At 47.7% G+C, this 72,089-nt stretch overlaps 1 protein-coding gene across 1 annotated transcript; it reads left to right on the top strand.

Moving 5' to 3' along the window:
• Nucleotides 1-15,874: 15,874 nt before the first annotated feature.
• SCRT2 (scratch family transcriptional repressor 2) lies at nt 15,875-52,351 on the top strand. Its single transcript, XM_086929051.1, has 2 exons — nt 15,875-16,198; nt 49,846-52,351. Exons 1-2 carry the CDS (start codon nt 16,054-16,056, stop codon nt 50,550-50,552), a joined length of 852 nt encoding a protein of 283 aa, XP_086785177.1. The 5' UTR covers nt 15,875-16,053; the 3' UTR covers nt 50,553-52,351.
• The last annotated feature ends 19,738 nt before the right edge of the window (nt 52,352-72,089 follow it).

Below are 72,089 nucleotides of genomic sequence, written 5' to 3'. Positions count from 1 at the left end.
CATGTTCCTCAAGTATGATGTAAGAATGTCACAGCCTTCGTAGCATAAAGAGGAGCAATCTAGGGTGTTATTGTTAATTTTGTTGTTGTGATGGACATTCTAGGTTTGTAAGTACTCTCTGGTTTAGTGTTTGAATGAAGCTGCTTTGTGAGTAGAATCAATTAGCTAATGCATAATGCCAGCTTCCATATCTTTCATAAAATCTTGATTTTCCTTACATCATTTAGAGACTTGCCATTCCCTACATCTGTATAGTTCAGGAGCCGGAAGGACAATGGGTGAATTGTGGATTCCCTCTCTGCAAGTGGCAAAAGGGATAAGAGAAACTATAACTAAAGCCTGTAGAAATATGAGGGCCAAGCTGTGCCCTCAGACCTTACAAATCGAGGCTGATAAGAGGGATCTCAGGTCCCGGGGGGAGAAATTTCTCGAGCTCACGATCAAGACTATCTCAAGGGAAAAAATCTGTACGTTTTATGGCCAACTCATGGCAAAATGAGCAACATTTCCCTTATATTTATAGACTACTGTGTCAGCAGATAAGAAGAGAATTACTAAGATTAAGAATTGGTGTTAACGCTTGCTATGCAAAAAACGGGGTAAAAAAAAGCTATGATTGACAGTAAAGGGAAATGTGTTTTCACTCTAGGAACCACTTGTGATTTTTTACATATTTTATTGGACTGTAAGCAAATGTTGGAAAGTGTTTTATGCCCAATTTTTTAAAAGTATGGTATTAAAAATAGGGTATAAGCAGTAGATCTTTTGACTGAAATGAGTAACTTAGATATAGCGTGGGCTATAGGGAAGTTCATTCAAAAAGTTAAAAAAATTCTTAAATGTGAATAGAACTGAAATAACTGTTTTCAAATATTAACAGATATACAGTACTTTATATGGATTGATGGAAAGACTAATACATTTTAAATGTATGAATTTTTATGACAGATTTTATTTAAGATATTCGATTTAAAGAGCCTGTATTTATGGAGATTTTAAATGTTTAAGGACTAACAAGTCCAAATAAACTTTTGTTGACTAACTGACTGACTCTCTCTATGTGCGCGGCAGAATGCAGCACACATAGGAAAATTTTAAAAATGAAGAGAAATAAAGTTATTTCTCCTCGTAGCGCCCCCTTACGCTTCCCCCTGGGAGGTGCAGGAATCTGACACATTCCCAGGCTTACGAAACCTTGTAAATATAGTAATGTGTTGGGTTCCATGGTTGTTGCGTGGGAACACCCACAGCAACACACAAGGAATGCCCCTTTCACGCGGAGTAATGCGTAAAAGAGGGGCATATTTACAAGGTCATGAAATGCCACACAGGGTGGCTTTATGTGGCCATGTATATATGGGCAGGCACACGGGTTTCAAGAAAGTGTGATTTGTGTTTTCAGTTAAAAAATAATACAAGAATTAAGTGTATGATGGATGAAGGATTGGAAGTAATAGAGATGGGTTCAAGTTCCATGGAGAATTTAAGAGTGGTTTTTAGAAGGAGATTCAAAGTTTGAAGCCTGAAGTAGTGAAAGTGGTGCTGGAAAAAGTGCAAGAAGAGAGGGTGACATGGTGGTTTGGGGTGATTGGTAGTTGTCCGAGGCAGACTATGAGGCATAGGGTGGAGGGAAGAAGAAAAGAGGTAAACCCAAACTGAAGAAGTATTCAACTAAGGGCTAGAGGGCTAAGAAGGAAGTAAAGAGAAATTTGAAAGTAATGGAGGCTGAACATGGCCTTGAGGAAGAGGCTGGCCTATAAAGTTTCAAAACAAATGCTATCTCCAATTGACAAGCAACAGATGAGTGCCCCAAGAGGCTCCAGTCAACAGAGACCTGCACTGATCTAAACAATAAGGGTAATGAAGGTTATGGATATAATTTAGTAAACTGTTATGAGGATCACGATGAGTGGGACACACATTTTTGAAGGAGTGGTGGATGAGACACAGTTTGTGGGCAGAGCACAAAATCAAGAAAAGGAATCACTAAGGATCATCAATGTCTAGCTTTTTTCACTCTTGATGGGATAAATAATCCCCCCAAAGTGTGCAGATTGGTGGCCATTACCCCGTAGTTGGATACGTAAGCAAATGTATCAGGAAACTAAAAGAGACGACGGCGAGAAGTATCTTAAGGGCTAAATGTTCTAGGCCTCGTTGAATTACAAGGCTTCGATCACTGCTGATTTGAAACCCGAGTTAATAAGTGTCTTCCTATTTTTTTAGGTAGAGATCTACATACGTGGCTAAAGAAGTCCCTAAATCAATGTGAAATAAAAGTTACTGATGGTTTGGGACCTTTGTCTGGCATCTTTGATATGTGTGAGAAGGCATAAATGAAGAGAGTGCATTTAGATTAAAGTCTCTTCAGGGGCTGAATACAGCAGGTCATAGGTCCCTCATGGTTCGCAACTTCAGCGTGCTTTCAGGTAGAACAGAGGCGCTTTCAGTGAAGGTTAGTCTAAGGCTTGGGTGACCAGCTACTCACGAATCAGGGATAAAGGCTAGCAGGTTATTGTTTGGAACAGGCTTGGTGAGAAGTATTAGTATGTGTAACTTTCACAATGTTGGATAAAGTGCACATATCAATAAATTGAGCGTTTGGGAGGTTTTTGGATGAGTGGTAGAAGGCGCCATTCTTTTGGCTGTGGGGTTCTGAGACCTCAGTATCAACATCAACGAAGAGGAGACGCAGAGATTTTCAAGCTTCTACTGGGTTCATCCCTCAAAGAGGATGAGTGCCTAGAGGAAGATCCGGAAGAGAATCTGAAGTTGCATCAGGAGTGAAAGCCAGCAAGTAAGGGGGGAATATGAGGTTTTTTTACCCAAGAATAGGTGAGAGGTTGCTAGCTTTGTTCTTGCAGACTTCGATGCAGACTGTTGGGGTTCTTATGCTCTTAAAGGCAGTTCAGAGTTACCAAGTGGAACTTCTAGATGTATGGATGCAGACGAGAGAAACCCCTACTACAATTTTTTCAGAGGATCAAACCAGGTTAGTCAGTCAGTCAGTCAAAAAAGCTTTATTATCGGCTAAGAACCATAAAAGCAGAAGAATACATGATTTGGGTAAAAACATACCTTTGACCAACAACTCGGTGTGCTCATAATTAAACAATACTCCTAATACAGTATATAAATAAGACTTTAAAAACAAGAGAAAAAACCAGTCCCTTCACAATTTAATATTAGCCATTCCTAATAAGTTGCGGAGGTGTAATAGCACAGTTGTAACAGCTTAGCATTTTTTTATTTTGGCTCCTCTAGCGCACCACATAGAGAACAGGTATCTGGAGGTCGCAAACACAATCAAGGGGGTGGTGTCGTATTTCAATATTCTAAATACTTCTCTATAATCCCTGAGACCCATAGACTTACATAGTTGAATGATCCATTTGGCTCTGGCCTTAGAGTAGAAAGGGCAGAAGAGCAGAACGTGCAGATCCGTCTCTTCACTGCTTTCACACCCTGGGCATAAACTAGATGCGTGATGAGCCGTTGACCACTTGTTTGTCACTGCCCTCACTGGGAGTGTTCTGTGTCTAAATTGGACATATAGGGCCCGATGTAGGTAATTCTAATTTACCACTTCTTAAATACCGAATCATACCGATTCGGTATTTAAAAAGTGGTAAATTAGAGGGGGGGAAATGTAGGTAATTCAGAATCGGTAAATACCGAATCGGTAAGATTCGGTATTTACCGATTCTGTAAATACCGAATCTGTATCCCCCATTGATTCCTATGGGCCTTGAAGCCCATAGAAATCAATGTGGAATACCGAATCGGTATTTACCGATTCGGTAAATTCCGTTTGTTGCAATGGGGGGAGGGGGCGTCACTTTGACACCCTCTAGCACCCCAATTCCGGACTTGTGTGCCATGTGGCACACAGACATGCCCTAAGGGCATGTCTGTGTGTCATATTGCACAGGTGTGCATGCACAGATATGCATGCACAACTGTATTCGGTATTTTACCATCCAATAGGATTGGGTGGTAAAATACCGATTCTTAAAGCCCTGTGGCACTCTGACATGTGCCAGCTACATCTGCATTTACAGAATCGGTATTTTACCGAGTCTGTATTTACCGATTCGGTAATTTTACCGAATCGGTAAATACAGAATCGGTAAAATACCGATTCTGTAAATGCATGCCCTACATCTGAAAAACGTAATACCGGTCGGAAACGGCCGAATTCGGCCGTTTCCGACCGGTATTAGGGCACCTACATCGGGCCCATAATTTCTTCGCCAGTGAGGGATGGATATCGTCCAAAAATTTCTCAGGCTGATAATTATCCTTGACTTCCAGAAAGCTGTTGGTCAACCTACCCAGAGATGGGTTTGATGCTATTTGATCCATTCGATATTGTTTGAGTGCTTTGACCAGCATCCTCCTGAAGATCAGGGCGGAAGTATGTTCTGGAGAGAGCCACAAGTCTCCCTTCCCCAGTGCATAACAAAGCTGTTTAACATACTTTAGCCAAGGGATTTTCCCCACACCCCTTATAGTTAATAGATCCCTAAGGTCCTCCCTATAGCTTAGCAGCTCAGGTGTAGACCAGAGTCTCCTCCAGTACAGTACAGGACGATTAGAGATAACCTCCTGTATGGGGACCAAACCCAAGTCTAGCCGTAACGGGATCAAAGGTGTGCTCTGCAGGAGTCTCAGTAGGCGCCTAGTAAAGCTGTTCTCAGTAATAGACAGCGAGGAGGTGCTGACGTGGCCTTATAGCTCTACACCATAGAGCGCCCCACCTCTCGCCTGTGCTTTATAAATTCCCACTGGCGGTCCCAGGGTTTTAAATGAGCACTCGTTATAAACCTTTAAAATACCTCCAGAGGCTTGGGCCATCTTCATGTTTGCCTTGGCCATATGCGACCCCCATTCCATCTTGTTGTTCAGTGTAACCCCTATATATTCAAAAGTGGAGACTCTTTCAAGCACCGTGCCATCCAGGGGGGGGTGGGGGCAATTGGGTGATTGGACGTTAAAAACCATAAATTTGGTTTTAGAGAGGTTGATCTCCAGGTTTCTTGTTCTGCAAAAAGAGCAGAAAGCCTCCATTGTTCGCTGTATACCCGTGGAAGATTTTGATAACAAGCGAACATCAGGGCTGGTATCTTTCAGGCTGCTAAACTGGGAGAGTCTAAATCTCTCGCACCCAATAGATGTTCGATCAAACCGTTGAGGAACAAAGAGAAGAGCGTGGGGGCCAACACGCACCCCTGCCTCATGCCCTTTTCAACCGGAAAGGCGGCAGAAAGCTCCCCATTCCTCCCATATCTCACCCTTGCAAAAGTGCCATGATGTAAGCGTTTAAATAATTGGCACAAGTAAACTGGAGCACCCATCGCCAGCAAAATCGTCCAAAGCTTCTCCCTCTGGACCAGATCAAATGCGGATCGGAGATCTTCAAAGATCAAATACAGGCTACCGGCCACCATGGTCACCGTCTTCCAGTAGACCAACTGTAGTCTAAACAGTTGGTCGATGGTGGAGACTTTAGCACGAGGTCAGGATGTGATGATGGTCCATCCAACACTGCAACCTCGTTAGTAAAATGCGGGTGAACAATTTCTGCAAGACGTCAATAAGACTAGTGGGGCGGTAGTTGACCGGGTCCAGCGGGGAAGCTTTTTTATGGATGGGAATGATCTCTGCCTCCAGCCAAGTTGGAGGGATTTCCATACCATGGCGGATGGTATTAAAATATAGGCAAATATAGGGAACTCAAACCTTTTGATCGATCAAAAACAGATCTCCAGGAATTCGGTTCAGACCCTGTAGACATGCTTTTGAGAGCCGCCTGGATTTCCAGCATGGTACATGGATAATAGTCTTTTGTAACCGATGGAACTGGAGCGAGGGTGCTCCTCTGAGATACAACTGAGTCTGCTGGGCGAGGAGTATCAGTGTGAGCGAAGAGGGGCTTAAAGTGTGCTATCCAGGCCCCTTCGCTCAGGTTAGGTATTAAAGCAGATGTCCCCTCTAGCGATCCTGATCTAACTAGGTTCCAGAACGCCCTGTAGTCGCGTCCATCCAGGGCATCTTTTATATTTGCCCATCTTGGGGCCTCCCATTCCGACTTAGACTCTGCAATTATACTTTTGTAGGTATGTCTTGCCTCTCTAATGCTCTGAACAGAGCCAGTTTTAACCTCCCTAACAAGAGCACATTTAGCCACCCTACAGGATTTATTAAACCACTGGTCCTGATTTTTTGTCCGAGACCTCTTATTAACTGAAGTATAAAAGTAATCTGCTAAGGAGGTGAGTAAATTAGTGTGGATATGCTCAAGCGCATGGAAATAAGAAGGATCATAGGCGACCGGAAGATTAAAAGCCTCTGCTAGAGAAGAGGCAACATGTTGATATAGCTCCGCTAATTTATCGGGGGCTAACACAACTTTGGCCCACCTGACACGTCTGCCTCCTGCCACAGTGATTAGATTAGGGTTAGTATGTGGGTCCTGCTCCCCCAATCCATGTTGATATCCCAGTGTGAATTTTAATTCAAGTGACAGAAGGTTGTGGTCACTGTCTACCCTTTCGATTACAGTGAAGGCCCTAATTTGAGACCAGAATTCTACATTGACCATAATGTAGTCAATGGTTGTAGTTTTCCCCACTCTATTATTGGTACACTTCCCTGGAACATCGGGAGGGAGTCTGCCATTACAGGCTCTGAGGGAGTGAGTTACTAGGAGCTTATTGATCTGCAGCGCCAATGGCGTCAAGCGCTTTGCTGGATACATGGAGCACTCCTGTATATGCCAGATGGAATCCTCCTCTACAATTACGGAAGGGATCCCCGCCAGGGGTTCAAAGTGGCAATTGAAGTCGCCCCCCAGGATTCTATGTGTCGGAGCAGAGTACAATGAAAGGAGTTCATCGAGAGGCTCAATCAAAGATAACCCCAGCGATCGGGGAGTGGGGCGCAAATAGATATTAAAAACCACCATTGACGTACCATCCAGATATTTGAGGGCAATGCACAGAATGTCCGGGGAGTGAGAATCAATCACTTTCACTGAGCACCCCAAATGAGTGGCTACCCATATGCACAGTCCCCCCGAGGGTCTACCCCTTGGTCCCTGTACAGCTGGTATATGGTAAGATGCAAAACCCACCCTTATGGGGGCAGATGACATCCAGGTCTCTTGGAACAAGCACACATCGTACTGGTCCACCAACTCCCTCCATTCTGGGTTGGGTAACTTAGATCCTAACCCAGCTAAGTTCCAGGACCCTATTAATGATCTGCGGGATTGTACCCTTACGGGGGTATCTGTAGTGGGTGGAAGCACATTGGTAGAGGGAGTTCCTGCAAGGTTGTCCAGCTCGGTTCCGACTCCTGGGGGGCGTGGGTTTACATTTAGAATTGTGGGATCGTTGGTGATCCAACTTCATTAACCCCAGAAACCATCTTGGGTAACTCCTCTTCTGCCCTCCTTCACCACAGAACACCCAGCTACATTAAAATATATATTGTTGGGCCAAATTGGGTGAAATAGTCAATCTACGTTGTTCAAGGCACTAAATCTATCCAGGTTAGTAGATTTCCAAGGTTTTGGAGATTATAACCAAGGGAATAATAAAGGAAGAATTGTTGAAGGAAAAAGTTTTGGAAATACAATTTTTAGTGGTGAAAAATAACAAAAGATGGAATTCAGTGATAAGTCAGAGAGATCTAAATAGTTTTGTTTTATACTGACATATCAAGATGGAACAGATCAATCTGTTTTGGGATATTTTAAGAAAGGACAACGGGGTCGTAAATTTGCACCTCAAAGAGGCACATTTCAGTGCCAAATCAACGCTGGATGTATTTGCAGTTTAGGTGGGCAAGTATGTTGCACCAATTTATAAGCCTCTCTTTGCATATCATTGGCATCTTTATGATTCATAGAGGTTCTGCATCTGGTGGTATCTCATTCGAGGGATTGAAAAGAGTTTCCTAGGATTTATTGTATATCCGCATGCCATTGGGATCATGTCTTAGGATCACAAATAGTACTTAGAGCAGTCAATGATGGTAAAGGAGCTTTTATGGGATGTAGGCCTTATTGTAAGCTTGGGGAAAGCAGTATTGGAACCCAGCAGGACTGTGTAGTTTCCAGGAGGGTACATTTGAAGGGGTTTAAGCTTCCGGTCCTAAAGATGAAAGTGATCAGACCAGAGATCAGACGAGTACTGGATCAGGAAAAAGTTACACTTAGGGTTTTGGTATAAGTGATTGTTCAGTAGTCATTATCAATTCAGGCAGTATTTCTAGGTCCCTTGCACTACTACAACAGTTGAAGGCAGAAGGCTCGTGCAAAGGTGTGTCCTATGGAAATTGGAAAGCCTCTTGGGGGAAGCGAGAGACTGATTTGAACTTTCACTAAGGTTGGAATAAGACACAACTTTTTTTTTTTAAATCTTTTTATTAACATCAAAGTTAAATAAGGCAATTAGCATGATCAAGCAAGGGTGATTCACATGTGCAGTGCAGAAGTCATAGTACATACATATGGGCCGATTATGATCGCGGACGGACTTGCGTCCGTCCGCGATCATTGAGGAGGAGGGGATGTCCGCATGGGCTGCGGAGTCCCCTCCTGTGCGATTAGGATGTGACCGCCACCCTGGCGGTCACATCCTCTGTTTTTTACATTGCCACGGGTGCAGCTTCAAGCTGCACCCGCGGCAATGTTAAAATGCACGCATTGCATTTGCATGCAGAAAGAGGCAGGCACCGCGCGGTGCCTGCCGCTTTCTGCATGCAAATGCAGGGGGGTACCATAGGTACCCCCCATGTGCCCCCTCCACCCCCCCTTCACCTAGGGGGCCTGCAACGGGCCCCCTAGGTGAAGATCCGTATGCTTTTCCACGGCGGAAAACCCGCCGCGGAAAAGCACTTTTAAAATCCCATCCTGATATGGCGGACGGTGTCTGAGAGACACCGTCACCATATCAGAGCTTTTCCGCCGCGGTTGTAAGCCAGCCGCGGCGGAAAAGCTGCGGACGGAAACCAGGACCCACCAGCCATCCTAATGTGGCGGTGGGTCCTTGGTCAGTCCGCTGCGGTTTTTCCGCATCCTCAGGGCCGGCGGTGGCTTCCACCGGCCCCGAGGATGCGGAAAAACCGCAATCCTAATGACCCCCTTAGTGTCAACATTACAAATGCTTCCAAGGCAGGTTTACATATTTCGGCTACATTGCACTGGGGTCGTCAATCGGGGCAGTTTGGGGGGGATCGCAGATGGTGCCTCTGTATTCATTCCAGTTAGACCATATTTCTATCCACTTCTTTGAGCACCCCCTTGCCACGTACACCGTTTTCTCTTGGAGCATGCACCAATCCATGTCAGTTTTCCAAAGACTCACTCTAGGGGATCCGACCGCCCCTCACAGCCTAGCGAAGACACAACTTTTCAATGCCTCACAGCTCCAGTTTAAGTACCACTCAAACCCTCCTCAATGATCTCCGTTTATGTCTGATTTAGTGACTAGAATTTAGAAGCCTGGAAGAGTCAGACATGTTTTGGGACAACACAAGCTTATGGGGTAGAGTTAGATGCAAGTTCCCCAGGTTGAGGGCCAAGAATCTGAAATATGGAGGCAGGAGGAGGTGGATTCATAAAGAGCTGTACTTTCACGTCATTGTTTTGGAGTTGAAAGCTGGTGCATTTGTACAGCGAGCTTTTAGGGCCCTTCAGAATTGTTCCAATCCTCCCTCAAAATGACTGTGTGATGGTCGTTGCGTACATCAGTCGTCTAGGATGAAGGAGGTCAGAATAGCTAGTGGATTTGACGTAATAACTGTGGTACAACTGTGGAGATCACAAATTGTCACTCAAGGCTGAGTATCCTTTGGCTTTGGAAAAACAGATGCAGACTGGAACTTAAGGTATTTGAAAAATTACAGAGTGGTTGCTGAATCCTTTAATTTTTGGGACAATTTTGGAGATGCCTGTTCCATATATGGCCTTATTTGCTTCTCAGTCTCTAGTCGTATGCCAGACCCAAGGGTGCAGGCAGCAAATGTCTTCCAGTGGATTTGGAGCTGGAATAAATTATAGCGCTATATATAAAACTCAAAATAATAATAATTATTATAATAATACGCTTTCCTGCAATTTGTGATGCGTGTCTGCTATTGCGGGTCCAGGGACAGAGGTTCCAGTTAAATCTTGTGACTCCCTTTTGAGCTTCACAACCTTGGCTACTCAGTGTGTTACAGGTGGGAGTGGAAGAGACATTCCTGTTGGCTCTTACCGATGCATCTGGTAGGTACAAATGGAAACATCCTGTAGGAGCTGGGACTTCCAGCTTGGAGAATGCTGGGATCCCACAGAGATTAAAAGCATTCTCAGCAGAGACTAGGGGTAGTTACTTCATGAGTCCTGGAGTCATGGGAACAAGACTATGTTTTAATTGGCTTGAAATGCCTGGGTGTGTTGGTGCCTGGAAAGGCCTTTGGGTGCTTTGGGGGTTTCTCCTGTAATAGTCGTACATTTGTATCAAGCTGGTTACTTCAGAGTTGAGTTTTAGGCTGATTAATTGTTACAAATCTTACATTTCTGCTGGACATGTCCTTTTCAGAAGGTAAAGAAAGCCTTTGGAAGGAATATGTTGGTGTGATGGATCATGAAGGGGCGTGTCTTCGGGGCCACCTAGACTAAGGTATCGAACTTTTTGGGCTGTGGGAAATGTATTGAGGCTCTTGAAGGAGTGATCTTCCAGCTCATTTTTGAATATCAGATAGTTGTCTTTGAAGTCAACCATGTTGGTGTGCTTGTTTTTTTTTCGATGACTATCACGCATTTGTATTTTGGAAGTATGTTTACAAGATTTTACGCCAGAAAGTTTGCATTTTCTGGTAAGCAGGAGGACTAAAACGTCATCAGTGTCAATTTCATATTTGATCATCTAGCATGGTGTGTGGTGAGTTGTTTGGGGGGGTATGAGAGGAGGTTGGCAGATTGCTATGTCCAGGTGACACTCAGCAACTAATATATTTCAGAAAGCTGTAGTTATACACTGGCCTTTCTGAGATGGGTAATCGTGGTGATGGCAAAGATAGTTGATATAGGGGGTGCTTTCCTGCTCATCCAGCTTGAGGGGTCGTGCAAAGGAGAGGTTTTTGAGCTAGAGGCATTTTGAAGGATATAAAGAAAGCTGCTAATGAGTCAAATGCATCTACGGTCAACTTCTTATTTGAAGCTTGTGGAGCAGGTACGTCCAGTGGTTCCGAGTGGACTTTAACCCGTTTACTGCGGCCCCAAATTTTCCCGCAGGGCGGCACTTCCGCAAAACGGGCGGGGCCGCTTTGGCCATTGGCCGACAGCAGCACTGGGGAGGTAGTGCTGCCGTCGGCCAATGGCCGACAGCAGCAAGTTGCAGGTGGGGCCCACATGCACTTATGTTTAGGGACTGCCACTGATTTTTCCTCATCAGAAGTTGACCCAGAGCAAGATAAAGAAAAACACACAAGGGAAAAGGAGGAGGATGTGAACATTATAAAAAAGCAGGACAAAGGGTGAAAACAAGAATCTGCACAAGTCTGATGGAGGGGTGGAAGGAGTCTGGTGGTGGATTAACGAGGTGGAATCAATGCTGAGCAGCCTTGGTACTCGGCACCTTGACCTTTGACAGCGCGAGCCTAGATTTTATTAAAAGCAAAACCAAAGGGGATGATGGACGGAGTGTTGACCATTGCAAGCACTCACCCCCTGTCAACTGATCTGTGTTTAATCCATCATCATTCTTTAGCTCACTCCGCCACCCCAGTTCAGACATGGCCATATGCAAATCAGTCTGACCCTGTGCTTCATGGGAACAGTCCAGCCCAAACTGCCAAGCCATGTCTTCCCTGGACCGGAAACAAGCATCCTGGGACTGATTTCGGTTTCATAACCCTCATCAGCCAGGCTATCTTGAATCCAGTGGCAAAGTGAGCAAGGGACCCAGGTCTGGGCATACCCTGCCAATTTAGGGCGAACAAAGCAAAACCAAAGGGGATGATGGACGGAGTGTTGAACATTGCAAGCACTCACCCCCAGTCAACTGATCTGGGTTTAATCCATCATCATTCTTTAACTCACTCCGCCACCCCAGTTCTGACATGGTCATATGCAAATCAGTCTGACCCTGTGCCTCATGTGAACACTCCAGCCCGAACTGCCAAGCCGGAAACAAGCATCCTAGGACCGGTTTCGAGTTCATAACCCTCATCAGCCAGGCTATCTTGAAACCAGTGGCAGTGAAGAAGGGTGACATACCCCGAAACCGGCCCCAGGATGCTTGTTTCCGGTCCAGGGAGGACCTGGCCTGGCAGTTCGGTCTGGACTGCTCTCATGAGGCACAAGGTCAAGACTGATTTGCATATGGCTGGGTCTAAACTGGATGGCGTAGTGGGCAAAAGAACAATGGATTCAACCCAGATCTTTTGACTGGGGGAGAATGTTTGCATTATCAGCATTCCATCCATCATTTGTTTGCTGTAACACTTTTCGCCCTAAGTGGGATGGGTATGCCAAGATGTGGGCCCCTTGCTCACTGTGCCACTGGATTCAAGCTAGCCTAGCTGAAGAAGGGTGACATACCCCGAAACTGGTCCCAAGATGTTTGTTTCCGGTCCAGGGAGGACCTGGCCTGGCAGTTTGGACTGGACTGTTCCCATGGGGCACAGGGTCAAGACTTATTTGCATATGGGTGAGTCCAAACTGGGGTAACGTAGTGGGCAAAAGAACGATGGATTCAACCCAGATCTTTTGACTGGGGGAGAATGTTTGCATTGTCAGCATCCCGTCCATCATGTGTTTGCTGTAACACAATAGATTTTATTAAAGACATAGATGCTTACATTATCGCACCGGCTTCCCCTGTTACAGGTGAGTACAGTTTCAACAGGGCTTGTGTTTTTATTTTTTAAATAAAATAGAAGATACCTGTTTGATGTGCTTAGAAGTATAAGTAAAATACCACGTGTGCCTTCGGTGTTGCTCGGGTGTAGCTGTTGTCATTTTTACTAAAATTGGTCTGTTTTACCTCATCAGGGGGGCAGATTGTGTGATGCAATGGGTTTTTCAAGGAGCGATGGGTGCAGATTGTCTTTTTGAACGAGTCCTATGTGGAAGTTATTAAAGTTGGCCCGTCTTCAGAAGCAGGTACAGGGGGATTGTGGAATGTGGTAGAGCACTGTTGTGTTCTGAGAGACAATCCGTTACCGACCGGTAAATGGCCATTGACATGTAGGGGCCCTTAAATGTTGCATTTTCGGTAATTTTACCGAATCGGTAATTTTACCGATTCAGTAATTTTACCGAAAATGCAAGATTGAAATGTGGGTAGCCAACTTTCCATTGGAACATGGCTTTCAGAATCGGTATTTTACCATGGAATACAAATCCATGGTAAAATACTGATTCCTGTGTACATGCACATCTGTGCATGTACACATGTGCCATGTGACAGACAGACGTGCCCTTAGGGCATGTCTGTGTGCCACATTGCACACATGCCCGTTTTGGGGGTGCTAGAGGGTGTCAAAGTGACACCCCCTGCACCCTTGACAAATTCGGTATTTACCGATTCGGTAAATACCGAATCGGTATTTGAATTGAATCCTATGGGCTTCAAGGCCCATAGGATTCTATAGCAAATACCGATTCGGTATTTACCGAATCGGTAAATACCGAATTTTTAAGGAATCGGTAATAAATCCAGATGTTGGTACCTACATCCCATTTACCGATTTTGAAATACCGAATTGGTAAAATTCGGTAATATTTGGTATTTCAAAATCGGTAAATGTGATTTACCTGCATCTGGCCCTAAAAGAGTTATGGCCTGGGTAATGCTAGCCTCTGTGTCTTTAATTTAACCTAGATTCCCCCAACATATATGTGAACGGCCGTCATTCCTGGATCTGTATCTGGCTCGGACCTGCAAAGACAGCTTGGTTGGGTCTCGGACTTGCCCCATCTCTATGGTTCAGGCCTTGGATTGCCTGCCTCTCTATGACCCTATGCCTGGGAAGGATAGTCCGGATGGGCCCTCGGTCTGTCCGCTAGCATCCTTCTGCCACAACCCGTCCCCAGCCCCCTGCGCCCTCCGCGTGCTGCATCCGAGCCGGAAGCCCCGCCCACGCCCTGTTGCACAGCCAAGTCCGTCACTGTCTATTACCCCGCACTGTCAAACTGGCGGTGTCAGCATCTTGCCCCTTCCCTCCCCCCATAGATGCCATATGGACCCCTCTGTATTATTCACAGCCTCTGACAACACACGGGCTGCTCCCAGACAAAGGGAACAAGGGACACAGACTTCATCTTCTCACCGCGAGTCACCCCCCCCAACAGCCCCCTCAGGCCTCCGCCCCCCCCCCCCCCCCCCCCCAGGCTGCCTGCACCTCTGTTTCTCTCACTCTCTCCTTCTGTTTACCCCCTCCCTCCCCAGGCCGCTTCGATCCCTTCCTCCTCCCCCGCCGGACCCCTCACCCAGGCACTCCAAGGGTGTCCTTGAAAAGAGTGGGGGCGACTGCAAGAGGCACTGGGGCACAATCAAGGCGACGCTGGTGACAATAATTGTATCGTATAAACAGCAAACTCTGGCAGCTGAATTGTACGAGGGTGCACATAACAGGTGTCCCTCCTGCCACAATGATGACGCCACTAAATAAATACATTAAAATGATTACCAAAATATAAACTCGAGAAATGTAAAGGAAATAGTTACAAAGGTATGTTTATCTAGATAGAAATATAAAATTACAGAAGTTGCATATAATAGATTTAGTCTTTTTTTTTGTTTTAGGAGGAAGTCATTGACTAAAACAGTGTCCAAAAGTCAGGCGTAGAGCGCTGGGTATGGAGTAAAATAAAACCCCAGGACAGGCAAACATGTTCAGGAGTAAGTCGTACGTCGCTCTGAGGCGTGGGTGCCTGCTAAACACACCTGTGTACAGTCTATGGCGAAAGGGGTATCCAACTCAGCCTTTCATCCTCCCAGATTGATAAAATAATGAGCGTTCAGTCGAAAAATGCGACAACTATATTTAAGCACCAATATAGAATTCCGGGCGTGTGTGTGCTATACGCACAACTGGTAGCAATGCCACCAGGGCGCAGGGCATCCCGTTCGCCTGAAAATACAACTTAGAGGGGGTTCAAATGCCGGGGGCATGGTCAGAATAATAAAAAAAAAGGGCGCACAGTTTATTCGATCCCCTAATATATCACCAGCCAGGATGTGGAACAAAGTATTGGAGCATGGTCAACAGGACCAGGAGAATCTAACTCGGAGGACGAACCGAACCAATGCATTTACCACGGTTGTTGGCGCTTTCCGCAGATATCTGCAACAGGCTAACTCGACCTTTAAGCCTGCCGGAGCCGATACACGATAATTAGGTTGGACGATTTTAATACCCGTTATTATTCCCTGCGCTACAAAGAAAAATCTGCAGCAGCTAGTGCTGGATAAAACACGAAGTTGTGTTATCGTTTAGGCGCTATACAAAAACAAGTCTTTGTTATGTTCTTCCCGTGTTGGTGACAGTACTGCTGCCTTCACGCCGCTTCTGCCGATGTAGCGGGGGTAGGTACCTCTTCCCAAGCCTGGCCCCCATTGTTTGGAGGGCTCTTGACGTATCAGTGTTTTTGTCTGAGGCAAGTGCCCCCCTCGCGCCCCTCCTCCCCGCGCAGCCGGTTCATTGGTAATGTGGTGATTGTCCTGGGGGACTTTTGATGGATTAGGGAGCTAACCAGCTCCATCGCATAGCACCACCTGATCTCGGGCCGGAGCCCCCATATAAAGAACGACGGCGCTGCTGAGCTCAGCTAGTTCAGGCGACGCCCTCCCTCCCACCAGGCCGCTCTCCGCCCTCCTTCCCTCCCGCGCTCCGGCTACTGCAGGAAAAGTCGGCGCTGTCCAGTGCTGAATCCAGGGCTCCTGCAGCAAGCGCCGGGCTCCCGTCACTGCTCCCGTCTGCAGGGGGCACGATTTCTGCATACGGGGTCACAAGAAGGACATTTTTTATTAAAGCATCTCCGAGTGCAGAATTATGCCGCGCTCGTTTCTCGTGAAAAAGATTAAATTGGACGATTTTCAGTCTGGCGGAGGAGGCGCCCCCAACTACCACCTGCTGGAGGATTCCTACGTGCTGGGCCAGACGCTCAGCAGCCTGGGGGTCCCAGAGAGCGAACATGGTGAGTCGCTGTTTTGTTTCCGGGGGTGCGGGGTTCGGTTTATGGGAATTAAAAGAGGCGCGTGCCCGCGCTTCGGGACCGCTATGCGCAACATGCTGCCGGGCTGTGCGGGAAGGCGTGTAGCGCTGCGATGGGAGATGGAGAGCTAGAATGGGGAGTGCAGGGAAGTGATGGGGGCGTACAGGTGTGCACTGGACCACGATGGGGGATGCGTGCTGGCCTGTAACGGGAGGTGGGCTGTGATGGGAGGCATGTTGAACTATCTTGAGATACGTGATGGCACGTGTACACCTTGTCCGATGGCACGTGCACGCACGCCTTGTCCGATGGCACATGCACACCTTGCCTGATGGCACATGGACACCTTGTCTGATGGCACGTGCACTGGACTATTCTGAGGAACGGACGGGCCTTTAATGGGAGCTGCGATGGGTCGGGTGGTGATGTAAGGCATGTTGAACTAGGATGTGGTTATTCCTTCCTCTCGTGAATGTACGGGTAGGGGGGGGGGCGAGGGGGGCTGAGGTGGGAGGTGTGCATGGCTGTGATGAGAAGTAATAGAACGCTCCCTCGTACATGAAAGGTGTGCCGAGCTGCACTGGGAAGTGAGCAGTGTAATGCATGGGCTGTGGGGTGGTGTGCGCCGAGCTGTGAAGAGGAGAAATGCAAAGTGCACTGGGGTGGGAGGTGTGCTGAACTGTGGCGGGCTGTGACGACAATCCCGAGCTTCGATGGCACGTTACTATTTCTGGGTGTATGGGGCTGCGATGGAGCCCCGGGGCTAGGGCAGTGTGAACTGGGAGCTGTGGTGGGCTGTTATACCAGTGCTGGGCTGTGGAGGTATGTGGGGCGGCCCGCACTGTGCTGGGCTAAAAATGGGGGAGTCTGGGTCAGGCTTGGAGAGTACAGAATGGGGGGGGGGGGGGGGTGCAGCCTGCCGCTGAGCCCACTGCCTCTGTAGCCTAGATTCGTTCTGCTCCAAGCCCTCTTCCCCAGCTCCATGCCTTCACACCCGCTCCCTCCCTGCCCCGGTGCCCTTCACTTCCTCTGTACCCAATCCCCCTCTTTCACCCACTCTTCCTCCGGCCACAGGCCCTCTCCTCCCTGTACCAGGCCCTTTTTTGGGGGAGTAGACCCCCCTTTGTGCCCAAGAACTAAGCTTTCCGGGCCGGTGTCCCCAATCTTTCTGTCCCAATCCTTTTCTTTGCCCCATCTCCTTTCGTTGAGGCGCCATGCATCGACCCCTGGACCCCAAGCGTACCCCTCTGACCCCATGCCCTCGTCCCTGTACCCCTTCCCCTCTCTTCAGTGCCTCGTCCACTCCTCCTCTGTGCCTCTGTGATACATACTCTCATCATCAGTATACCAGTAGTGCCCTTTCCTCTGGTCAACACACCAGTGACGTAACACAAAATGACGCCCCGACAAAGTGTGGTGCGGGTTCTTGAAAGTTCCACGTTGGATGACCGACTTGCAGATGTACAGTGGCTTTGGTGGGGACCCCCCTGGGGAATATAACACAGGTGCTGCGGAGGTCGTTTCTCTGTCCGCACCCCCCTCTCCCATCCCCCCCCCCCCGTCCCATCCCCTGTTTCTGGGCTCCAATCCCTTCCTCCCCACACGAGTCCTTCTTCTTCTGTGCCTGGTGTCCATTCCTGTGTCACGTGCTCATTCCATTTTTGCCCCATCCCTACGTCTTCCGTGCCCCTGGTCCCTTTTCTGTGTTCACATCTTTCTATACTCCTCGCGCGCCACCTCTGTGACGCAGGAGTACGCCTCTGCTCTTCACCCCCCCCCCCTCACCCCCCGTGGCCGCTCCCATCATGCCCCTGTGATCGGGGCCTCTTTCCTTGTGCCCCATCTCATTTCATCCGGGCCCCCGGACCCTTCATCTGTGTCCTATACATGCTCCCTTCGGCCATGCCCAAGGACTACCCTTTCGGGCCCCGGCCCTCCTTCACCTGTGCCCCCCGCCCCTCCCTCTTAGTCCCAGGCCCCTTCCGTGTTCCCATTCCCCTGAGCCCCGGGGTCCCCTTCCGCTTTGTCCCGCGACCTCTTCCCCTATATGGCATGCGGCATGCTGCATCCTGTAGGCCCCAGGCCACAGGTCCCCTCTCCCTGTTCCTCATTTGCCCCAGTCTGGGAACCAGGCTCATTTCCATTGTGCCCTAGAGCCCTTCGTTTGTGGCCCCTTCTCTCCTCTGTTTCCAGGGGCCCTTCCATTGTACCTCATGTTCCTTCCTCTGTGCCTCACCAATTCCTCTTATTACAAGCCCCAACCTGTGTGCCACATGCTCCTTGCCTCTGTGCCCCAGGATCCTTACCTGTATGCCACAGGCTCCTTGCCTCTGTGCCCCAGGATCCTTACCTGTGTGCCACAGGCTCCTTGCCTCTGTGCCCCAGGATCCTTACCTGTGTGCCACAGGCTTCTTGCCTCTGTGCCCCATGGTCCTTGCCTCTGTGCAAAAGACTCCTTGCCTCTGTACCCAAGGCTCCTTACCTCTGTGCAACAGACTCCTTACCTGTGTGCCACAGGCTCCTTACTTCTGTGCAACAGGCTCCTTGCCTGTGTGCCACAGGCTCCTTACCTCCGTGCAACAGGCTCCTTGCCTCTGTCCAAAAGGCTCCTTGCCTCTGTTTCCCAGGCTCCTTACCTCTGTGCAACAGACTCCTTACCTGTGTGCCACAGGCTCCTTACTTCTGTGCAACAGACTCCTTACCTGTGTGCCACAGGCTCCTTGCCTCTGTGCCTCAGGATCCTTACCTCCGTGCAACAGGCTCCTTACCTCTGTGCAACAGGCTCCTTGCCTCTGTGCCTCATGCTCCTTACCTCTGTGCAACAGGCTCCTTACCTCTGTGCAACAGGCTCCTTACCTCTGTGCAACAGGCTCCTTACCTCTGTGCAACAGGCTCCTTACCTCTGTGCAACAGGCTCCTTACTTCTGTGCCCCAGACTCCCCCAGGCTCCTTACCTCCGTGCCACAGGCTCCTTGCCTCTGTCCAACAGGCTCCTTGCCTCTGTGCAACAGACTCCTTACCTGTGTGCCACAGGCTCCTTACTTCTGTGCCCCAGACTCCCCCAGACTCCTTACCTCTGTGCAACAGGCTCCTTGACTCTGTGCAACAGGCTCCTTGACTCTGTGCAACAGGCTCCTTACCTCTGTGCAACAGGCTCCTTGACTCTGTGCAACAGGCTCCTTGACTCTGTGCAACAGGCTCCTTACCTCTGTGTAACAGGCTCCTTACCTCTGTGCAACAGGCTCCTTACCTCCGTGCAACAGGCTCCTTACCTCTGTGCAACAGGACCATTGCCTCTGTGCAACAGGACCCATGCCTCTGTGCCCAAGGCTCCATACCACTGTGCCACAGGCTTGCTCCATGTATGCCCCCTCCACTGTGCTTTGGACTCTTTCCCTCTGAGCCCCAGTTCTCTTTCCCTCCATGTCCCAGGACCCCTTTCTCTGTGCCCAAGGCCTCCTCCTTCTGTGCCGCAGAACACCTCCCTCTGTTCCCCAGGCTACCCTCCTGTAAGCCCTAAGACTCTCTCGGTGCTTCAGGCCTCCTCCCTCTGTGCTCCAGGCCAACTCCTTCTGTGTGTTATGAGTCATTCCCTCTGTGCCCTAGGACTCCTTCTCTCTGTGCTCCATGCGCCTCCGTCTGTGCTCCATGCTCCCTCTGCCTGTGCTCCATGCTCCCTCCATCTGTGCTCCATGCTGTCTCCGTCTGTGCTCCATGCTCCCTCCGTGCTCCCTCCATCTGTGCTCCATGCTACTTCCGTCTGTGCTCCATGCTCTCTCTGTCTGTGCTCCAAGCTCCCTCCGCCTGTGCTCCATGCTCCCTCCGTATGTGATCCATGCTCCCTGCATGTGCTCCATCTGTCTGTGCTCCATGCTCCCTCCATCCGTGCTCCTTCCGCCTGTGCTCCATGCTGTCTCCGTCTGTGCTCCATGCTCTCTCCGTCTGTTCTCCAAGCTCCCTCTGTCTGTGCTCCATGCTCCATCCATCTGTGCTCTATGCTCCCTCAGTCTGTGCTCCAAGCTTCCTCCGCCTGTGCTCCATGCTCCATCCATCTGTGCTCCATGCTCCCTCCTTCTGTGCTCCATGCTCCTCCGTCTGTGCCCCTTGCTCCCTCCGTCTATGCTCCATGGTCCCTCGGTCTGTGCTCCATGCTCCCTCAGTATGTACCCCATGCTCTTCCGTCTGTGCTCCATGCTCCCTCAGTATGTACCCCATGCTCCTCCGTCTGTGCCCCATGCTCCTCCGCCTGTGATCCGTGCTCCCTCCGTCTGTGCTCCAAGCTCCCGCCGCCTGTGCTCCATGCGCCATCCATCTGTGCCCCATGCTCTCTCCGTCTGTGCTACCTGTTCCCTCTGTCTTTGCCCCATGCTCCCTCCTTCTGTGCCCCATGCTCCTCCGTCTGTGCCCCATGCTCCCCCCGTCGGTACTCCATGCTCCCTCCTTCTGTGCTCCATGCTCCTCCATCTGTGCTTCATGCTCCATCCGTCTGTGCTCTATGCTCCCTCCGTCTATGCTCCATGCTCCCTCCGTCTGTACTCCATGGTCCCTCCGTCTGTGCTCCATGCTTCTCTGTCTGTGCTCCATGGTTCTCCATGTGTGCTCTTTGACAGCTCCGTGCTATCCGCCCTTTGCAGCGGGCCTTCCTCCTGTGCTTCTCCCAGGGCTTCTTCCTCAGTTCCTCACAACCCTGCTTCTATGCCCCTCTTCCTTCCCGTATGCCATTAGCTGTGCTCACTTCCCCTGTACCCTCTTCCACTTCTTCTTTGTCCCAGGCTCCTTCCTTCATAACTCCTGTTCCTGCTTCCGTGCTCCAGCCCCCTTCCTCTGTCCCCTGAGACCCTCTTTGTAGCCCAGGCCTCTTTCTGTGTCATCTACATCACATGCCCTCTCCCTCTGTGCACAGATCAACCTCCCTGTGTGACCCATGACCTCTCCCACTTCATCCCAGAGAACTTTATGTGGCCTGTACCCCTTCTGTGCCCAGGAATAATAATAATAATAATAATAATAATAATAATAATAATAATAATAATAATAATAAAAACGTTAGTAAAGCGCCTGGTTGCACTAGAGGAGACAGTGCGTCCCCGCGCTGTGGATGCAGTCCCCAAGGACTCCTGAACACAGACTCACAGAGGGGGAAGGGGAACAGAAGGACAGGAACCCCCTGATTCTAGTGCTTAGGGAACAAGTGGGTCTTAAGTTTAAGCCGGAACAGCGTTTCCGAAGGTTCCATCCGAAGTTCAATGGGGAGTTCGTTCCATTGTTTGCTGGCTAAATACCTAAAAGAACGACCCCCCATCCGTGCTTTACGAATACGGGGTGCCAAAAATTGCATGCTACCCATAGCTCTCAAAAGGCGTTTGGGACGATATATAGTCAGCATCTTTTGAAGATAGACTGGGCCTTTGCCCTGTGCAATATGATGGGTTATACACATGGCTTTGAACCAAATGCGTTCCCGAATAGGGAGCCAGTGCAAGGTATGTAAAGCACGCTTCCCAGACGACTTCCTAGGCAAGTTCAAGACAAGCCTGGCAGCCGCATTTTGGACACATTGGAGTTGGTTCAGGCCTTTTTTGCTTAGGCCACATAGCAGAGAGTTCCCATAATCAAGATGAGAAGTAACCATGGCATGAACTAATGTTTTTCTCGCTGTGATAGGTAGTAGGTCTAGAATTTTGCGGAGAACTTTTAGTATGCCATAGCATTTACCAGCCACATTTCCAATATGTTGGGAATATGAGAGGTTATTGTCCAGGACAACCCCAGGTTTTTCACTGTAACAGAAGGAATAGGTGTAGGACCCAGGTCGAAGGGCCACCAGGCCGACGTCCAGATCGAGGGGGAAGAGCCAATCACTAAAAGTTCAGTTTTATATCTTCCATTGTACCCTAGGCCTCTTCCTGTTTAACAGAGGCTCTTTCCATGTGACCCCCCTCTTCCTCAGTACCACAAGCATCCCCCTTTCACCTTCATGGTCCCCATATCTGTCCCAATGCTCCCCCCTTCCTTTGTGTTGAAAATCCCCCTGTCTCTGCCTCCATTCACTTTGGCTCCCTTTCTCTGTTGCCCATGCCCACTTTCTCTGTGCCCAGTGCCATGCTCTTCTGCGCCTCATGCCCCTTTTGTCTGTTTCTACAGGTCCCTTTTCTCTGTTCCCCTTACCCACTTCCTCTTTGCCTCAGGTCCCATTCTCTGGCGTTTGCTCTTTGTACCCCAAGGTTTCTCAATTCTACTCCAGTTCCCTCTTAACTCTAAGCCCGGGTGGTGAACTCAGCTTGCGGAGTTTGCAGAGTTTTCCCCACTCCGCGCTCTGCGGGGTTCCGAAAAACTCTGCTCCGGCATAGCGGAGTGGAGTTTTTTTCCACGCTCGTGCTCCCCAACCTCAAGTTGGCGAGCACGAGCGAGGAAAATTCACCTCCGGTGAGATTTTTGCTCGCTCATGCTCCTCAACGCCAAGTTGGCGATCGCGAGCAAGAAAAATCCACTTCCACTCAAGATTTCTCAACACAGACATCGTATTTCTTAATGCGTGTGGTCGCGGATGGTCGCGACCGCTCGTGTTGAGAAACATTCGGTTTGCGTTGAAAAAGTTGCAGCTCGGGGAGAAAATCTACTCGAGAGGCAGAAAAGAAGCATCACCCTCTTGCGCTGCGCATGATGCTGTTCCAGTTAACTTTCCAGTGCAGGATAAGCACCCAGCGCTGAAAATCAACGCGAACAGTCATTACCAAGCGCACTCCACCACTTGCGGAACTCTGCGTAGAGCCGCAGAGTTTTTTGGTCGCTAAACAGAGTTCTGAGCGGAACTCCTCAAACTCCACCTAGGCTTACTTAACACTGGTCCCGTCCTTTGTACTTCATGCTTACTTTTCCACTCACTGCCCAATGTCTGCTTTCTAGGGGCCACATGCCCTCTTCTCTCTGTGTTGTGCCACATACAGAGAGAGCAAACCAGAGACAGAGAGAGAGGAAGGGAGAGAGAGAGAAACAGCGTGAGAGACGGGACAGAGATAGAGAGAGAAAGATAAGGAGACAGAGAAAGAGAGGGAGACAGAAAGAAGGAGAGAGAGAGGAAGACAGAGAGACAAAGATAGGGACAGAGAAAGAACAAGGGGGAGATAGAGAGAGACAGACAGAAAATCAGAATGAGAGAGACAGAGATATACAGCGAAAGGGAGAGACAGGGAGAGAGGGATAGAGAGAGAGAGATGGGGAGAGGGAGAAATAGAGCGAAAGAGATGGGGAGAGAGAGACAGCAGGAGAGAGAGGGATACAGAGAGACAATGAGAGGGACAGAAAGAGTTAGAGGGGGACATAGAGAGAGACAGAGCGAGAGAGAGAGAGAGAGAGAGAGACAGAGATATAGAGAGAAAGAGGGAGTGGTAGAGAGAGAGAGAGAGGGAGACAGAAATAGAGAGACACAGAGACGAGAGATACAGAGATATAGAGAGAAAGAGAGGAGGGAGAGAGAGACAGAGAGAGAGACAAAGAGAGGGACAGAGAAAAAGCGAGAGAGACAGAGAGAGAGAGAGAGACACGGAGATATAGGGAGAGAGAGAGACAGAGAGAGTGGTGGGGGAACAAAGAGAGAGAGGGGTGCACTGCACACCACTCCCGGCGTTCAGCACCATGGTTTCCTTTCACTGGGGTCACACAGCACCTCTCTCAGGACCTGTGCCCCCCCCCCCACACACACACACCTGCGCGTGCCATGGTTGGGAAGACACAAGTACCTCTGTCAATGTATTTCAATCCTGACCCTGCTATCCAGGGTCACGCGCGCAGCTCTGCTAATGCACTTCACGCGTGACCCCGAGCATCCGTGTATCTTCAATGGATCACACCAGCAGTTTCCAGCAGTGTGCATTAATGCTGACTTCCAGCCCTCCCGGTTTCATGACTGCACCCTAGACAAAGCTCTGCTGGTGCATCTCACTGCTAGACTTCAGCGCCCCCTTGTGTATGCCTGGATCACACACACTCCTGCGCCAGTGAACCCCAGCTCTGACCTTCAGGCCCCTCCCCCTCTCTCTGTCACCAGCCCAGGATCACACACGCGGTTCTACTGTGCGCCACTTCCGTGGGCTGCGGCTTCACCTTCGAACTCCCTCGCTGGCCCAGGGGCCCCTGCATCTTATAGAGGTAGAAGCAGCCCCTACGGTACCTGTGAGGGGCCAAAAGAGTGCCTAGAAGGCAGAAAACATTCAAAACATTTGCTACAAGCCCTAATGGGTTGAGTGAGCCTATGGAGACTTGAGGTGAGGGGGGGGGGGGGGGACAGAAACAGACAGAATGGGTGAGTGAGGGGGCGAAGGAGACAACAGGGAACGAGGTGGAGAAAGATGGAAGGATAGAACGAGAGGTGTAGAAACGAGGGTAAGAAAGGAACAGAATTAATAAAGGGGGCGAGAGGTGAGGGAGAGAGGTGGAGATAGATGGAAGGATAGAACGAGAGGGTGAGAAACGAGGGTAAGAAAGGGAGAGAATGAATAGAGGGGGGGAGATGGCGAGGGAGAGAGGGTGAGAGGTAGAGGGAAAGATGTGGCAGAGAGAAGAGGCGAGAAAAAGAAACAGAGGGAGGGGAGGGAGGGAAAGAGGTAACAGAGGGTGATATACAGTGACAGGAGAGCGAAGGAAGCAAAACAAGAAAGGGGGAGATCGAGAAAGAGAGCAAGACCACAAAAGAACGACAGGGGGCACGTGCAGAGGAAACAGAAGGCGGGAGAGAGCGCGAGGCTCACTCACACGCCGAGAGAAAGAGAGGAAAAGATGCAGGGGGGAGTGAGTGGGGAGAAGAAAGAAAGGAGGGAGAGATAGATAGAGAGAAAGAATGAGGGGGGGGTGAATGAGAGAGAACCGGGAGACGAGAGCGAGCGAGACTCAGTCACACGCGGAGAGAGAGGTGGAGCGAGGGAGGGGTGAGGGGGAGGGGTGAGTGCAAGAATAGACGCCGGGCTCAGGCTGTTCTTCTGAAAATAACCTTGCTCGGCGTTCCAAGGAAGTGTGAAAAATTGCTGAGGGAAGCATTTCTTCCCCGAGCAGGCCGCGTGTGACGGCGCTCTGTACACAGGGCGGGGGGGAGGGGGATAGGAAGAAAGGACATTAAGGAAGGACTTACCACCTGTGCGCAGCCCACCGCACTGCTGGGGGCCGAGGAGGGGCGCCATTGTCCCCGGGGTGCAAGGGTGGAACGGGCACTTGCAGCCGGGCATTTAAAGCACACGAGCACGTGGGTGGAAGCACTCGTGGACACGTCATTACCGCCGGCCTTTGTCTCTCAAGCTTTAACATGCACGCGCTGTTAGTGGCAAGAAAGCTCGGTCGGTGCTGCGCCTGCTTCAGCGATGCACGTGCATTTCTCGAAGGCAACGGGTTATTTAATGTATTTGTAGAGCGCGTCACGCAGCTGGTCGCCACCTCAAATGGCCGCCAAGAAAACAGCATTCAAGGACCGGTTGGACAACAACGCACACAACTGCAAGGAACTCTTCAACGTCGTCAAAGAGCTTTCCAACCCCAGCGCAGGAAACAACGACATCACCCCATCGCAAGACCTCTGCAACTCCCTGGCTTCATACTTCCACAACAAGATCGCGGACATACACAACAGCTTCAACAACCAACCAACGCACACCATGACCGAACAACCACCCCCCACCACCACCCTCCACGCCTGGACCCCGATCAGCACCGAAGACACCATCCGCACGATGAACTCCATCCACTCCGGATCACCGACCGACCCCTGCCCTCACCACGTCTTCAACAAAGCCGACGCTGTCATCGCACCCCACCTGCGAGACATCATCAACACATCCCTCGACACCACCATCTTCCCCGAGAGCTGGAAACACGCCGAACTCAGCGCCCTACTCAAGAAACCAACAGCGGACCCCACCGACCTCAAGAATTACCGCCCCATCTCGCTCCTCCCGTTTCCAGCCAAAGTCATCGAGAAGACCGTCAACAAGCAGATGGCCGCTTTCCTCGAGACGAACGGATCCCTCGACCCCTCACAGTCCGGCTTCCGAGCCAACCACAGCACCGAGACCGCCCTCATCGCCGCCACCGACGACATCCGAGCCCTGATGGACAATGGAGAAACAGCGGCCCTCATCCTCCTAGACCTCTCCGCGGCATTCGACACGGTCTGCCACCGCACCCTAGTACGGCGCCTCAGCAACGTCGGAATCCAGGACAAGGCGCTGGAGTGGATCACCTCCTTCCTCGACGGGAGAACACAGAGAGTCCGCCTACCACCGTACAAATCAGAGGCCACCGAAGTCATCTGCGGCGTCCCCCAAGGATCATCTCTGAGCCCCACCCTCTTCAACGTCTACATGAGCCCCCTCGCGGCCATCGTACGCAAACACAACCTCAGCATAATCTCCTACGCCGACGACACCCAGCTGATCCTCTCCCTGACCAACGACCCCGCCGCCGCCAGAGCCAACCTGCACGAAGGGATGAAAGAGGTAGCCGAGTGGATGACGACCAGCCGCCTGAAACTGAACTCGGACAAGACGGAGGTCCTCATCCTGGGCTCCTCTCCCTCCGCCTGGGACGACTCCTGGTGGCCTCCCGCCCTGGGCACCGCACCCAAACCGACAGACCATGCACGCAACCTGGGCTTCATCCTGGACTCCTCCCTCTCCATGACCAGGCAAGTCAACAACGTCTCCTCGGCATGCTTCAACATCCTACGCATGCTACGGAAGATCTTCTGGTGGATCCCCACCGAGACCAGGAAGACCGTCACCCAGGCCCTCGTCACCAGCCGACTGGACTACGGCAACGCCCTCTACGCCGGGACCACCGCCAAGCTCCAGAAGAGACTCCAGCGGATCCAGAACGCCTCAGCCAGACTCATCCTCGACATCCCACGAACCAGCCACATCTCCGGACATCTGCGAGACCTTCACTGGCTCCCCGTCAACAAAAGAATAACCTTCCGCCTCCTCACCCACGCACACAAAGCCCTACACGACCAAGGCCCGAGCTACCTCAACAGCCGAGTCAACTTCTACGCTCCCAAACGCCACCTCCGATCAGCCAACCACGCCCTCGCCGCCGTCCCCCGCATCCGAAGAGCGACTACAGGAGGAAGGTCCTTCTCCCACCTGGCCGCCAAGACCTGGAACTCCCTCCCGACCGACCTGCGCCTGACCCAAGACCACCTCTCCTTCAGGAAGAAGCTGAAGACCTGGCTGTTCGAGCAGTAGCGGCTCCCCCCCCCCCAGCGCCTTGAGACCCCACGGGTATGTAGCGCGCTTTATAAGTGTCACTGATTGATTGATTGATTGAGTGGGAGGGTCATGAAGGCTGCAATCACAAGATCAGCCCTCAGGATAAGGCAGAAACCCTGTTTCCTGACCTTGTGTCCCCCCCTGGGCAAGGTTATCAGACAGCTCTATGTCAACAAGGACACGATGCGGCAGCCCTGACTTTTTTTTTTTTTTTAACAAATCATTGTTTTCAGATGCTACTGCAACTGGATCTGATGAAGTGAGCCGGGAATGTAACATCCAGAAAGCACCCGGCCGTCTATTATTGAATTCGGGCCTGTATGGCTCCATGCCTCTAAACAATGAGACCTATAGCAATCTTACTGGATGAGAAGCCAGAGTTTGGGGTGGTCCTCCAAGCAGCAGTAGAGCGGGTTGAAGCAGGAAAGCGCTACTGGATAGAACAGGCAGTGGTCCAGCCAAGAGGTGACCACGGTGGAGGCTGGTGGTTTAGTTGTGGGAGGGCACTTGGGAAAGGTTCAGGAAGAGAGCAGGCTTGGGGCCTTCAGTGTAGGGAACAGGCCCTCAAGATAACAGGGCTTTAAGGACCGGAAGCAGAAACGGGGCGAAGGTTTGGAGGAGAATCCGTTAGGCCCTGTCCCATTCCGTTATTTGTTCCTGCAGGTCTTCTTAGCCTTTCAAGGACCTCACGGCTACCGTAAAGCGCATTGAGGCCCCAGGTTTAGATAAACTAGCTATGAATCACCCTGCCAGCATATGCAAGCTGTGGTGTAGGGGTTACCACATGGAACGACCTCCCTCAACACATCAGAGCCCCCGCCTCACCTCTTGAGTCTCGCAGGACGCTGAAGACCTGGCTCGTCATAGAAGCTCCTCGGGACCACACATCGACACACCCAGCCCAAGCGTCTGGAAACCCTCTCGGGTGATTAGTGCGCTGTACAAATCAACATAGCATAACGTGGCATAACATCATGAACATTTCCCATAAAGGACTTGGGCTCAGGTTTGCTTTGATGCTTTGTCTAAGGCTGGCATGGGGTGTGCTGGAGAGCGTGCCACCTTCACCACCTCTGCCTCAGGACGGCATCGATGCCTGTTGGTTGGGAGCTGGTGTTTGTGGGGGCCGAAACGCTGCAGGCCGAGCCCCCTTTTAGCATTCCTTTGCTCCCTCTCGAACTTTTAAATTTCTCCAGCAGTAATACTGTGGTCCTGTGACACAATATCAAGGCCAATAATACCATGCAGTGGCCATGTCAATAATAACACGCAATACCAAGGTCAATAGAAGCACCCAATATCAAGGTCAATAATGGCCCACGACATCAAGGTCAATAGTAAAGTAGTATCAATGTCAATAATAGCACAGAGTATCAAGGTCGATAATAGCACACAATATCAGGGCAATAAAGCACACACTATCAGGGCAATATTAGCACACAGTATCAAGGGCAATAATAGCGCACAATATTAAGGGCAATAATAGCGCACACTATCAGGGCAACAATAGCACAGGGTATCAAGGTCAACAATAGCACACAATATCAGGGCAACAATAGCACACACTATCAGGGCAATATTAGCACACAGTATCAAGGGCAATAATAGCGCACAATATTAAGGGCAATAATAGCGCACAATATCAAGGGCATTAATAGCACATTATATCAAGGTCAATAGTAGCGCACAATATCAAGGGCTAATATAGCGCACAATATCAACGGCAATATTAGCGCACAATATCAAGGGCAATAATAGCACATGATATCAAGGTCAATAGTAGCACACAATATAAAGGGCAATAATAGTGTACAATATTAAGGGCTATAATAGCGCACAATATCAAGGGCGATATTTTCACTCATTATCAAGGGCTATAAATAGCACATGATATCAAGGTCAATAATAGCACATGAGATCAAGGTAAATATTAGCACACAATATCAAGGTTAATACCAGCAGGCAATACCAAGTGTAATAATAGCACACACTATCAGTGCAATATTAGCACAGAGCAGTTAATCACTTCAATATTAGCACACAATATCAAGGTCAATAATAGCACACAATATCAAGGTCAGCAATAATACAAAATATCAAGGTCAATGTTAGCAGCCTGACCTACAAGAATATTGTATCGGGTGCATTGTCTACCTCTGTACCCTGTTATTGAACGCCGGATGGTTTTGGGTGGGAGGAAGCAAAGTTAAAGCCATTTTTGGTTTTAAAAATAAAGACTCTGCTGCCTAAATTGGGTCTTTTGGCATGTATGTAATTATATTGTCATGCAATATAGTTCATGCAATACAGTGGGGGCGTGCCGATAGTGGGGGTCTAGAGCCACTTGGGGCTAGACAGTTGCGAAATGACTGATTTCAAGAACTCTGCCACTTTCCTTTCATTCAGGGTCAAAGGGATGAAGGCTGGAATGAGGTAAACAGTAGTGTGGCTCAGGGGAATGGGGACACTCTTTTTAATTCCTGTCACACCTCTGTTGAAGGCTAACTCCTGAATCCTTGTTTTAACAAGGAGAGAGAGAATATTCCTTAATTGTTACGAAACCCCAACATGCAGTCTCCTTTCCCCTTTCAAGATGGTCAAGGAAACTTCTCATTGGGGTCTGTAGCGCCTTGAGGCACAGGTTAGTAGTTTTGCTTTATAAGATTACTGATTCATTGATTGTAGCAATTTAGGAATGTCCCCTCCTTCCATGTTATAAGACGCGGAAACTCCTTGAACACATCCGTCCATGCCAAGGCCTCCATCATAGGGGAACGCACATTATGGATTAGTACCTGTGAGAACTTACGAATAGCCCCTACTTCGTTGTTAACCCAAGTGGGACCCCCTTTAGTTTACCCCTCTTCTGTTCCCTGCTGAGTCCTCAGTTCTAAAGAGAAAGAGTGCCAGTGAAAATTAAGAGCATTCTCTCCTTTTGAATAGAAACTGATGCCCTTTTAAAGCACCCCTGTCATGCCTAACCCTACATTCTAAAGGGAAACAGATTCCTGCTTGGTACCTGTGACAATGGAGAATATTCAGTCCTTTGTTTATGAGAGGATTTGTTTAAGGCTGAAACTATTGTTAACACCTTCGCAGCGTCGAACGTTCAGCACCCAGTGCTGAACGTTCGAACAACGGGTGCTGGCCCGTCGGCCAACGGTCGTGCGCAGCACTGGCAAGGTAGTGCTCGCGACGACCGTTGGCCGACGGCAGCACTTAAAGGGTTAAATAACTTTCACAGTACCTGGAGGGACTATATCTCGGAAGCAGACATGTATCTCCCTAACAAACTGCTAACAAAAGGCTCTATCAGGATGTTCCACTACAAAATCTACCAAATGTTCAAGGTCCTGGCCAGATCTGTCCTGCTGGCTTATCCAGGAATGTTATAACCAACCACATAAAAGTGGGAAAGGAAGGGATACAGCTTTGCAATAGAGCCTTCAACCATCACCTAAGTCAGAAACAAATGTAACAACCCTGTGTTATGATTGAAGTGTTCACTAGATTACTCTGGGTATAATTTTCTGAAAGGACGCGGACCCACCATGGTGGCCTACTTCTTTGTAGGCTCCTTCTTCACCCAGGAAAGTCTTGTCATCTGTCTGTTTGGGCTCCACGGGAAAGAGTGCTCTTATAGACTCCACATATGGATCCAACATAAATGGCTGACATCCAGGAAAAGGCTGCATTCAATTTTCAGTGGTACAGCCTATTAACACCTTCGATGCTGATGACGAGCTCAGCTCGTCATCAGCTATGGCGCTCGTATGCTGATGACGAGCTGAGCTCGTCATGTAACGCGGTATTTTTAAAAACACCGCACACAGCGGGAAAAGCCGCCGCAGCAATGCGGTTAATCGTTTATTCTGGCAACCTTCGGCAAGATTACAATAAGAAAAAGTTATGTTTGTCTGTCAAGTGTCTCAAGTCAACCTTCAGTAAACGAGAGGGTTAATCTAGGACCAGAAAGCACCAGGTCAGATTAAAGCCAGATTTTCAGGATATCCTTATTCTATAATCCTTCCTAGAATGAATTTTCCATATTCAGTTATCACCTTCAAAATTTGACAGGGGTCTCATCCTCTTGGGCCTTCCCTGGATCCCTGCATTAGGCTGCGTCTCGGGTCTAATCAGGCTGAGATCATCCTACACAAAGACACAGCTGTGGTCCCAGACAGAGGTACTGTTGCTGGTCTTTTTAAGATCTGACGGGCTGCCTACATTAAAATAAACTTTACAGCTGAGCTATGTAATAAATGTTCAGGGAGCTTTGTGCAAAAAGAAAAACAGATCTTTATGAGGCCTAAACGTGAAAAAGGAAGAAAAAACTAACCAGGAATGAAAAAACCCTCTAACATATGCTTAGTGTAACACATTTACCCATTGTGTAGTAACGTAATGCGGGAATCATCAGATTTGTGGGAATGTCTAAGTGTCTAAGAACACCCACTCTTTCCAGTCGTCAAAAGTGTCAGTGACTGGGAACCCATAGGGTGTTTACAAGAACCCTCACTCACCCACCTGGTAGGTGACATGCTTCATCATTGGGGTCCCACCCGGGTTGCCGAATGCTTCCAGGGTGTGCTACGACGCCTGATTACAGCAGAGCTGGTTTCCTTTGGTGGGTGGCGTTCCACCGACATCGTAATGAGGGTCCAAGCCTCAAGCCAATGGCTAATAGAGTCTGGTCTTAAAAGAAGATGCAAATAATCGAAAGGGGCGGACCCAAAGGCCACGCTAGTGTTAGCAATAGGTTGTAAGAAGGCTGTGCTGTCAAAAGCCAGACCTAAAGAGGAGCAGGTGAGAAATAGGTCAAGGCTGCAAAAGTGCTTGAAGGAGGGAAGTGCTGTTTGCAGTGAGATGCCCCGAGGGCGGAACGCTCTCCAGGCGGAGCCTCGAGCACTCCGCCTGCCACAGAGAAGAGGCGGCTCCAGAAAGTAAGTCAAAGGATGATTAATGAAGCCTCCGGGGAAATTAATTGTGCTTTTCTTGGTCACACGTGGGCTCGTTCGAAGAAAGGGCCCACGCGCTGACACAGCACAAGAGAAGAGCCGCTGTGGCGAAGCGTGGAGCTCGGCAGGTCGGCAGCCTCCCCGAGCCCGGTGAAAGGTCCGCTGGGGCAGCCGGAACTGCATAAGCGATTCTTAAAGGGCTGCACGGCCTGCAGGCTCCGGCTGCACAGCGACCTGCATTGGAGCAGCGGGAACTGCATGAGCGATTCTTAAAGGGCTGCACAGCCTGCAGTGCCCTGGCTACCACAGCGACCTGCATTGGAGCAGCGGGAACTGCATAAGCGATTCTTAAAGGGCTGCACGGCCTGCAGTGCCCCGGCTACTACAGCGAGCTGCATTGGAGCAGCAGGAACTGCATAAGCGATTCTTAAAGGGCTGCAGGGCCTGCAGTGTACCGGCTGCACAGCGACTTACATTGGAGCAGCGGGAACTGCATAAGCGATTCTGAAAGGGCTGCACAGCCTGCAGTGCTCCGGCTGCACAGCGACCTGCTTTGGAGCAGCATTGCATTGCATCTCCGGTCACCTGAAAGACCTCCACTGGCTCCCTGTCAACAAGAGAATAACGTTCCGTCTCCTCACCCACGCACACAAAGCCCTCTACGACCTAGGACCCGAATACCTCAACACGCGCCTGTCCTTTTACACCCCCACCCGCCAACTACGATCGTCCAATCAAGCCCTCGCCGCAATTCCACACATCCAAAGATCCACCATGGGGGGAAGATCCTTCTCCTACTTAGCGGCCAAGACCTGGAATTCTCTCCCCACCCACCTCCGCCTTACACAAAACCACCTCTCCTTCAGAAAACAACTAAAAACTTGGATATTCGATAAGTAAAGTTCCCCCCCTCCCTCAAGCGCCTTGAGACCCTCTGGGTGAGTAGTGCGCTATACAAATTTAAACTTGACTTGACTTGACTTTAAAGGGCTGCACAGCCTGCAGTGCCCCGGCTACCACAGCGACCTGCATTGGAGCAGCGGGAACTGCATAAGCGATTCTTAAAGGGCTGCACGGCCTGCAGTGCTCCGGCTGCACAGCGACCTGCATTGGAGCAGCGGGAACTGCATGAGCGATTCTTAAAGGGCTGCACGGCCTGCAGTGCTCCGGCTCCCACAGCGAGCTGCATTGGAGCAGCAGGAACTGCATGAGCGATTCTTAAAGGGCTGCACGCCCTGCAGTGCTCCGGCAGCACAGCGACCTGCATTGTAGCAGCGGGAACTGCATAAGCGATTCTTAAAGGGCTGCACGGCCTGCAGTGCTCCGGCTGCACAGCGACCTGCATTGGAGCAGCGGGAACTGCATAAGCGATTCTTAAAGGGCTGCAAGGAGCAGCAGGAACTGCACAAACTGTTCTGCAAGGTCTACGTGGCCTGCAGCCCTCCTGATACCAGTAAGAGATGTGCCACAGCAGCAGGAACTGCATAAGCAATTCCTCAGGGTCTACATGCATGACGCATTTCTGCTACCTGTAAGAATGAGCTGGACCGATGAACTATGCAGAGTACAGCAGGACACGCATCAGCCAATCCCTAACGTCTCTGGGGTTCAACCCTGCCGCAGACTGATGCTTTATGCACAAGAGGAAGCAGCAACGTCATACATAGGTCTACTGAAACTGCATACATCATTTGTAGAGTTCAGTAGGTCTACAGCTCTCCTGTGGGATACACACAGACATGTGTTGTGTGTGTAGGGAAACAAGGGCATGACATTGACTCCTGGAGCACTACAGTGCCTCCACTCTCCTGCGTAAAGGAAGCAGCCACTGCATAATTCATTCTTGAAGACCCACAGGTTTACATCGCTTCTGTGGTTTGAACCTATATTTGTCCCGGTGCAGCGGGAAATGCGTAATTGATTTTTGAAGCTCTATGCCAAACCAATCTTCCCATTGCATTGATGCCAGAGATGGCTTTAGTTCAATATGCTCTTGTGGGGCTTGTTTTCAAGTGGAGTCTGCCCTCTCGACATAAACGCAGCTGATTGCATGACTGAGCCGGCACAGAACCACATGGTGATGGCTCCTTCTCTTGCTGTAGGAGGTTGTCTTTCTTTCTAACAGCCCTTTATTGGCCACTTGTAGGCCCCAGATGGATGCTGGAGATCTGCCTCTGTGTAGGAACCCTGCACTGTAATTTGTAATAGTAAGTAAGTAAGTAAGTAAACCATTTATAGAGCACTACGAATGCCTAGGCGTTTTGGCGCTGAGCTATAATGAGTCATGGTAACTATTGCAGAGTGAACATGATTACATTCGCTTAGTTGGAAACAACCAGGTTTTAAGCACTCTCCTTTACAGGGGTCTGTTTGCTTGGAGCCTGATTGGGACAGGCAACGAGTTCCAGAGTTTAGCTGCCCCATGAGAGGGGGTTCATCCCCCCATCTAGCTCTTCAGATTTTTGGGACCTGGGCTAGTCCTTTATTGACTGATCTGACGTCTCGGCGCGGGATGTGCCAACTGAAAAGTTGCTGTAGGTCCAATGAACTACCTCCGTAGAGTGCCTTGTGCACCAGACACAGAGCTTTAAATTCGATGCGTTTCTGGACTGGAAGCCAACAAAGCTCCCGAATACGGTTGGAAATGGGATGGTATTGCGGGATGTTGAGTAGCACCCGATCTGCAGCATTCTGCAGAGATTGGAGTTTTAGTAATTGGCAATTGGCAATTCCTAGATAAAGCTCATTGCAGTAATCGATTCTCGAAAGAATCACTGCTACTACCACAGCTTTGCGAAGGTCTTGGGGAATGAATGGAAGAATTTTATGCAGGACCTTTAGGAGGAAGAAACACGAGCAAATCACAAGATTGCACTGGCCTGCAAAGTTCAACTGATCGTCAAACAAGACTCCTGGGTTCCTAGTCTTCCCGGTTGGTTCAGGACACTGCCCAGCCTTCGCTGGCCACCACGACTGATTCCAGATTGATGGACCATTTCCGAACTCCATAACCTCTGTTGTATCAGTGTTTAGTTTGAGAAAATTCAAATACATCCACTCAATATTGTGTTTCATACAGTTGTAAAACCTCCGTGCCACTGTTTCTACACTCAAGGATATAGATATTACTATCTGAGTGTCGTCGGCATACGAGATCAACGAGAAACCGTGTGCAGGGCTGGACTGGCCATAGCGGGCATGGAGCAATCCCCCGGTGCGCGGCAAGGGTGGGGGCCGGTTTTGGGCCCCTGGGGGCTGTTTTTGTTACAGGGCCGTTTTTGCAGCATAGCTGCAAAATCAGCCCTGTACCAAAATTGGCCGAAAACCGGCCCTGGCAAAGAGCTCAGCAGCACCTCCAATCCCCCCCCCCCCGAGTGGGGGGGGGCGAGGATTTTGCCAGGACCGGTTGTGGTTCCCTGACCGTGTGCTTTGATCAGCCTAGCCAGCGGAATGACGTAAATGTTGAACAGGGTCGGTGATGAAGGTGATCCTTGTGGGACTCCACAGGAGAGGGAGAATGCCCCAGATGTCAGGTTACCCCAGCACGACTTCTGTTCCCTAGAAGTCAGAAACGGGGTGAGTAATGCAGCCTTCGAGGTTGATGAACCTGCAGCAGAGGTCTGTGTGTACATCAAAGTCACAGGTTTGAGCCCAAAGGTGGGTTGCGTCAACCTTTCTCCTCCTACAAAGAGTTTGATATTAGCAACACTTGCCATCACCATCACTAGTTGGTTCATGTTGTGGTGTGCTAGCTGTATTGGTGGATGTTATTAACACCTTAGCAGCTATGGAACGTCCAGCTCCAGGGCTGGACGTTCCATTGCGCAGGTGCAGTTCGAACGTTCAACGGCCGACGGCAGCACTCCCGAGGTAGTGGTGTCGTCGGCCGCCGAACGTTTGAAGCACTTAAGTGGTTAATGATACAGTGATGTGCAGATTTACACAATCTTGAAAAATTCCACCGGAAAAAAATGGAATGCAGAGGAGTCCAACAGATGCGCCTGCCCCGGTCACTAGGGACGACAGGGTAAGAGGAGCCGAAGAGGAAGGCTCACTGAAGCAAGCAGGGGTGCCTGACAAGACCATGAGGGCAGCATGTTGCCTCCAAAGACTATTGATTCACCATGCTCCATCCATTAGCGCATTGTATTTCATCGGGCGGTGACCATGAGGCCTACAGGCGCTATCGGGTGCCAGAGCACTCTGTCGAAAGACCTTTTACTAGAAGGACAGACTTCACATGGGGGGCTCTGCTAGGCATCATACCTGTGGTTATCAGGGTACACCCTGTGTATTCAGTACTGCGCTGTATGGACAAAGACCTGAGAAATATGAATGTGTGATGGAATTACGAAAGTCGGAATCACGCTGTGCCTTCACAGCGCTGTGATTAGAATGAATGAGTCTTTAGTACACATTCGTTAAGCGACTTGCCTTAGAGGGGCGCTGTATTTTGGAATAGGTTAATTTACTATTCCAACTCCAGTATGTGCAACAGTAGGGTACGTGTTGGACTTTAAATGCAACACCATTCCACCAATGCACCCCATCCTTCCCCCCAGGCAAGTCGTTATAGCGACTTGCATGCTGAACGAATGCGACTAAAGACGCTTTATTTCTTTTGCCGGCATTATAAAGGCACAGCGGGATCCCGGCTTCTGTCGGAAGGAGGTTTCCAGAGAAGAATGTGTGACAGTATTATCAAAGTAGTCAGGTAGTGGTCGTTGTGTAGCGACTACATACACTTCAGAAGGCCACGGCATAACAAAGACGCTGCGTTTTCGCCTGACTGCACCTCGTAACCCGGTTTTAAGTGTGAAATAAAGATTTTTAGGTTAGCCTGGTGATTGCTTCTGTGCACCGGTAGCACGTTCGGCGTGGCTGAGGTTTGCAATTACTGCACATCACATCAGTCTCACTAGAAGCAAGGCGAGCAATGCGCAGGCGGGGTCAGGGAGTGTGTGACAGGCCGCCCCCGTGTGATTGATGGCACCAGTGCACAGCAGGAGCAGGTGCCAGTGCCCCCTTGTTTATCTCTTGAATCCAGCGTGCTTCCCTTTTACTGAAATCTATTCACCTGATCTCAAGCGCTCTGAGACAATCGTGACGAGTGGGGCCATAATCTTTCATTCATTCATTCATTCATTCATTCATTCATTCATTCTTTCATTCTTTCATTCATTCATTCATTTTATGCAACATGGCGGCTACTCTGGCGTTCACGAGCCGAGGCCCGCTCTTCAGTCATGTGTGACACATAATGCACGAGCTGCCGGTGCATGGGCTCCCCGACTGTGGACACTGTGGCTCACAGACCCCCCCACCCCACCCCCCGTCTCCTGGGTGGGTCAGGTTTGGTTAAGTGCCTCCATCCCGGACGCGCCTCCGCGGATGGGAACCTCACCACAGCCTGTTCCCTCCCTGCTCTCCCCTGGGCTGGGCTGGTGCCTGGGGGTGGGGCAGGGTCTTCCTGAAGGCCGGCCTAGATGGGAAGTAATTAAATATTGACTGCTGTCTAATGGGCTGGGAGCTAATGGACCGGAGAGGCAGTGTCTGGGGAGAGAGGGCTGGGGAAAAAGGAGTGCACGACGGGCGTGCACAGGGGTGGGAGAGGGTAGGGGACCAGGGCAGGACACACCGTGCGTGCACAGGAGCACAGGAGCATTTTAGGAGAGGGTGCCTGGGGAGAGGGGCAGGACAACAGGACAGTACACGCCGTGCGTACACAGGGGCACCTCTGTCTCTGGGGAGACGAGCAGGACAACAGGACAGTACAAACCATGTGTACACAAGGGCACCGCAGTATCTTAGGAGAGGGGCAGGACAACAGGGCAGTACACACCGTGCGTGCACAGGAGCACCGCAGTATCTTAGGAGAGGGGCAGGACAACAGGGCAGTACACACCGTGCGTACACAGGGGCTCCGCTGTGTTGGGGAGAGGAGCAGGACAATAGGACCGGGCACACCATGTGTACACAAGGGCACCGCAGCATCTTAGGAGAGGGGCAGGGGACCAGCACAGTACACACTGTGCGTACGCAGGGACACCCTCTGTGTCTGGGGAAAGGGACAGGACAGTACACACAGTGCGTACACAGGTGCACCTCTGGGTCTGGGGAGAGGGGCAGGACACCAGGACAGTACACACCATGCGTACACAGGGGCACCGCGGTGTCTGGGGAGAGGGTCAGGGGACCAGCACAGTACACAATGTGCGTGCTTGGGGAGACGGGCAGGACAACAGGACAGTACACACCCTGCATACACATGGCCACCGCAGTATCTTAGGATAGGGGCAAGACATCAGGACAGTACACACTGTGCACGCACAGTGGTCCGCTGCGTCTTAGTAGAGGGGCAGGACAACAGGACAGTACACACCGTGCCTACGCAGGGACACCCTCTGTGTCTGGGGAAAGGGACAGGACAGTACACACCGTGCGTACGCAGGGACACCCTCTGTGTCTGGGGAAAGGGACAGGACAGTACACACCGTGCGTACGCAGGGACACCCTCTGTGTCTGGGGAAAGGGACAGGACAGTGCACACCGTCCGTACACAGGGGCACCGCTGTGTCTGGGGAGAGGGCAGGACAAAAGGACAGTACACACCGTGCATGCCAGGGGAGAGGGGCAGGACAACAGGACAGTACACACCCTGCATACACAAGGGCACCGCTGTGTCCGGGAAGAGGGGCAGGGTGACAGGACAGTACACACTGTCCGTACACAGGGACTCCGCTGTGTTGGGGAGACGAGCAGGACAATAGGACAGTGCACACCATGTGTACACAAGGGCACCGCAGCATCTTAGGAGAGGGGCAGGACAACAGGACAGTACACACTGTGCGTACACAGGGCACCTCTGGGTCTGGGGAGAGGGGCAGGACACCAGGACAGTACACACTGTGCGCATACAGGGGCGCCTCTGTGTTTGGAGAGAGTGGACAAGGATCGAGTGAGATCAGAAGTGTAGCTACCACTGGTGCTGCAGGTGCAGTTGCACCGGGACCCAGAGCCCTTGAGGCACATTGGACCATAATAATTGCTATTTTTGATGCCCCAATATCGGTCAAACTGGCCCTTTTCCATACTTGCAGAAGGACATATGACGTCCTTGCTATATTACTCTGCGAAATCTCAAACCGAGGCACACCACACAGGGCTGGAACCAGAAGCAGCCGCTGCTATTATGTTCAACCTGCCAGCCCCGCTGCCGCCTACTCTCTTCCGGACTCTATTTCTCTGCCTCTCCCTCTCTCTCTGCCTCTTGTGTCTGCTGCTATTGACCCGGGGAGAAGCAAAGAGACATCAACTGGCTCAGTAGCCGGCTTCCTATGGCTCCAGCCACCCACCCAACCACTCCAGGGGAAATGCCTGATAGAGTAAATGGCCAATCCGGCCCTGACTAAGTAGTGTGGCTCACTGGTTAGAGGCGGCAGACCCGAGAGCAGAGGACGGCCCGGGACCAGGGTTCGATTCCCGGCGCGGCAGGTTTCTGGACCAGGGTCAGCGGACTCGATAATTCTCTCGCCTCGGTGCCCACTCTGATCAGCGATCACACTCGGCAACTCTGGGCATTAGCTTGCCTCATCCTCACTAACGGCCCCACCAGACCGCCGGGGATGCCTGGTCTCACCCTGGAGATACCCATTAAGGGACCATCTCTCAGGGAAGCCAGGAAGGGTTTCGCAGCGGTCGAAGCGCCTTGGGACCCTCCGGGTAAGTAGTGCGCTATATAAATGCCTATACATTTACATTCACTAAACAACAACCACATAGGCCAGCGTGAACATGCAATCTCTCTCTACCTCTCTCTCTCTCCAGTCCCTCTCTCCCTCTCTTCCCTCTCCAATCTCTCTCTCTTCTCGCTCCAGTCTCTCTCTCTCTCTTCTCTCTCTTTTTCTCGCTCTCTTCTCTCCTCTCTCCCTCCCCCCCTCAGGACAAGGGACAAGAGGGAGCACACTCAGTTCACACACCATGCAGACAGTCATACTGGTCCACGGAGAGGCACAGGAGAGACATGGGGAGAGAAGTAACACATATGCACACACACAGCTCACACAAAGCACTTCAGAGCAATCACACCGGGAGGCATGCTATGCCTAGTCTAAATTGTGCACACACGCATGTTGTGCCTGCAGAAGTGGGGGAGGAGAGACATGGGACAAGAGAAAGTGCACACTGTATGAGGATACACACATGCACCACGCAATATGCACGCTATACATACCTTCCGATAGGTATGCGTGTCTAAAGTAAATACACCAGCAAGTTGTGTCTACATTACACTGAGAGAGCTTGCGCCCATTTAAACAATTATCTTCCATCTGATGGTCTTTGTAGCCGCTTGAGAGGTAAGCAGGAGAAAACAATTATAATTGAATCTCAATCCAGTGTAACCAATTTGGTCACACAATAATCCACTGGACAACTAAAGCTGAGACTACTAAGATTTAATTATAACTTTGTAAATAAATCGATCTAGACCAGCCTCAGAATTATCATATAGAAGTAAAGAACGAACAAAATGAGTCCAAATTTCCTAAAGAGATTCACCCTATATAACATCAAGGAAAAAACTAAGCCTATGACAACGCAAATAGCTAGGAAAAAGAATTGAGTATTAAACTGCATCAAGTGATTCTCAAAGGTAAGCATGAGCAAGGTATCTCTCTCTACACTGCCTTAAAGTGACAACTCGAAACTAAGAAGCATGGAATAAAGGAGAAATTAGAAAGGTGTCAGCTGCCAGAGTCTTCAGTAGAAGGCACTCCAACCATGGGTCACGTAGCATTTAGCCACACAAGCATGCGCTTCTCCCCGTGAAGTCCTAAGATGTCTCTCCTGTCCCTCACGAAGTTACAGCATAAGATATCAGTTGTATTCAACTTAGACAATCCCAGATGACTTTCTGTAGTACTTTTCCATGATGCTGGCACAACTGGATACTTGCACCGCCTTTCCCGCATCGATACGTTTCGACTTCATTCGTCCCTGGTCATTCTTTTCCTCCTCCATGAGAACTCACCTCCTGGCTCTTTACTGCATTTCTCCTTGCCAAACTTCATCTTCTCATACCATGCTATCTAATAAAAACAAAAACCCTTCTATGCCAACTAACGAGGCCTTGTCTACAACTGCAGTGGAAACAAAATCAAGCAAATACATTTTACGTTGAAAGTTCAATACGAAATGCATGTTAGACCTTAAATGTGAGCTTGAACTGAAATGTTTCCCAAGACCCACTCTCATGTCAATTTAGCAGTCCACAGGGTTACAAAATATGTGCACATTCCTACACAATTAATAAATACAGCTTCTTTATATATAAATAAATTGTAAAGAATTACGAAGATGTAATTCCTGGAAATATTTCTTGTTACATGTATAAATATTTAAACATTAGTCTGCACATACACATTCTATTTTATTAACCTCACAATGTGACACATTTTAAACGTTAACTTCTCTTGTCACATTTACATGTAAATATTACTTAGACGTTTATTAGTCACATTCTGTGCACACAATTATGTCTCATTAATCTTCATGTGGAGTACTTTAAATTTGCAAAGCTCCATTTTTCTTAGTAACATTAATCACACAGAATATGTTCGAGTGCTGACTATGCATGAGTATGATGCGCTCGTACAGTATCCCAGAATGGGATCAAAATTACACTGCTCCGACGCTGACATGCCTTGTCTACATTACCCAGGCAGGCATGCGGTGTCTTCATTGCACAGACAGGTGGTGTCTATGAACATGGTAGCCAGGTTCACAAAATTATTGGTGGGTGGGCGGAGCTGGGTCACACACCCCAATTCTGGCTAGAAATTGTGTAGAATTTCAGGTAGGACAGGAATGCGACGCGTTTACCCACTTGTGAAATGTGAGCAACTTGATCAGGTTGAAGACAAGACCATGCTGTTATTTTCATTCTCAGATCTCTGCTCCTCCCCCTCTGCCCACACACTTTGACCTCTGCTCACACACTGCACATTCTGCTCACACACTGCCCCTATGCTCACACACTGCTTCCTGCCACTTCTGTACACCGGTTGTGATTTCTTATAAGAACAGTTTGGAAAAAAACAATGACAAAGAGTTTGTTTCAAAACTGTTTCCCCAAAAAATTGCTTGCAAGCCATCATCTCTGAAAGAGGCAATTGTGAGATATTCCAGCACATTCAAAGTGTCCCAGAAGCCTGACACCCTCCAGGAACGTACCCAATTTATTAAAAACAATTGTGGTATTTTAAGAACCACCTTAAGTATGCCATGGATATCATTTTGCCATGGGCACTCCCTTACGCCAATAACTGCTTTCAGTTAGCCGGTGCTAGAATGTTGCCATAGGTGCCACTTCAATATACCATGGATGACTCCAAATCTTAAAAATTATTACCCTCAGAATGCAACGGCCAGCATTTTGCCATTTGTGACCCCATTGCTGGGGAGTCCTCTCTTATGCCAAGAGTTACCTCCAATATACCAGCATTTTCACATGAGTGCCCCTGTATGCCAAGACTTATCTCCAGAATGCCAGGGAATGTATTGTGCTATGGGAAATACCCCAACTCCCCTGTATGATATGGGTGCCCTCCCCTTTAAGCCAAGAATTCTCTCCAAACACGCCAGGCCAGAAGCACACATGCTAACATTGAAAACAATGCTGTCGGTACAATGCAGTGCCTTTACAACGCAGTCAGTACAACGACCGCATTGTTGCCACGTTTACCAGTACAACGTAAGTCATTACAACGACTTGCTGTAGGGGAATTTAGGTGTTGGAAATGTAGCCACCTACATCCCAAATGCCTAATACCGGTCGGTAACGGCCGAAATTCGGTAATTTGGTCTATTACCGACCGGTATTAGGGTACCTACATCTGGCCCTAAGTTTCTCCCGCTCTACCTAGGACTAATCTGGCTGCTGTGTTTTGGACTACGTGGAGTCTCTCAGTAGTATATTTAGGGAGACCTAACAGTAATGGGATACCATAGTCTAAATGTGAGAATTAGTGCGTGAAAAATGTGTGATTTTAGATGTACATGGAAACAGCTATAACATTTTCTGAATAATTCTTAATAGATACATGCAGGTGGACACCAGTGTGTTTATACATGGTGTGAAAGAGACGTTCGAGTCAAATTTGACTCCCAAATGTTTTTTCCATAGGAGTTGGTATTGGGAGAGGTCCTAGTGTAGCTGATCACTATTCTTGGGTCAATATGGCCTTATTACTACATACCACCACTTCTGTTTTTTGCCCAGTTAAGTGTAAGTGATTTTCTTTTCTCCTCCAGTTAGTTATTCCTGCCACAAAGTTCAAAAACTGCTGAGGATCACCCCTCAGTCTTAGAATAAGTTGTATCTCACCTGCATATGCAAAGAATCTAAAACCGTAATCGGCTTTGCCTGTGGGGGAATGTAAAGATTAAACAATGTAGGACTTAGGGCAGAGCCTTGAGGAACAGCTACCGTAATGGATTTAGTGGAGGAAAGAAAGTTACCTAGGTGCATGGTTTGTGTGTGTTCTGATGGGAAACATCCTTTACAACGCAACTTTTACAACGCACTACCATTACGACGCAACTTTTACAACGCAAGTCATTACAACCAATTGCGCTGGAGGGCGCTCTAGGATAGGGAATAGTTTAATTACTATCCAACACCTTCCCTACTATCCAATGGGGATTGGAGTTGGAATAGTAAATTAAACTATTCACTATCCAGCGCGGATGTATGACGTTACAACGCATGCTTTTACCAGGCATGCCTTTAAACAACACGGTTTTTATAACGCATGCCTTTACAACGCATAGTGCTTTGGGGCGTTGGATAGTGAATAGTTTAATTTACTATTCCAACTCCAGTCCCCGTGGATAGTAGGGAAGGTGTGGATAGTAAATTAAACCTATTCCCTATCCTAGAGCGCCCCCCAGCGCAATGCTTTGTAATGGTTTGCGTTGTAAAAGTTGCGTCGTAAAGGCACTGCGTGGTAAAAGTTGCGTTGTAAAGGATGTTCCCCATCCAGCGCCCCCAACGCAAGTCGTTGAAATGACTTGCGTTGTAAAAGTTGTGTCGTAATGGCATGCATTGTAAAAGCATGCGTTGAAACGTCATACAACCGTTCTGATAGAAAAGATGAAAACCATTTGAGCGCAATCCAGATACCCCCAGACCTGCCAGTCATTCTATCAGTATAGAATACAGGATGGTATCAAATGCAGCTGACAAATCGAGAAGTATAAGAACTCCTGTGCCCCAAGTATCCAATGCTTCGCAGATGTCATTTCTGACCTTCGCTACTGCAGTCTCCATACTGAGACCTTTCTAAAACCCAACTGAGCCAGGTGCAGAAGGTGAATGTCCCCCAAAAATGCACACAATTGGATATTTACCAATAATTCAGTGATTTTACCCACCGTGGGAAGCCAAAAACACTGACTGAGGGTCCACAGTGAATATGTTAGAAGTGGTATCCTTCTTGGAAAGTGGAGCTATACACGCCTGTAGACTAGAGACGACTTACAAAGGTCTGAGAGGTCAGGGCTCATGGTTTTAGTTACTTTTTTTAAGTGAGAAGCTGGACATAGGTCTACGGGTGAACGAGATTTGCTCGTCATTCAGATTTTAAGAAAGTGTTCCTCAGTTGCTAGGTGAAATACCTACCCGGTCAGTGGGACTGAGAATGGTTCTGATATTGTATTTCTTATTCACACTAAAATGTACATAGATATAGCCAATAAATCAATCAGTCAATTTATATAGCGCAGCTAATTACCCAGGAGGGAATCCAGGCACTTGCGCGGCTCGAGGGGCTCAAGATATAGTGCAAAAAGACCCTCATACAAACTTAGATATGATGATATTCTTCAAATAGTGCACTGCAACTACAAAACTGCACACGTAAGATTATAAAACACAAAGCAGTTGGCCGTAAACAGCACACACATACAATAGAGGTGGCAGAGCCAACAAATGAACAGGGAGAGCTGAGCCACAGCCGAGCCAAGTGTCTGGCTCGGATCTTAGAGCCTGTGCACGAGCCGAGCCCTGAAAATGATAGCTGTGTAAATCATGGACCAAACATCACATTAAATAGGATAAAGTCTCTTAATTATTCCAAAAAGTTTCTTTAGCATGTGGAATTTTTGACATTAATTTGTCACATTATAGCTCTGCATTGAGAAGTACCTTATTAATAGTGATATTTTTTAAACATGATGAATTAGCGAACTAAGAGGCAAGACAGTTGTCATGTAAACTTTGTACATGGTGCAGATTTTTTTAGAGCAACATTCCTTATATCAAGGTTTTGTTGTTACCTCTTTGGGCACCTTTCAGCCGTTTTTATATAGCGCAAACTCGAACCTAAACCCATTACATTACACAAGGCCACCATTTATTGTATATGAAGACGTGGAGATAAAAAGATTTGCCCAGAATCACAGGATGTTAAAGGGACTTTAGGACTCATTTCATTTCATTTCATGAAGATTTATTCGGTACATATTAAACAATGACCATAAAAGCATACAGCAAAAATGCGTTTATAAAATACAGACTTTAGGACTCAAACCTGGCTGGTTCCCGAGGTTCAAAGTCAACAGCTCTGGCCCTAACACCACATCCAGGGTACATACATGGGGGAAGGCAGGTAGAAGCCACATGAAAATTCGGCTAGTTATAGGCCCGAGGTTCCAACAAGACCTCGAGTTGAGCCAGAGCCGGACTTCGGGCTCGAGCTTTCTGTGGCTCGCCCACCTCTAACATTCAATGAAAACGAAAATCAACACAACACAGACTTTCCTACAGAGATTAGTACACTCACAGACTTTCCTACACAGACTAGTATGCTCACAGACTTTCCTACACAGATTTGTACACTGACAGACTTTCCTACACAAATTAGTACACTGACAGACTTTCCTACACAGATCAGTACATACACAGACTTTCCTACAGAGATCAGTACAATCACACTTTCCTACAGAGATTAGTACGCTCACAGACTTTCTACACAGATCAGTACATTCACAGACTTTCCTACACAGATAAGTACACTCACAGACTTTCCTACAGAGATTAGTACACTCACAGACTTTCCTACACAGATAGGTACACCCACAGACTTTCCTACACAGATTAGGACACCCACAAACTTTCCTACACAGATTAGTACACTCACAGACTTTCCTACACTGATTGGTACACTTACAGACTGTACTACAGAGATTAGTACACTCACATACTTTCCTACAGAGATTAGAACACATATTAGTACACTCACAGATGTACTTTCACAGATTAGTACACTCACAGACTTTCCTATACAGATTAGTACACTCACAGACTTTCCGATACAGATTAGTACACTCGCAGACTTTCCTATAGAGATTAGTACAATCACAGACTTTCTTACAGGGATTAGTACACATATTAGTACACTCACAGATTTTCCTACACAGATTAGTACTCACAGACTTTCCTATACAGATTAGTACACTCACAAACTTTCCTACAGAGATCAGTATACTCACAGACTTTCCTACATAGATTAGTACACTCACAGACTTTCCTATAGAGATTGGTACACAGATTAATACACTCACAGACTTTCCTATAGAGATTAGTACACAGATTAGTACACTCACAGATTTCCCTTCACAGATTAGTACACACACGGACTTTCGTACACAGTTTACTACCCATTGACTGGCTTTTGCTTCCCAATTGGGTGCACAAATTACAAATTAAACGGGCAGATTAATTTAATACTAGATGTAAAATTGGGCGCATTTGTTTAATGTGAAGATGTGGAAGTTGTTTTAAAGCACGAATCTGTAGAGCCGTTTTATGCATATCCTTTGTGAAAACGATGAAGTGTAAATTAAAAATATGTAGGTTCATCGAATGAGCTGGAAATTACCTGGAAGGCGTATGGAAAAATATTGTTATTCTTTAACAACAACACAAAGTTGGAGTTTAGTTAAAAATTAAATATTCGTGAAAATATATACATGTATTAAATATGGAGTTGTCAGGTTCACCTATTACTATCTGGATAAGCTGCTGAGCCTTCACTACCAAAGGATACCTATAGGTGTCACTAACGCCTTTGTTATACGGGCACATCCACAGCGCTTTCAATAGCAGTCAGTGATTTGAAAACGATTCTACAACACCCAGGCCTTTCTAGTTGTGGTGGGACAGTAGAATATCTTTAGAGTTTTCAAAATAGCGCTCAAAAGAGGCATTTTAAGTTTTCTGACTTAGAGAATTCTAGATGGACTTGTAGACAAGATCCGCGATTTTACAAAACAACATGGAGGCGACTAGTCCGGCTGAAAGATGGCTGCCATGCGGCCCCATTTTATGCGTCAACACTTAAATAAAGTCAGTTCCTTCTTTTCAGCCAACAATATTTGCAATCTGTGACTTGTATTTTAACTCTTCAATAGAAAGAACTGCAGTATGCAAGGTTCTGTTGGCTATAAAGCCACAAGTCTAACAGATGTTTTTGATTTAATGGAAAAGCAAACACTGAGAAATCACTTGGAGGAAATAACTTCATGGAAAACAAATTTCAAGGAAAGACAATGTGAAATACAAATAAATCAAATAGGATTAGAAACATTTTTTATGATTTTAATGAAAAATCGAAATTTACATTTTACTTGCTTGGAGTTAAGAGCTAGTGAGGGGTTCAGGGAAGCGTGATGTTGAGGGGTGATTAAGGTTTTTAGGGTCAGGGGTGAGTGGAATTCAGGCATAGAAAGGGGCTTTTAGGGATCAGGGATGGTGAGGTTTAGGGGTGGTGAGGGTTTCTAGAGTAAACACAAGGAGATGATGGATGGAGCGCTGACAGTACTTTTCAGACAATCACCCTCAGTCACTGATCTGGGTTGAATCCATCATCATTCTTTAGCTCACTCCGCCACCCCAGTTCAGACCCAGCCATATGCAAATCAGTCTTGACCCTGTGCCTCATGGGAACAGCCCAGCCTGAACTGCCAAGCCAGGCCTTCCCTGAACCAGAAACAAGGATTATTAGGGACCAGGAATGGGAAGCATTTATGGGTTGTGAGTTTTTTTCGGTATCAGAAATGAGTGGAGTTTAGGGGGTTGGTGAGGTTTTATTTTAGGGTTAAAAAATGGTTCGAGTTTGGGGATTTTTAGGTTTAAGGGATGTTAGAATGTAGGGCTTTGAGAGAGCTTTAGGGTTAACATGTAGACAGACATACTTTTTAAGATTCAGTGATGGATAGAGTTTAGGGGTGGTGAAAGATTTCTGGGGTTGAGGAATGAGTGGAGTGGGTGAGATTTATGGGCAAAAAGAGTTTCAAGGTTCCTGAATGGGTGGAGTTTAGGGTTGTTAGGAGCCTTGAGGGTTCAGGTATGGCTGGGGTTTCAGATATAGAAAGGGAGTTTTAAAGTTCTAGGATGGGTGAAGTTTGGGGGTCGTGAGGTGTTTTTGGGGGTTAGGTGATAAGTGCTGCTTAGGGGTGATGAGGGTATTTTAGGGTTTAGAGATGGGTGATGTTTATAGGTGGTGAGAGGTTTTAAGGCTGCTAGGATTGGTCAGGATTAGACATAGAAAGGGGGTTTAGGATTCAGGAATGTGTGGAGTATAGGTTTTGGGATGAGTTTAGGTGTAGCGAGGGCTTTTTAGGGTTCAGTGACTGGTGGAGTTTAGGGCTAGGACAGGCTATTAGGGTTTAGGGATTGATGAAGTGCAGGCGTGGTGAGGGGTTTTCATTGTGTGTAGATGGATTGTGTTTTTGGGTTGTGAGGTGGTCAGGAATGGATGGTGTTTAGGGGTGGTGAGGATTCACCAAATCAAAAGCATCCAAAGTACTTTTTTGACAAATTAAAATATGTAAAATCCAAAATAATGTCCCCTGAAGTAAAGCACTGAAATAAAAGCCTGTGATGAAAATGTTTCTCAAAGTGAAACCTGAACCCAATCCTTATTTTACATTTACACCTTAAAAAATAAGCACGCAAAAGCAAATTATGAAAAAAGACATTCTATCAATCGGTTTCAATAAAAAGGTAAATACCATTACTTCTTCAAATTTTTATAAAACAGTTAGGTGAAATGGTTTCTCAGTTATGTTATTCCATGAGATTGTTTTTCTATGAAATCATATACATCCCAATCTAATATGTCACACAGGGCACATAAAAATGCATGCAGAATTGGGCAGGACCATTCACTCGCTTGACAGTCTCTGGCGCCTCTCCAGACTTGCCACACTTTTAGAGTGAATGGCCTGTTTGGAAAATCTCTTGATTTACCTTGTAGACCAGTCCGCATAGTCCCTCCAATATATCTAGAGTTTGTGATTAGGCTGTTTCTCTAGTGATCCTGTGCTCACCATGATGTTCTCTCTCTTTCCACAGGTTATATTGAGCACTGCATCACCTCGACCCCGTACAAGAAAGGGAAGGCGCCTGCTCTACGCTCACCATCCCCCGACCCCCTCTACACTCCACCGCACGATGACTTCAGCGAGCCGGACAGCCCCCACTCCAGCCTCTCGGCGGGCTACTTCAGTGGCGAGGCGGCTGTCACGGACAGCTACTCCATGGACTCCTTCTTCATCAGTGATGGGCGGTCAAGGCGGCAAGGCAGGAGCCCAGGGTGCGGCAGCCAACGGCACGCCTGCAGTGAATGTGGGAAGAGCTACGCCACATCCTCCAACCTCAGCCGACACAAGCAAACGCACCGGAGCCTGGACAGCAAGATGGCGCGCAAATGTCCTACCTGCAACAAGACCTATGTGTCCATGCCGGCCTTAGCAATGCACCTACTGACGCACAACCTGAAGCACAAGTGTGATGTGTGTAGCAAGGCCTTCAGTCGGCCTTGGCTACTGCAGGGGCACATGCGCTCGCACACTGGCGAGAAGCCCTTTGGCTGCGCGCACTGCGGCAAAGCCTTCGCCGACCGCTCTAACCTACGCGCCCACATGCAGACCCACTCGGCCTTCAAGCACTACAAGTGCAAGCGCTGCGAGAAGACCTTCGCCCTCAAGTCTTACCTAAACAAGCACTATGAGTCGGCCTGCTTCAAGGGCTCTGAGCACGAGTGCGTTGAAGAGAATTAATGCATGCAATAAGAAAAAAAGACATTGGGTTTGAGAGATGGGCATGGGGGAATGGTCAGGCAGATGGATACAGAGAGCGCATCCCTCTGGTAGTGTTCCTACTCCTTTCCGTTAGACACAGGGTACCTGGGCCTAGGGCGACAGAGCAGTGGGGTGAGTCCTGGCCCATCCTTTCTGAATCCTGCCTCCATTCTGCACCGGTCCACCCCATAGGAGCATGCAGAACCCCGGGACACTTCCCTCCTCTCACAGCACTTTTTTGGACCTCTTCTGGACCCTTACCTCAGTTAGGTATTCTACAGTGGGACAATTCAGCACTTCCTTCGTTTTACCCTGACTCCCCTTTGGCAGGTGCGGCAGTCAAGGCAGCACGTTCTCATGATGGAAGGCCTCAGGAAATAAATCCTGTTGACAAAAGGGCTCCAGGAATATGAAACTGCCAAGGGAAGGGGTTTATGTAGCCATTCGTCCAGGGCAAGGGGCTTCCTGTTTCATACTTAGGGGGAGGCACTATGGACAGGGTGTGCTCAAGTGGCAAGGCCCCAACTAGAATATTTTATAGCAAATAGTTATAGGCACGATATTTAGAGAAGCCAGAATAATTTTCTCATGTTGACTATTTAGATTATGTATTGCGGAGGGTAGGCGGGACGGGAGGGACGGGGGGACATTCTTGCATTCCTTTTAAAACTTTAGCTCATCCACCCACCCACCCACCAACCAACGGAACCTCTGCGAAATTTTATGCAATTGTATTGCTACTCCATCCTGAGAAATGACTCTTTTTCCCAAGTCTTCCTACACCCTGCAGCTTGCAGGGCTGAAAACACGTGGACTGTGACACCGCAGCAGTATTCCAGACTTTTGCGCGCTTCAGGGAAGCGTCAGCAGGCCGCCTAACGCGCCAGTGGCCTGCTGCCGGCGCAACGCAGTATTTACCGAAAACTCATTGTAATCGCCATGTTATTTATTCTGTTTGTTTCTGTAGGGACGAATATTTATTTTCTAAGTTGCCAATTGTACCCTGTGGTGTCCCCGAGGTTGTGCCACAGAGGCTGGTCTGTGCCAGGTGGATAGGGCCTGATATGGTGAGATAGGGGGGCGGGGCAAGGTGTGTGTGGGAGGGACCCCATCCAAAATCATAGCTTCCTAGACCCCCAAACTTGAGTGTCTGTGGTAGACTGAGCAGGGTTGCCGCCACATGGATGTTCTTCCAGCCCGGGGGTTGAGGGGATGCTTAAGTTTGTTCTGCCACATTGCGCTAGTGGTGGAGGATGAAAGCTTATATATGCAATAAGAAAACTGGGGCTCTCCCCTTGCCCCCTCTCATGCCCTTACCAACAGTTCTACCCAGTGGGCCTTTTCAGTCAACAAAGTGGAGAAATTGAATGTATTTTATTTAATAGGTTACTCCCTCCATCAGAACAGTATTCCACTTCTGGAATCCATTGTAAGTTTGCTGAGCTCCCTGTGAGGTGACCAGAACTATGGGGCACTGCTGGAGGTTGTAGATCTTCCATATCTGGACACAGTCCAAGGTCACCTCTGCTTGATGGGATTCTGAAGAATGCTATTACCTGTGCATTTTATGGGGTCATTCCAGCTTGGGTTTACTCTAGGCTCACCCATCCCTCTGCCTCTTACCTGTGGTGCTACTTGTACCAGAGAATGTATACCTACAAGGTTGGTTTTTCTGGATTGTAGTTTTCAATTACACATTAGAAATATGCCCTCCTTGTCAATGTTGAGTAAAATGACACAGTGGGAGGAGTTGCTCCTTCTGACACCAGGTCATATGAGCTCCCCTTATGTGTAAAGCAGGGGTCCGGGGGGGGGAGGGGAGCGGGGGGTGAATCCATGCCAGATTGTTAGCATATCCCCGTTTAGATAAATGTAGTTATCTTAAAAATCTGGCATGGATCTGGCCCTCCAGGACCGATTTTGGAGAACCCTGGTGTAAAGGAAAAACAGGATGAACAGACCCCTCTAGAACTCGGGTAGCAAGCTGTTGACCCTTGAAGCATCTCTTACTGGGATGCAAATGCAATAAAGTGGTAACCTCCAGCGCCCTGGCTCATGTCCACTAAGACTCCAACCCCGGGACATACAACCCCCTATCGTAGGTCCCAGGTAGTTCCATCCTCAGCCCTGCATGAGTGTCCCATTGTGGCCTGTGTCCTATGGTCTGTAATAATTCCCTCCTGCACCCACTCCTGGGCATTTTCAAAGAGTGGGCAGGGAAAGGGGACCTACAGATGCCACAGAACCACGCTCTTTTGGACACACATGAGCCCAAGGGCACACTTCCAGATCACAGACCACTCCACTGTGGCACTTCCTCGCCAGACGACACCTCAGCCGGTGCCATGAAAGATTTTATTTATTAATGTGTATTTAATATGTGTTTATTTATTTATTTTATGTATTATTTATTTGAAAGTGTTATGCATTTGTTAAGACAGAGCGAAGTAAGCCATCCTAGCACCCGCGACATGTGTCCCCAATTCCCAAGGTCCAGAACAAGAGAAGCCGATGGAAGCCCACAGTTTCTGTTGCCATGCACCCACAGACAGAAAACATGCATTAACTCATGCTTACTGACAGAATACACACTTCTTTGACATAAGAGCTATGCATAAGTAAATGCACCAGGGGAAATTTGCTGCATGGGAGAACTGACCGGGACCCAATGTTAGTCCAGGAGGGCCGGATTCATGCTAGATTTTCAGGATATGCACTCCCTACGTTAGTTCAATTTAGAATAATTGTACGTGCATGAAACTTATGAGGAGATCATGAAAGTTTTGCATGAATGAGGCCTTCTCGAACCTAGGAAGGACACCCCATACTCTGTGCTGGTGTCAGGGATAGGGGATCCCCAGTCTCTAGGGTTAGGGCAGAGGGTACCATAAACTTATTTGGTTCAGGTAGAGGAACACAGCCTAAGTAGGAGGAGTATGGGTGGAGACCTCCACCTCAATGTACTTTTCCTACTTGTTTCTAGTCACAATACATTCCTAGTTCTATGCCTGGAATGCTGCAACAGGCGTTCTCCTGGGAAGGTTGTGTGACTTTCCACGTGGGCTCCTATTCCAGTATGGAGAGCTCCATAGCAGAGAACGGCGCACAGCGGCAATAACATCTCCTCAAGCACATTTCGGGGTAATACGTTATTCTACCCACCCTGGAAGGAGTTGAAGTAAATATACAACAGCTTCTTACTGGCTGTAGTTGGCATTGGGTGTTTCCTTGGCGATTGGAAAGGTGGGGGCCGGTTTTGCAGTAGTGGGGGGCGGCTTTGCAGTGGAGTTGCAATATCAGCCCCTAGTAACAAAAGCAGCAGTGCTTCACACCTGCACCCCCACCCCCTCCACCCTCGGGTGGGCTGGTCCAACAAGATTGCCAGGACTGCTTTGTGTTCCCAGAGCTGTTTCCAACTCTTTCCAAAGTGGAAAGGGGAAGGATTGGAGTTTGGAAATGGTCTCAAAAATACATGCTTATGGGTGTTCCCAAACTTCCAAGGCAAACCAAGTTATGGAAAGCCAACTTCCCAACCCTTGTATGGGATTTACAGCTACAGAGGCCCGTGCATGCATGGCAGAGATCTCCATTCCCGTAAATAGATTTATACCCACCAGAGATCCCTTTGTGAATTCCTAGTAGGCATAAAAAAGGTACATTATTTTGTAAAATTACTTATAGGACAAAGTTTACCTGTGTGAATAGGAAACACTATGTAGCACCTCCTGCATATGGTGCCACCTAGTGGTGGCGGACTTCACCTGCCTCATCATCAACATATCATACAAGCATGCTAAGCCTGCTTCTGTGATATACAAATACTTCTGCAGGTGGCATCGTATGACCCTCAGCGGGGTGGAGCTCAATGCAAAGAGCCCCGGCTCCTCCCCCCTAGTGATGGCCCTGGCTGCTGGTGTTAGGAAGATGGGCGCAATCCACTTCTAGTGTTGGGGGAGGGGCACCCTCAGTTTCTGCAACTGTCAAGGAGACAACTTCCTTCAATCTGTGCTCATCGTGCACAGGTGCTCTCAGTCTCTGGCTAGTCTGTGCTGGAGTTAGCGTGAAGGAGCTCAGCGTATATGCTAGGTGCGCAGAGAGGCTGGTGCCAGGCTCAGGTGCCCTCACACTCTGCGCTGACGTCATGCAGAATGAGTTACTTAATCTGCACTAGTGTCAGGCACAGAGATGCTCAGAGTCGATGATGGCGCAAAGCTTGGGAGCCTCCAGCCTCTGCCGGGCTTATCCCCAGCAAAGGCAGGGGTCTGCATCCTCTTTATTATAAGCTATAAAGGTGGCCAGTGATCCTATTGCGTTACACAGAAGGCTGCTATAACTGTAAGGTATACGGAAGTGCTCCACCTGTGATGTATACATGCATACGCTACCTGTGAGATACACCTCGATGTGCCACCTGCGAACCACGCAGAAGTGCACAATGCGGCTACCTCCCTCAATCTGTTGCACAAGTGCCACAGAAAAGCTACAGGGTAACTCATTGAAAAAGACAAAAAGTGATGGGTGGAAATGCTTGAAATACTCTTCAACACTGTAGATTCATCAGGATAGCATTCTCTTCCATTGGTTTTTGCTCACTGTGGCATTAGGGATAGAAACCAAACATAAGTAAATCCGGCTTGGGACTTCACCCAACTGGTCAGTCAGGCTCACACTTCTAGGCCATGTCCCAGTCGTGTTTTAATCCTTCTAGGCCTTATATAAAAGGTGCATCTTGAGTGTCTGTGGCACACTGAGCTGTTGGGCCCACACGTGGGCATGCCGGTGCCACCTAGTGTCTCAGTGAGAGAGTCCAACATCGATGGGTGGATGTGGTTGAATAAACTTTCACCAATGGCTCTTGTTCTAGGCGCATTCACTCATATATTTTTGTTCGCATTGTGTCATTACAGACAGGGACCAACCACATGCAAATAAGCTATGGCTTTCCAAAACTTGTCTAAATGCAAAAAGCACACTCCATTGACAACTTCCTCACAATCAATCCCTAACTTTTGCATGGCTGACTCCATAAGTGTACCCCGATAACACATTCATTTGATCTACGCAGATTCCCTTACATGTTAGCTAGTGTTGTATGTGTAGATTAAGAATTGTATTCAAATACACAGCAGTCGCCGTAGGCACACATCAGCAACACATGTTCTTGGCAATAGATGCTCCAGATTGGTTGCCGTGGGCATATCTGCCCATACACACACAACCACCTGTACCCACCAAACACACACTTCTTACATATTATCTTTAATATATATGCAGATACAACTTGCACACACATCTGCTTTTGCCAGACATAAATACCCTTCCAAGTGAAGGGAACAAAGCCTCACAAGGAGCCGAGAGGTTCCTCTGCTTCTGGGTGCTGCTCTATATATTGTACATAGGAAGAAAACTACAATAGCAATAATGAGAATGCATGTGTCTTTTATCTGCCAACTTTTGTACACGAATATGACTAACTTATTACCTGCAGTGTTCAATGTGATGCATTTCAGGGAGAATAAATGCTCGATCGGTCATCCGTGTCCTCGTTGTTGTTTCTTGTGATGTTCTACACCACAGCCAGGTCATTGCCTCCTATAAGGTGCTCATGGTATTAACATTTCCTGTGCCGAAGACATTTTGGAACTAATAAGGTGAATCAAAAGCTTGAATAAATATATTGCAAGCTGCAGCTTTTTAGTAGAATCCGCTCTTGAACCCATTGGTCATTGCCCTGTACCAACCTGCTCTGCCAGAGACCCTGGGCCTGATTTACTAAGGTAAGTTTACGACTTTTCCGTATTCACAAAGGTAAACTTAGACCAAAAGACTAACTTTACAAGTAGTAACCTACCTTTGTGAATACTGAAAAGAAGTAAATGTAGACTTTTGATCTAACTTTACCTTTGTGAATACTGAAAAGTAGTAAACTTGCACAAAAGAGTAAGTTTACGTTTGTGAATTAGACTCCTTGACTTTTCACTCGCCCAAACCTTCTTGTGGGCTAAGAGTTATATCAAAATTGACAAACCTTCACATTCCACCTGAAGAGTCTTCAAACAGACTTCTAAAATATTTAGCTTGTTGGCTTTTCAAACCATCTTGAAACATATGCTCAACCTCATAATTATTTTAAACCTAACTATACTTAATGTTAACCCTAACCCATACTTTTCACTTTCCATATCCCCAATTCTACATTTAACTATTATTGTAAACCTAACTATCCTTACGTTAATCCTCACCCTAACTCTTACACTTACTTTGTCTCTTCCCTGTCCTTCTTCTGTAATCCTACATTTAGCTACTTCTGTAAACCTAACTTTCATCAATTTTAGCCCTAACCCATTTCCCTACCCTGTCCTTTCCCTCATCTAACCATTACACAAACCCAAGGTATCCTCAATGTCAATTCGAATCCAAGACCACGCCCTGTTTTCCTCCATGTTTTTCAAGTCTAACAGAATACTACGCTTCATCTCAGAATGCTAAGCCTTGTGGGACTTGACTGCATCTTGCTCTTCACCAGACTTAAAAGTCCTATGAAGCAAGACAATTGTTCAAATACCTGTTACCCAATCACTGCCTTGTTTGGTAATCAGTTAAAATATATTTTTTTAATATATACTAGGAACAAGGGAGGAAATATCCAATAGCTTCTTTGCCTCAATCAAGCTTGAGCAAAAAAAAGTTTCATTCCATTGCAATAGAGGCATTCTCAGGCAGAGTCAAACTCCTACTACAACCCTTGTCCTGACTAAGCGTGAGCGAAAAATCCGTTCCGCGCGCGGATTTCGCGGATTTTCGGTAAATCCGCAATCCGCGAACTCCTGCGAATTTACAGAAAATCCGCGAGCGGCGGTTTTGGGGGGCAAAAGTTCAAGCTTTCAAGCTTGAAGTTGTAACTATTTTAGGATGGCGCCGGCAAGCTGCCAGCGCCATCCTAAAATAGTTACTAAGTTAGCTTCAACAGGAAGCACTAATAGATAAAATAAAGCAGGTGCTCGAGCACCTGCTTTATTTTATCTATTAGTGCTTCCTGATTAAGCCAATTTAGTAACTATTTTAGGATGGCGCTGGCAGCTTGCCGGCGCCATCCGAAAATAGTTACAGGATGATGGGGCGATTGCTGTGATGCTGGATAGAGGCCTTTGTATCCTTGACTTTCACGAGCGCAATCCTCGTGCTGTTCCTGTGACCAGGAGCTTCTTTCTCTTGATCTGCTGCTCTGATCGGTCTCTGACCTTTTATACACACAAGAGGCATGATTATGAACTCGCATGGAAGCCCCGCACGTTTGGTCCCGCTCACACACTCGCGGTGTGCACCGTCTTCCCGCCATTTACCCACTATGATGGACAGCTCAGCTCACTCAAGGGACCCCTGCACCCTTCGGGGCGATTGCATAGTAACACACACATGGTCGCTGGAATTAGTTGAAGCTCAAATTCAGTGACTCTTTCATCAGCCCAAAAACAATCGTGAGCGTCGTCGAGGCTGGGCAGGTGTGCCTTCTTCCCAAATCTACCATCGAAAATCAGCTGTGATGCTGGATAGAGGCCTTTGTATCCTTGACTTTCACGAGCGCAATCCAAATCCGCTAATTCGTGGATTTTGCGGATCCGCGAATACGCAAATCCGCAAATTCGCGGATCCACGAAATCCGCCCATGCTTAGTCCTAACACTACTACTATCCTCACCCGTACCCTAACTTTTACTCTTACCATAGATTAAATTACTCTTAACCTACATCTAATTCTAATCTAAAATCTATGCCTAACCATGAACATTACTTAATTTAGTGGGATGTGTCGGATCCAAGTGATGAAGAAAAAGCAAAAATATGTTTATTGAGAAAGGATTATGAAGAACCCGTTATTAGGGGTATGCAAAGTTACAAAGTGTATGGACTAACAACCTTACGTATTGTTTTACATTTTGGGAGTTTGGAAAGTTCAAAGCTCCCGATGCAGCATCAGTGGGCCCTCTGGTTCACATGGTATCGTCAGCTGAGTACTGTCCATATATCCTTCAGGATCAATGATCTCATTACACCGTCCAGTGCTTTTACGTATACTTTAAAAGAACGGTGGAAGGACTGCTGTGGCATTCCACATATGACAAGCAAAGATTTGGAATGGGAGGGAGAAAGCCAGAGATTGACTTTATCCGGAGAGAAAACAGGGGATCCTGGAACGGGCAAGGCGTGGACTTCGAATGATGCCAGGCTGTAGGTTAAGATGGTGTGGCCCACCACATTGATGGCAGAAAGAATGAAAAGTATATGGCAAGCTAGCTGCCCAGAGTCCTGGCCCATCTTTACTTCAAAGAGCATATTCAAGGCCAAGAGAGCCGATCGTTGTGAAATCGAGCAGCCTATATGTTTCGAAATGATTTGAAAAGGCAATTAGCTAAATATTTTCATCAATCTTGGTAACTTCAGGTAAAAAGAGAAATTGACCTATAAGTGAACACAATATTACCATCAAGACTAGGTTTCTTAAGAAGCGCCTGATAACGTCTTCCTTCCAGCATTGCTGAACTACCCAGGCGGAGAAAGAGGTGTTGAACAAGGTTAGGGCAGGCATCACCCCAGGAGGGCAAGTAATCACCCATGGGCAAAGTAGACAGGTGATTTATGACCAAGTTATATTAGGTCGAACAAATTCCAGTGCTGGGGGTACTTTGGGTTTAAGGTCTAAATCACCAAGGACAAGAAAAGGTCACAATGTCTGATACGCCCCAGGAAAGGATCTGAAGATCAGTAATCTGTTTTTGGGGATTGGGGAGACTAAGAGATCCAGGTTACGTCCTCTAAAGTGAGATCACAGATCCACTAAATGTTTTAATCACTGGCTCGCTGTTAACTCTTGAAGGATATACGGTGCACTGGCAGTGAACGGTCCTTGGAGTGATGTTAGTGTTCTAAGATGATGGTCCTTTTGAAAATAAAAGAAGGTGTTGGGCAAGGTGGAGGATGCCCAGGAAAAGAGGTAATAAAGGTTTTGGGATTTTCATTTCAAGGATCAAGAGGCGTATTTGACAAATTTCATGGTCAAGGTTTATTGAGGGGCATGAATTCCCTTGAGGGTGAATGATGCGTGATAAAATAGGATGCTATAATTGGTAAGGGGGAGATGCAGTGTTGGAGTCACTGAACTAATCAACACATGTTTGAGTAATAAGAATGCAGATATAGACAATCACAAATTCCAACACTACGAAATAGTCACTTTAAATTTAACTCTTACTTCTAAAAAGAAATTAAATAACGTGGGAGGGGCCTGACAGAGATGGATGAGACAGAGGGAAAAATAGGGAAAAACAAAAGAGGGGGTGTCACATGGGCCAGTACAACAGAGACTGCAGGAATGAGTGTCAAGAGGTTTACCACGAATCTGCATAGTTTCCACGACGAATCAGCGATCCCAAAACGGAGAAAAGAGAGACAAACAGTCATGTTCCTGAATGAAGATCTCTCCCGCGACCATCTGCTTCCGTGACAGGGAGATTGATATGCAGGGGCGCAGCTACCATTGGTGCAGAAGGTGCAATGCACCGGGGCCCAGAGCCCTGAGGGGCCCATTGAGCCTTAACAATATGCTCTAGTTTGCTACCCCAACAGCAGTGAACTAGGCCATATTCCTTGTTTACACCCAGTGCTTAATCTGTAAAATAATAAGAGCCAGGGACGTGACCAGTAGTCCACTGCAGCTTACATCACCCATTGCCCCTGTCATTGCTGCCAATGACGGTACCAAAACAACTACTAGCCATCTCTCTCGCCTGTAAGTGCAACAGTTCAGATTATTGCATGTCCTCAAAGCTATAGGAATGGCTGGGGAGGCAGATATTAGTAATTTTTAATGTACATTGTATTCATAAATAAACATTGTTGCGCTCATCTCTAAATTACATGAGTAGCACCATCAAGTGCGGTGTTGACAATTAAGTGCCGTTCCGAGCACCGGAAACCAATTAAGTGCCGGTGCTGAGCACCAGAAACCACTGGCTCAAATTAAGCACTGCTTGCACTATGCCACACGGCATCCTTGCTACACTACTGTCTGAATGGAGGGGTGGGTTAGTGTGCTAGCTTCCACACTGCTGTAGAGCCGACACTTTCTGTAGGAGTTTAACCTCAGTGCCATGGGCTCCATTAGGGGGGCCTCCGGTATTATAAAAGGGTTGACAATGGCTGAGATTCCATGACAAGGAGGAGGGGCAGGGTTTTCATGTAAAGAGGCTAGGGTTGTCATAGACTATTGCTCTTCCCAACAGAGACCCCAATCAACCAAACAAAATGGTATGAGAAGATAAGTCAGGGCTTCCAGCACTCGACCTGTAGTGAGAAAGAGTTTATTTATTTGAGTTTTATATAGCGCTAGCTAGACCCAAAGAGCTGTGCTTGAGGGGTGGAATTAAGAGCATTTGTTTTCTAAATAAGCAGGCTGTGGTCAGTCCAGGAGGTACAGACCTTATATGTCAGATCTGCACTAAGATTGGCAGTATTTCTCCACTCACCAGGCAAGGGAGGGTGTTGTCATATGGATACTTCATTACATATATTGCGTTAAGTTAGCATGAGTGTATTACATGTTTAAACAGCCGGTTTGCCTTCGGCTTCAGTTTTGCACACGACACATACTTGTTGTTGTAGCTTTCACCCTAGAAGCGGTGAGGTGGTTTATTTGAGAATAATATGTTATTTCTATGCTATCAGCTTCGCCTGGTACACTTGGTACAACTGTCTGCACACTGAGAGCTGCACACTCTAAGATTAACCTAACACAAGGTTGCTGGGAGGCCTGATCCTCGCACCACATTAGACATAACACAAATAATGTTGATGCCAACATTTTGGGCTCTACGCGGGTTTAAGATAGAGTTACACGGAATGAACGTAGACACTTGGTGCTGCGCATGAAGAGAGCTGGTAGCTGTTGATGTGATCTGCTCCTACTGACATTGAGAGGTATGGGGCCGCCCTGCTAAAAGCCCGAATGAGACCTTCATATATATAAAATAATATGCTAGATAGGGTGCGCGAAATATAGGTGATATAGATTTCTATAGAATTTGCATTATAACATGCTAGCACCTTTTGCTTACTATGGATTAGTGACTATGCTGCTGACTCTGATTTTTATAATCTGCATTTTGGTATTATACAAGATACTGCGTTTGAGAACTTTGCATTGAATAATAAATATTTCAAACTTGCACTTGTGTTCTTTGACTCTCAGTTTTGGTTTGAAATGATTATATAACGAAAGAGTGTTCATGTGTTCCACGATTCCTGAGGTATTCTAAAGATCATGTTCTGGTTTGTCTAAGACATGGATCATTCCATAATGATCCATGAGACACTGTAGCTAGCTAGGTAAGGGGATTTCTGACACTGAGATGAGTTTTGGATCATCCTAACTCACTGAGGTTCTAGATCTCTATGCACAGTTCTGTGGGAGAACGGAAACCCTGCTACATGGCGCCCAACGGATTGGTTGGCCTTATTTCATGACACTCGAGTAGTATATCATTCATACCATGACACCTTCATTCCCGTTTCCGGTAAACGGTGGTGTCGGAAAACCTACCTGTTTTTGAAATAGGTCTTTTCAAGCTTGAATTCTTCTTTAAACGGTTTCTTTGAATTACTACCCAGTTGTGCTACAAAGTGTTCTTTGTCTTTTTTCACTTCCTGTGCTACCATGGCCGTGGACATAGCGCAGCATAGCCGCGTCGCGGTTCGCGACCACTTGCGGGCATATAATGTCCCTGCGGAAGGTTTGGCTGTGGTTCTAGTGGTGAGTGCGGAACATGCGTACCCGTACGAATTGTTTTATTCCTGGGTGACGTTTCCGGAAGTAAACGCTAATTCGGGTGTCTACCATTCATACACTGCCTCAGCTGTTCCGGCGGCTTATGCTCCGTACAGGGCACTGGAAGTACCTATAGATGTTTGGCAGCACGGAGTTTGGTTTGGTGGCGTCCTACCCCATTCTTTAACGGCTCCGAGGTTAGGTCCGTTGTCCATTCCGGGCACAAACTGGCCCGCCTTGGGTGGATTTACTCCTCATCCTAATCGCGCCACTTGTAATGTGGGTGATCTGCGGCGTCTTCATGATGTCGCGGTTGACGTGATTAGAGAGCTTGTTCATTACATTGGTCGTAATATTCATGGCGCAGCCCCCGCAGGTGCGCAGCTTCGAGCGGAACAGGCTGGTTTGAAAATCAGTCCTGTCTTGGTGAATTCCGTAATGGGCAGAAAGCCAGAGAATAAGGATGATTTTCCTTACTGGCTTGCCGAGAAATTCGACCAGCTGGAGGCTGTGTTTCCTAATACGACTCCGGGTGAAAAACACCGGATTCTTACGCTTAGTTTACCGAAGGATTTAGCCCCTGAACTTGCTGACTGTGAAACATGGGGTAAGACATTCGCAGCGGTTTACTCGAGGTGCTATGGCACCCCGTCTGTGTCTAACCTGTCTGCGGTCCTTAAACGTGTACAAGACGATCACGGACCGGAGTCGGCGGTTGAATTGGGTATGCGCCTGAGCGGCTCGTTTGAGACAGTTTGCGGTCTTATCCTTGCGAATGTCAAGGGGGATGCAGTGAACTTTCAGGTGGCCAATGCTCTGGCGTTAATTCCCGAAGCCGAGAAACCCCGTCAGTTGGCAAAGATAATTGTGGCGGCTTATAAAACGGTTGGCCGCACTTCTAAGGGTTTAAAAGCTTTTCCTGAAAAGGAGAAGAAGCAGCCCCAGGGACACTCTTCGGAGACAGGTGGACAGCCCAAGTCCAAAAAACAAAATTGGCCTAAAAAGCAGAATCAGGGTAAGCAACAACAACAACAGACACAGGTTTCTAGTCCTGCGCCTTCACAACCTGCGCAGTCGGATCGAGTTTATGAATTGCGCGATCGCGCTACGATTAAATCGCCTGACAGATATCAGGCATCTGACCAACGCTCTCCTCGTTCCTTTCAGGACTCATCGGCTCCGTCAACCGGTGGTGGAGGGGGCGGCAGGGGCAGGGGTGGCCAGCAAGGACGTGGCCAGCCCCGCACGCGAAGTGAAGGGGATCAGCGGGACGACTCTACGCCAAAGAGACCGCAGTTTGCCAAGAAGAAAGTCTCAGCCTTAACTTTGCATCGATATGCCCCAGATAGTGAGAACGCGGCTTCGGAATCTGACGTGGGCTCTGACCTTGCTGGACAGCGCGGCGGAGATTACCATAGTGAGAGAGGCCCTCCGTCCACTGTTGAAGGTGACAGCGACTGAGACTTTTATTGTGATTGAAACAGCTGATACACATGTTGCTCCCCCTGAAAGACTTTTTGAAATTGTCCTGTTGATTGAAGGTGACATGCAGCGAACTGTAAAAGGGGTATTTTGGGAGAATCTTTCGGATACGTATGACATTTTGCTTTCGGAGGCTGACTGGCCCCCACCTTTTGTTCTCGCAGCTCCGCGAGGGGAGGAGGTAATCCTCCCCAGTTTCGCGCACACTGTATCGAGAGTGGAAGCGCTGCATTTTGCAGAAGAGTGGGCTCTGGCGCTTGCGCCGGCTGTGTACCGAAATCAGTGTGGCTGGGATAAATTGTCCCCTAGCCATGAGATTCCTTTACGGTCACAGCCGCAGCCACAACCCCAGTATCCCATACGGCGTGAAGCTAAAGCTTCGGTCGCGGCTATCCTTGAACAATTGGAATATCAAGGTGTAATTGAAACGTGTGTGTCACCAATGAATAATCCCCTTTTTACTGTTAACAAGCCAGACGGCTCATATCGTCTGGTTTTGGATTACCGGCATTTGAACTCGCATTGCCGTAACTGTGCAGTACAGAATACTCACGGCTCTGCCTTAGTGAATAGTCTTGAGCGTAAACGGTTCAAAACCACGCTTGACATTTCGAATGGTTTTTATGCACATAGATTAGATGGTCTAAGTTCCCAATGGACCAGTTTTACGTGCGGCGGCGTACAAAAAATGTTTAAACGACTCCCAATGGGATATAAAAATAGTCCTGGAGTGTTTTCCGCCCGAATAGTCTCTCTTTTAGAGAGTTTCGATCCGGTTGCATGTTCGTATGTGGATGACATTTATCTCACAGACGACGAACTTTGGGTGCATCTGTGTCGAGTAAACAGCATAATTTGTAACTTTGCAGACATGGGTTACAAGTTTAACTTTGCAAAATCACACATTGTGGAGTACACAGTGTTGTTTCTAGGTTATGAACTTAACCATGAAGGAAAGGGATTGGCTCCTCAGTTCCTGGAGAAGTGCGCGCAGTTGCGCTCTCCGACAACGCTGAAAAAATTACAGTCTTTACTGGGTTTTTTAAATTTCGGGAGGACATACATTCCGGAATATGCCCAGCGTATCAAGCCTTTATATGCCTTGGTACAACCATCTTTTTCCAAATCATGCTGGCTGCCTGAGCATTCAGCCATTCTGCAGTCCTTGCAGGCTGATATGCTCGCTTCTGACTACTTACAGACTCGTGATAACCAGACCAACCTGGTGATAAGAATTATCCCTGGGACGGTGGGTTTCACGTACCTGACTTTTAATGAAGGGGATACTGTACCTATTGCTTACAAGTCACACTTATACACTTCGGCTGAACTGCGTTTTTCCACTGTGGAGAACGTTTTAACGGCTGTGCAGATGGCAATTCTTAAGGAACGTGCCCTGTCGCAGGGAAAGCGCATGTTGGTTGTCACCCCGTGTCCAGCCTTGGAGGCGGTCACGAAAGCCAGTGTACCGAATTCTAAAGCTTTGCACCCTCGGTGGATTCAGTGGGCTACATCCTTGACATCTCAGGATGTCACGTTTATTTTTGACGCCGCTTTACGGTCGCAGGAGTATTTACAGTATGAATTTGTTCATCCTGCTCCTTTAGCAATGCGGCCGTTGGAGGATTTCCATTGTATCATTTACACGGATGGTTCGGCGCAGGTTGCGCATGGCTCTAAACACGCCTACGTTTCCGCTTGCGCCATTGTAGTCGGTGCCATGGTGAACGATGAGTTCAAGTCCAGTGTTGTGCACACGCAAACGCTAGGGGACTGCACCGCACAATTAGCAGAGCTTCGTGCTCTTATGCTCGCATTGGAGTACGCTGATCCTTGTGTGACGACTTTAATCGTAAGTGATTCTTACTACTGTGTCCAGTCTTACAATGAGAACTTGTTCTTTTGGATTCAGAATGATTTTCGTGATTCCAAGGGTAGCACAATAAAACATAAAATGATCTGGGTCCGAGTGGCGGAACTTAAAGAGAAACTGCAGCTCGTGTTTGTGATTCATACTCTCGGCCACCAGCGCGTGGGGGTCCACGCTGTTGGCAACTCGCTTGCTGATGAAGCAGCGAAGTCAGCGGTATCAAAATACTTAGTTGCAGCAGTCACGAGGTCCAAAAGCAAAATAGATGATGACATCTTGGCGGCTGTTGCTGCCACGGAGAAGGGAGGTAAATATCCTGCGGGGTTCCCTTCGAAGTACACATACCACTTAAGTCCCGATAAGGTTCCTTATGTGAAAATTCCTGAAGTTGGAGAGCGTCTAGTTCCCAACTCGGATCGCAGAGCTTCTCTGATTACAGCGGCTCATGAAGGTGTGGCGTCTGCGCATGCGGGCGTCTCAGCCACTGTATCTCAGCTACAACAGAGGTTCTGGTGGCGGGGACTGTACAAACAGACGCGCAATTATGTCCTTATGTGTGACATTTGTCAGCAGATCAAGCCTTCTACTGCTGCGCGTCCGCCTCAGACACAGTTGTACATCTCTAATAAACCACTTGGTTGTGTTTATTTGGATCACTGCGGTCCTTTTTCTTCTGATACTGCGTATAAATACATCTTAGTAGCAGTTGACTCATGCACACGCTTTGTATGGGTATGGCCGCATCGAAGCGCTGATTCGCGAACTGTCATTAAGGATTTGCGTGTCTTTGTGGGAATCTTTGCTTGTGGTACTTTCCATTCGGACCAGGGTCCGGCTTTCGCCTCTAAGGCGTACAAGGATGCTATGGTTTCGTTGGGAGTACAGGTGAAGTTTTCAAGTCCCTACAGGCCTGAGGGCAATTCTGTAGTAGAAAGAATGAACCGCGACTTAAAGCAATCTTTGACAGCCCGTGTTATAGGCACTGGTAGAAACTGGCTGACCCACCTCTATGGCGTGCAGCGTGCGCTTAATAATCTCCCTAGAAGGTCTCTGGGTGGGCGGACCCCATACGAAATGCTCTTTGGTATCAAGATGTACGTACCTGACCTTGATGGTGCAGACTGCCAGGCCCAGGCCGCGGCCTTTGACGTAGATGAACATTGCAATGTTTTACAGGATCTACAAAAGACCAGAGACAGTCTTGCAAAGGAACACTTGCCCTCCACGTCGGATGATGCGTTGCAGATCCCGGTAGTTGGCTGGCTACCCCAAGTTGGAGAACTGGTTTGAGAGAAGATCGATAACAAGAAAGAGTTTGGTCCCTCATATCGTGCACCTGTTCGGGTTCTTGGAGTGAAGGGCACAAGAACAGTCATTTTACCACCACTTCCAGGTCGTAAAGAAAACAGATTTATTTCTATTGACAATGTCAAGACACACAGGGTGGCCGATTCTTCATAGCATGACACCGGCTGTATCCTGTCCTTCCATGGTGAGGCACTCTGTGCTGGCTATTACATCTGGTGCAGATCAGGAGGTGTCCCTCGAGATGCCTGCCATAACCAGTCCTTTATTAAATACTATTCCTGTTACTAACATTGATGAGGTGACCTATGCAGATCCTGCTGATTTATCTATGTCCGATTTACAAGCTCGTTTGGCTAACCAATCCAGATTCTCTTTTGACTCTGATTCGGAACTTTCGAAGAAACCATCGACTATTACAAAATATGCCACGTTGTTTAAAAAACATTTTTTAATTCCACCTTGGACATACATTTGGCTGATACTATTTTTATTTTATCTTTTTATGTCAATTGGTTTTGTGTTTTATTTTTTCCGACTGATCGATGGCCATTATGTGAAAGAAAGAACAGGAATTCGGTACCTTAATGGAACATTGGCCCCTCTTTCCTCCTCACATTCAGTACACAGACTAAAGAGAGACTTACATTCAGTAGAGATTACTGCTTGGCCAGTCCTTGATGGGATTGTGTGGGATGCGGTTAGGTTTCAGATACATGGCCCCACAGAAGTTATTAATGTTCCTAATGTGCTTAGAGTAAACATGGGAGATGTGATTAAGCAAAATATTTGTTCTGATGATTGGGATCTTCAGGCCGTAGAAGCATTGTTCTCTGATTTGAAATATTATGCGGCCTTTGATGCTGAGGATTTGTACTTAGATTCTGTCAATTATGGTGATTTGTTTTGTTATCAACATTATGGAAATCATTTCTTACACAAGACAAGTTCCAGGAGGGTTCCTGTGAATTACACTCAGTGGGAACATTGCCTTACTCCCTTACAGGGGAGCTCAAGTACATTTCTGGGAAAATACTCTTATTTTACAGATTTTAATCAATCAAATCCTGAGTCGTTTTATTTTAAAGTGAACCAGAAATTCATGCCCAAAGTTAGACTTAATGATACAAAATTGCTGTATTCAAAGTCCTTTTTAGAAAGGTTATCTGTGGATGGCTATGAGTTATGGAAGGATGCTATTGACCTTAAATCGGTTTGGGGTACCAAAGATTGGCAGGTACAAGGCACTGAGGCTTTGCATCGTGCATGTCTCATCCCGAATCACATATTGTTTTTAAGTTCTACTATTTCCCAAACAACATGTTTTGGATTGGCTACATCTAAAAAATTAAATACCCCTACTATCCCTGACTTGGAAGAATATTCAGGTTGGAGTAATTTCACTACAATATCCATCAGTGGGATACAAGCACTTTTGCAGAATTCCTCCTTTAATATTTCCCGTTTTGATCCGGAGGGGTGGCTTTTGTGGCAAAGAAGCTCTGATGCTTGCCAACGTAGGTTTTTGGGTTTGTCTGAAGGTTTTACGCACATCAGGCCAGATCCCAGGTTTGAAACAGATCACACTGTTACTACTTATTCAGTAGGCAAATTGTGTCAGAACTGGTTACAACATTCCACTTTGGCTGCAGTTAAACTGCATCTGTCCCAGTTGAATGAGAATATAGAGCTAAATGATTTTATAAAAGGCCCGACTAGGGGTAGATCTAAACGCTTTCTTTATGCTGTATACAATGAAATTTGGAAATTTTCACAGGTTGAGGCAGCTAAACGCCTGAGAGCGATTGATCAAGCAAATTTGGAAAAAGTGCTAGCAGTAGTAGATAACAGTATTAACATGCTTTCTTCCAGGATTTACACATTGGATAATATTGTTTCTTCTGTTGTTGATATTGTACATGATGAAGTGTCCACGTTATACCATGGTCAAAATCAATTGCGTTCTGTAATGCAGTTTGCCTGGACTCTACAGACAATTAAGGCAGGTCGAGTTCCCTGGACCTCATTGAATGTTTCATCCCTTTTCGCCCCTTTTAATCTTACTGAAAAACAGCGCATGCTTTCAATGCGTGATGCATCATTTTCTATGTTACATATTGAGAAGCTAGTATACCTTGCCTTTCTCTGTTGCTGAAACCACTACTGCCACGTGGCTGATTCATGGTTTAATTACATTACCATTTCCTTTATATAAATTTACTAACTGTATGCGGTATATTGCTATAGGACGATATGAACCACTAGGCAATGCATTCTTACACGAGGCATGGTCATTACCATACACATACAGATGTCTGAAGGATGGAAAAGAAGTGAATCTTAATGGTGAGGAATGCACACAGTCACCTGACCATTCATTAATATGCAGACACATTCAGTTACACGGTTCTTGTAATCAGGACCGCCCAAATTTAGCATGTGTTTTAAAAGGCACGCCGGTTCCAGCAGTGGTTCCCACATTCACATTATTAGCTAATGGTAGTTATTTACTTTTAAACAACGAATTATGTTGTGGTTTATTAATTGGTGTGGCTTATGTGGTAACTGTATCAGAGCGTGTGGTGTGCTGCAAGAATGTTCTATACCCACCCACGCATGGGTCTTCAGATGTCTCCATCTGGCCACGGATTCCAACCTTGGAAGCAAAATTCAATGGTTTAAGCAGAATAAGGGCCCTTTTGTCTCAAAAACAAGTGACCCTGAGTTCGGCCCGGGAAACTTATGTCCTTCACATAGCTAACACCCGCACAGAGGTGCAGGCGCTTTTAAATACTGATTTGCCGTTTCATTTCTGTGAGCTGGTGCACCAGATTTTTAACGCTTCTTCAACGACTGGGCTTGCACATTTTTTTAAATTAGTAAGCAGTGGCCTCGTGACTACGTTTGAAAAAGTTTTTGGTATCATTCCCACGTTTTTCCACACTATTTTTTCGAGTTTGTTTGGTGGACTACCTGTGTTGCTGGCTGTAGCCGCAGGCATTCTGTTGGTGTTTTTCTTCATAAAACATGGATGCCCGTCCTGCGCAAGACGCCGTTCAACGCCTCCTGACACTGTGCCGTAATCGGATGCTCAATTACTATGGAACATTGCCGCTTGCAGCATTAAGCACGGCCTATAGATTGTCATTTCGGTTCACCGACTTCACGTGTGTCCAACCTGTGTTTCACTGCCTGAGCTGCGAGTTCGATTGGGCCATTGATTTGTGCCTATGCTTGAGGACTGCTCCTGACGTCGATTTTGATCAGCTAATGCGTCCCGTGGTGGCTCACGAGCTAATCTGTTCTGGCGAGAGAGTTATGGCCTTGGCAGCGATAAATGGAGTTCTGGGCCAATGGGAGATCTCTGCAGCGGCGGATGCCTTTCTGACACACAGCGATCTGGTGAACCCACCGAGTTGTCCTCTGACGTTACAGGAGGATCCGATGCTGGAGGAGCACGTATGTTCTTTCCCATTGCTAAATTGGATTGCTGAACTATTTTCGGATGATGGCAGTGATTTCATGCTGGAGGCTGTGGCAACTTTCTTTGCATATACTTTCCAATCGTGAGATGCCTGGGAGGAATGCTTTGTTGTGAAATATGACTTTCCCCTCGCTGAATTGGAGGGATGGACTATGTTCAGCTGATGGAGAGTACAATCATGTGATGTCGCTGGGGATAACGTCAATGTGGCACATGACTTTGGAAATCGGATAAGTGCCTTGTTTTTTCTCTTACAAACATTTGAATTGATGAAACCTGGTCCTACGTTTCATATTTTTGAGACCTGGCGGATGACTTTTGGTTCAAAAGTTTTGTTTTTATTTTTAGATTTGAGGCCACTGTAGGCATTCATACATATTCATTCATACATATTTTTAGCTTATTTTAGCTCAAGATTATTGAACTTTGCTTTCAATTGTTGTGTCTGATTTAGTATTGCCTTTTCCCTTATGTTTGACGGTGCTCGGACCAATGGGGGGGTGTCATATGGATACTTCATTACATATATTGCGTTAAGTTAGCATGAGTGTATTACATGTTTAAACAGCCGGTTTGCCTTCGGCTTCAGTTTTGCACACGACACATACTTGTTGTTGTAGCTTTCACCCTAGAAGCGGTGAGGTGGTTTATTTGAGAATAATATGTTATTTCTATGCTATCAGCTTCGCCTGGTACACTTGGTACAACTGTCTGCACACTGAGAGCTGCACACTCTAAGATTAACCTAACACAAGGTTGCTGGGAGGCCTGATCCTCGCACCACATTAGACATAACACAAATAATGTTGATGCCAACATTTTGGGCTCTACGCGGGTTTAAGATAGAGTTACACGGAATGAACGTAGACACTTGGTGCTGCGCATGAAGAGAGCTGGTAGCTGTTGATGTGATCTGCTCCTACTGACATTGAGAGGTATGGGGCCGCCCTGCTAAAAGCCCGAATGAGACCTTCATATATATAAAATAATATGCTAGATAGGGTGCGCGAAATATAGGTGATATAGATTTCTATAGAATTTGCATTATAACATGCTAGCACCTTTTGCTTACTATGGATTAGTGACTATGCTGCTGACTCTGATTTTTATAATCTGCATTTTGGTATTATACAAGATACTGCGTTTGAGAACTTTGCATTGAATAATAAATATTTCAAACTTGCACTTGTGTTCTTTGACTCTCAGTTTTGGTTTGAAATGATTATATAACGAAAGAGTGTTCATGTGTTCCACGATTCCTGAGGTATTCTAAAGATCATGTTCTGGTTTGTCTAAGACATGGATCATTCCATAATGATCCATGAGACACTGTAGCTAGCTAGGTAAGGGGATTTCTGACACTGAGATGAGTTTTGGATCATCCTAACTCACTGAGGTTCTAGATCTCTATGCACAGTTCTGTGGGAGAACGGAAACCCTGCTACAGTGTGTGTGATGGATGGCACAGGGATCTGAACTGGGGTGGAGGAGTGAGCTAAAGAATGATGATGGATTAAACCCAGATCAGTTGACTGGGGGTGAGTGCTAGCAATGT

This window comes from Lissotriton vulgaris, chromosome 7, assembly GCF_964263255.1.
Source record: "Lissotriton vulgaris chromosome 7, aLisVul1.2, whole genome shotgun sequence".
In the NCBI taxonomy this organism is placed as follows: Eukaryota; Metazoa; Chordata; class Amphibia; order Caudata; family Salamandridae; genus Lissotriton; species Lissotriton vulgaris.
This window is presented reverse-complemented; position numbering and strand designations above follow the sequence as displayed.

Coding starts and splice junctions, on each gene's coding strand:
- SCRT2 (XM_086929051.1), top strand. CDS start 16,054: ATGCCGCGCTCGTTTCTCGTGAAAAAGATTAAATTGGACGATTTTCAG. Junction 16,199..49,845: donor GGTCCCAGAGAGCGAACATG/GTGAGTCGCTGT, acceptor CTCTTTCCACAG/GTTATATTGAGCACTGCATC.